This window comes from Ornithorhynchus anatinus, chromosome 3 (genome assembly GCF_004115215.2).
Source record: "Ornithorhynchus anatinus isolate Pmale09 chromosome 3, mOrnAna1.pri.v4, whole genome shotgun sequence".
NCBI classification, from domain to species: Eukaryota; Metazoa; Chordata; class Mammalia; order Monotremata; family Ornithorhynchidae; genus Ornithorhynchus; species Ornithorhynchus anatinus.
Genome location: NC_041730.1, coordinates 103,877,801 through 103,949,889, shown reverse-complemented (window position 1 = coordinate 103,949,889; position 72,089 = coordinate 103,877,801). Strand labels below are relative to the sequence as shown.

The 72,089-nt window shown below is 42.6% G+C and overlaps 1 non-coding gene and 1 pseudogene across 1 annotated transcript; both read left to right on the top strand.

The window, feature by feature from the left end:
- The first annotated feature begins 27,428 nt into the window (after positions 1 to 27,428).
- Positions 27,429 to 27,566, top strand: LOC114810760. Its single transcript, XR_003758455.1, has one exon. It is a non-coding gene; the product is annotated as a small nucleolar RNA SNORA7 (small nucleolar RNA).
- Positions 27,567 to 37,555: 9,989 nt separating this feature from the next.
- LOC100681901 lies at positions 37,556 to 41,618 on the top strand (annotated as a pseudogene).
- Positions 41,619 to 72,089: the final 30,471 nt, after the last annotated feature.

Below are 72,089 nucleotides of genomic sequence, written 5' to 3'. Positions count from 1 at the left end.
AGACTTGAGACAGGAGAACTGGCTTTGAATTCCCCTCTTTCACTTACTTGCTAGGTGACTTTCAGCAAGTCAACTAACCTGTCTGTGGCCCAGTTTCTCATCTGTAGAATGGGAGCAAGATACTTGCTCTACTTCCGCTTGGATTGTGACCCCATGCTGAGCAAGTTCTGGGTCCTGTTTGATTATCTTGTAACTATCCCATCCTTTTGCATATAGCAAGTGCTTAATTAAATAACAATAATAATTGCTCTAATAAAGTCAGTGACAAACTGTCAGTTCAAATGGGAATGATTTTCAAAGAAAAAGAAACCTGGCCTGAATGAAAAGCAGCCACCCAGAAGGGATAAAGCCTCAACCAATCCTACAAGCCATTGTTTGACCAAAGGTTCTACTCAACAAAACATCATTTTCAGTCACTCATTCAATTGTATTTATTGAGCGCTTAATATTTATTGAGTGCTTACTGTGGGCAGAGCACTGTATTAAGCAGTTGCCCACAACAAGCTCACAGTCTAGAGTGGGGGAGACAGACATCATTACCAATAAATAAAATTAAGGATACGTACATAAGTGCTTTGGGCTGGAAGTGGGGAAGAGCAAATAGAGCAAGTCAGGGCGACCCTGAAGGGAATGGGAGATGAGAAAAAGTGGGGCTTAACCTGGGAGGGCCTCTTGGAGGAGTTGTGCCCTCAATAAGGCTTTGAAATGCATGAGATTGATTGTCTGTCAGATTAGAGGAGGAAGGGCGTTCCAGGCCAGAGGAAGGATATGGATGATAGGTCGATGGTGAGACAGGTGAGATCAAGGCACATGAGGAGCAAAGGGTGAGGTCTGGGTTGTAGAAGGAGACAAGCAAGGTGAGGTAATAATAATAATAATGTTGGTATTTGTTAAGCACTTACTATGTGTCAAGCACTGTTCTAAGCACTGGAGTAGATACAAGGTCATGAGGTTGTCCCACATGGGGCTCACAGTCTTCATCCCCATTTTACAGATGAGGTAACTGAGGCACAAAGAAGTGAAATGACTTGTCCAAGGAAGGGGCAAGGTGAGGGAGTGCTTTACAGTCAATGGAGAGGAGTTTTTGTTTGATAAAGAGATGGATGGGCAACCACTGGAGTTTTTAGAAGAGTAGGGTGATGTGTCCAGAACATTTGTTTAGAAAATTGATCCAGGCAGCAGAGTGAAAGTATGAACCAGAGTGGGGAAAGACAGAGGCTGAGAAGTCAGCAAAGAGGCAGATGTAATAATCCAGGAGGGATAGGATGAATGTTTGTATTAATGTGGTAGCAGTATGGATAGAGAGGAAAGGGTGGATTTTAGTGATGTTGTGAGGTGGGACAGACCGGATTTGGTGACAGATTGAAAATGTGGGTTAAATGAGAGAGAAGAGTCAAGGATAATGCCAAAGTTACAAGCTTGTGAAACAGAAACATGGCAGTGCCATCTACAGTGATGGGAAAGTCTAAGGACAGTTTGGATAGGTATAGCTTGAGGTGTCTGTATATATATATATATATAAAATATGATAAAGGTACTTTATTAGCCATTCCTAGTTCCATTGAAAAGGCACACACTGGGAAAGGTGTCTCTGAAGAGAAAAATACAAATGGGTTTTCCTTTTGGAAATCTCAGCATAGCCAATTCCAGCATGATTTGTCTGAGTACTTTGAGTTTAGTTTCAAAGAGTTACCACCACACATCTGGTCTTTGGAAGGCCACCATTCCCTAGTCTGCCTTTGAAACAACAGCTGAACAATTACTGCTAATGTTAATGCAGCACTGTCCTCAAGTTAGTTGGTTGGAAAGTGGAAAAAAACTGCTGAAACAATAGCACTGCAATAAAAAGGTGGCTCATCCTGGGATCTCATTAGTGTCCTATTTTGTTGTTGTTATTCCCATCAAAAGTTTTGGGAGTCACAATATTTAAATCCATTTCCAACTTGATCTTTTCCATTCTGTAGTTAACAGTGGGAAGATCAGTGCTTCACTGGTACATAGCAGAAGGAAAGAGCAACTGATAGAGTTGGACAGAGAGCAGGAGCCTGAGATTGCCCCATCACCATCATCAGTGGTATTTATTGAGCTCTTACTGTATGCAGAGCACTGTACTAAGCACTCAGGAGAGGACAACGGACTCGGTAGACATTTCTTGCCCAAAATGAGCTTACCTTGCCCTGTCACTGTTCTTCCAAGTAGTACTGGGCTCACTAGCACTTCCTCCATCATGGTCACTACGGGACATTTTTGGGTCCCATATGAATTGACTTCCTTCCTGTCTTTAGCCTAGAAGAATTAGAGGTGGAGCTGGCACAGTGGCTAGTGAATGGATGAGAGGGAAAGCACAGGCTGGAGTGACTACTGAATTGGGAGAGTATAAGGGAATTACTAGACATGATCCCATATAAGAGAAATAATAAAAGAATGTACATAAGTGCTAAGGGAGGCTGTGAATTACCCCCTCAGGGTGGCACCTGGAGAGTTTCCCGTACTCTACCAGTCTCGACTATGGGAGGAAGAGTCAGGCAGAGGCCTGTCCATTCCATTCCTAGCTCGGGCAGTAGCTAATAATAATAATAATAATTAAGGTATTTGTTATTTGTTAAGTGCTTACTATGTACAGAAAACTGTTCTAAGCGCTGGGGTAGATACAGGGAAATCAGATTGTCCCACATGGGGCTCACATTTTTAAATCCCCATGAGTGGAAGGCAATCTATTACAAGTCAAAATTCATCTGTGCTGAGCAGCAGTAGCATGGGAGAGTCGAGGGCAGAGACTCAAGTAGACAGCATGGAAGGAGGCAATGGTAAACCACTTCTGTATTTTTATCAAGAAAACTCTATGGATAGACTACCAGAACAATTGATAATGGAGGTGGAGTGTTCTGGGTGAGAAATGTCCATGGTGTCGTTATGGGTCAGAGACGACTCGACAGAAAACAAGACAAGGCTGTGAATACATGAATACTAAGGGAGAGCAGAAGTGTTCTAAGTGTTCATAAGTGTTGATATTATAGTTGAGAAGAAAAAAGGAATCAATTCTGGAGGAGGTGAGAGTTCAGGAAGATCTTGAAGATGAGGAAGTCAATCAATCAGTGGCATTTCTTGAGTGCTTCATGAGTGGAGCTTACAGTCTCCAGTAGGGAGATAGACATTAATATAAGTTATGGATACATGCATAAGTCTGTGGAATTGAGGTGGTGGTGAAAGCTAAGTGCTTAAAAGGTATAGATCCAAGTGCATTGGTGACACAGAGGTAAAGCAAGTTGGAGAAAAGACAACAATCAGGGAAGGTCTCTTGAAAGATATGAGCTTAACATTTATCGTGGAAAACAGTGCTATCATCCATCCTCATTTTCCCATCCAATCACCAATGGGAAGCGCCTCAGAGGCAGTGGGCCTAGACAGTAAAAATGGATATATTTATTAAGGTGGTGTTCATCTAGTTATCATTAGAAAAATATTTAACAAGCCTCACTGTATGAATGTCAATGTACTGAGGATTGTCTAGAAGAAAACACGATTCCTTCTTTCAAAAAAATTAACTTATTCAATATGACCTACCCCAATTCCTGTATTTACTTGCATATTTGCCCCACTTCTTTGCAACCAAAAAACATGGGAAGGAGACCATTACATGGAAAATTAACTATAGCAATAAGGGAAGCAGTAGAAATAAATTAAAAAGGTAAGAAAGAAGAGAAAGTTCAAAGGGCACTTGAATGGCATAGCCATTTAATTACAGTAACCTCCTCCCTTTCCTGTTCCCACCCCAGGGTTTGCTTATGTCCACAAACTTCTATTTGGAACTTTAGCTTGCTCAGACCCTATTCCTCTCTCTCTCCTGTACTGATATCACTGCTTATAAAACTAATCTTTTATTTAGTCCACAAAAATCATAGAGGAAGGTGGAAATTATTCCAGAGAGGAAATTTTATGAATGAATATGGTAATTTCTCTCTTTCCCAGGTCATGTCCACCTCCAACTACCTCAGCAGCCTTGTGCAAGTTTTATACCCATAACCCTTGCACATATTAACATGAGTTTGACTCCCGGCTCTGCCACTTGTCAGCTGTGTGCCTGTGGGCAAGTCACTTAACTTCTCTGTGCCTCAGTTACCTCATCTGTAAAATGGGGATTAACTGTGAGCCTCACATGGGACAACTTGATTACCCTGTATCTACCCCAGTGCTTAGAACAGAGCTCTGCACATAATAAGCGCTTAACAAATACCAACATTATTATTAACAGACAGACCTCATTTAAGACCTAATTCATCTGTATATTCATTTTTCCCTTTTTCTGTAAATAATTTTGTGTCTGTCTCCCCACCAATCTGTGAGCTTCTTGAGGACAGGGAACGTATCTTTTAACTATTGTACTCTTGGTACAGTGCTCTGCTCAAATATTATTGGCAGATTCAACTTAAAGGAGGTGATAGCTATAAAGAATGCAATCCAAACAAGGGATGCATATTGGGTGAATTCCTTCATAGAGATACACAGAGATAATAATTGCTCAATAGCAAAACCTTACTGTAGGAGATCAATTCTCAGAAACAGAGAAAAGAACAAGGATGTGCTTTCCCCAATATCCTATGCCCCACATTCTAAATTTCAATAATGCCACCATTTTGTTTCAACTCATGGAAAGTTGGTTTAATGAGAGCAAAGAAAAATAGTTCCTCCAGAAGAGAATCAACATTGCCTGCAGACCAGCTCCAAGCTCCTTTATAAGAAAGACCCCATTTGTCCCTCCTTTAACTTGGTCAGCTCCTTTGAGCTGAAATCTCAATCTCTGTCCATGAGCACAGGACCCCTTTCATATATTGAAAAGGACAAAAATAGAGTTGTTAGCCCATTAAAGACTTGCAGTGGATTTGCTGTGAATCACATTATCAATCAATTGCATACTGAGTGCTTACTATGTGCGGAACACTGTACTAAGCACTTAGGAAAGTACAATACAACAGAATTAGCAGATATGTTCCCTGCTCATAATAACAAGAATAATAATAATGATGGTATTTGTTAAGTGCTTACTATGTGCCAAGCACTGCTCTCAGCACTGGGGGAGATACAAGGTTATCAGGTTGTCCGAGGGTAGGCTCACCGTCTTAATCCCCATTTTTACAGATGAGGTAACTGAGGTACAGAGAAGCTAAGTGACTTGCCCAAAATCACACCGCTGACAAGTGGCAGAGCTAGGATTAGAACCCACGACCTCTGACTCCCAAGCCCATGCTCTTTACACTAAGCCAAGCTGATTCTCTAATGAGCTTACAGTCGATGGTTCACACTCATTTTCCAAAACACTTAAAGACATCTTACACTATTACTTAGCTAGAAAGATAGAGTAATTTTATTTATATGTATCTCCACCAGAAAGCCTTCCTGGATTAAGCTCTCATCCCCTCACCCTATTTTCCCTCCCTCCTACACTTAGTCCCACTTCCTAAGCACTTGAGGATCCTCCCTCCCATTCCCAGACCCACAGCATTTTTATACACATCCTTAAATGTTAAAATAAGTTACAGATAGGGGGGAAATGGCAGAGTATGTCTCTCCATTTAGACTGTAAGCTTCTGGTGGCCAGGGAACATGTCTACCAGCTTTTTTTTAATGGCATTTGTTAAGCACTTACTATGTGTCAGGCACTCTGTTAAGCACTAGGTTTCATACAAGCTAATCAGGTGGGACCCAGTACATCCCTCATGAGGGGATCACAGTCTGATCTCCATTTTACAGATGAGGTAACTGAGGCTTAGAGAAAAATAATAATGGTGGTATTTGTTAAGCACTTACTATGTGCGAGGCACTGCTCTAAATGCTGAGTGTAAATATATGATAATTGGGTTGGACACGGTTCTTGTCCCACTTAGGGCTCATGGTCTTAATTCCCATTTTACAAATGAGGGAACTGAAGCACAGAGAAGCGAAGTCACTTGCCCAAGGCAAAGCAGCAGACAAGTGGCAAAAGCAGGATTAAAATCCAGGTCCTCTGACTACCAGGCCTGTGCTCTTTCCACTAGGCCATGTTGCTTCTCAATAATACAAACTCTTATATTGTACTCTCCCAAGTACAGTGCTCTGCAAAAGTAAATGCTCAATAAATACCACTGACTGATGGATGAACCACTGAATTCTTCCATCACTTCAACTGCACAGAAAGGATTCCCTCCCAGAAGAGGACATATTCAACACAAATATTTAAAATAGTAACATTACATACATTATGTACATAACGTACATTACAATACTTATACAAATGACGGTTTATGTAGTCAACCAACTGTTAAGATTTAATCTCATCTGCAATTTGGTTTTCATCTTTTGTAACTAAAGCCAAGAAAAAATAAATTTTAACATGCAAATGAAATTGGTGTGAAGCTCTTTAGAGAGCAGGTATAAGTTACAAATAACCCCTAAAACACAGAAGATTTTATCCTGTTATCAAAAATTGTGTGTAAGTCTTGGGAATACATCTTTCACCAAAAATACTAAATGTGTTCTTTTTTAGCAAAGTTTTTAGCCTCCTAAATAAACTAATATTGTTTTTCTCAAATCACATTACTGTATTTCCATGTCATATCCCTTCTAACATTTCACATGGATGTATTATACCAGAAAAGTTTTATATATAAATTTGACATTGCTAACAAAGATTTTCATCCCAGGGAGATTGAAGACAAGCCCTGAGAGGAAGATCACTTACATCCACACAAATATAGTTCCTAACCGGGAATACTGTTTTCAAATATTTTTTCAATTTTTCAACTGTTTTCAATTGCTTCTGCATTAGCCTCATCCCGGGTACCAGAGCTAACACACTATGAGCATGAGGAGAGTGGTGTCTAATAGATAACCCATCATTAATCTGGTCTTCACACTTCTACTTCCCCAAGTAACAGAAAGTATCTCAGGTACCCTCCCACCACACTCTCCATTCACTGGGTGATCTCAGGGCAATCCCCAAAGTCTAGTCAAGGAAGTATGGTTGAGTGTGAGGAGGGAAAGCCCAGGTCTCCTAACACTCCCAAATATCAGCTCAATACACTGGGCATGGTGGAGAGTTCCACAGGTGACTGCCATCAAAGAATATGTCTAAATCAAGGGACTTTCCTACTAAGTGCCTCAGTTTCCTCACTATAAAATCGGTATTGAACTCTACTCCCTCCTATTTAGAGTATGAGACCCATGTGGAATAGGGACTGTGTCAGACCTAATTATGTTTTATCTATCTTCAAGCTAAATACAGTGCTTGGCACATTGTAAGTACTTAATATCACAATTATTCTAGTATGGAAAATATGCACTCACTGCATTCAAAAGGCATGAAACTAATATACAGAAACAAGTTTAAAAAATAACTAATGGAATATGTGGCCGCTCTGGAATCTGGGGAGGCTTCAGGCAAGAAATAGATTTTTAATTAGTTTTTGAAAGGAGAATGGAGGGCACTCAAAATGTGTGGATTGGAGAGGAGCACCACATAATTGAGAGTACAAAGAATTTATCACGGGACAGGAGAAAAGGGGTAGGCTTTCTTGAATGAAAAGGAGACCAAAGTAAAGGAATAATGGGAGAGAGGATTAAGACTGGGAGATCCATGTGGGACAGGGATTGTGTCCAACCTGTCCTATATCTACAATAGTGCCTGGCACAGTGCAAGGGCTTAGTATAGTGCTAAGTGCTTAGTACAGTGCTGTGCACACAGTAAGTGCTGAATAAATACGATTAAATGAATGGCATATATTAAGTGCTTAGTTACCTTACCTTACTGCTACTTACTGCTACGGGCTCTCGTTATATCCCGGCTAGACTACTGTGTCAGCCTTCTCTCTGATCTCCCTTCCTCCGCTCTCGCCCCGCTCCAGTCTATTCTTCACTCCGCTGCCCGGCTCATCTTCCTGCAGAAACTATCTGGGCATATCACTCCGCTTCTTAAACAACTCCAGTGGTTGCCTATCAACCTCCGCTCCAAACAAAAACTCCTCACTCTATTCATTCATTCAATAGTATTTATTGAGCGCTTACTATGTGCAGAGCACTGTACTAAGCGCTTGGGATGAACAAGTCGGCAACAGATAGAGACAGTCCCTGCCGTTTGACGGGCTTACGGTCTAATCGGGGGAGACGGACAGACAAGAACAATGGCACTAAACAGCGTCAAGGGGAAGAACATCTCGTAAAAACAATGGCAACTAAATAGAATCAAGGCGATGTACAATTCATTAACAGAATAAATAGGGTAACGAAAATATATACAGTTGAGCGGACGAGTACAGTGCTGTGGGGATGGGAAGGGAGAGGTGGAGGAGCAGAGGGAAAAGGGGAAAATGAGGCTTTAGCTGCGGAGAGGTAAAGGGGGGATGGCAGAGGGAGTAGAGGGGGAAGAGGAGCTCAGTCTGGGAAGGCCTCTTGGAGGAGGTGATTTTTAAGTAAGGTTTTGAAGAGGGAAAGAGAATCAGTTTGGCGGAGGTGAGGAGGGAGGGCGTTCCAGGACCGCGGGAGGACGTGACCCAGGGGTCGACGGCGGGATAGGCGAGACCGAGGGACGGCGAGGAGGTGGGCGGCAGAGGAGCGGAGCGTGCGAGATATAACGGGATATAACGAGATATAAAGTGATTCATCTCTCCCGCCCCCGCCCCGGGTGACGACGTCCTTGTTCTCACCATGTTACGTTACCTTACCTTAGCCGCTGCCTACGGCCGCCACCCACCCCGGACAACCTCAGGGCCCCCCCGCCGCCACAGGGTTATTTGGTCGTGAGCTCTGGGACTCTCTCGGCCGCTGGCCGCTTGACTTTGAGTCTGATCGGGTAGGGTCAGCTCGTCCCCCGACCCTGGTCATCGCCTGCTTATTAACACTATTGTAGTGTGCCTTACTGTAGCATGTTGCTATATTTGCGATCTCGCTTTTTATTGTTTATTGTCGTCAGACTTTGAATCTGATCAGGTCGCCCCTTAATCGAGTCTACCCCCGACCCTGGTCATCACCCCTTTTATTAACACGACTATATTGTATCATACTGTATCATGTTGCTATATTAGCACCACTGTATTGTATCATATTGTATCATGTTGCTATATTACCGATTTCGTTTATTACTGTTTATTGTTGTCAGTGCTGCCACCCACCTCTCTGGCCTCGCCATGTCCCTCCTCCCCCCCTCCCCCCTCCCGCCCCTTCCTATCCTCCCCTTCCCCTTCCCCTTCCCCTTCCCCTCTCTCGCTCAGCTCTTTCCCGCTCTCTCCTCTGTCTCCTCCCCCCCTCCTCTCTCCCGCCCTAGAACCCCACTTTACCAGCACTACCCCTCTACCCCCTCCCCCTACTCTTCCCCCCACCAAACCCCCTCTTCACCCCCTCCCCCCTTCTCTCTTCCCCACCCATGCCCCATCCCAGTCCTCTTGTCCCACCGCCACCCCTCATCCCCCTCTCCTCGTCCAGGGCCCCGCCACCTCCTTCCCATCCAAACCCTCCCCTCCCCCCGCCCTTCCCCCCCTCCTCCCCTTGCACCCACAGCTACTTTCAAGTGTGGCCTCTGGAACCCCCGCTCTATTACAGGCAAGCTACCTTTCATCCATGACCTTTTCCTCTCCCGCTCTCTCCTCCTCCTCGCCCTTTCGGAAACGTGGCTCTCTCCCGAAGACACGGTCTCCGCCGCCGCTCTCTCCAGCGGAGGCCTCTCCTTCTCCCACTCCCCCAGACTCACCGGTAAGGGAGGAGGCGTCGGCTTCCTCCTCTCGCCCCGATGCCGCTTCCGCACTATCCCTATTCCCCCCTCCCTCTCCTTCCCCTCCTTCGAAGCCCATATCATTCGCCTCTACCACCCACTCCAGTTACTTGTCGCCGTCATCTACCGCCCTCCCGGTCCCACCTCCGACTTCTTCAACCACCTTGACCCCTTTCTCACCTTCCTCCTCTCCTTCTCTCTGCCCACTCTGATCCTTGGAGACTTCAACATCCATACGGATGTACCCGACGACTCCTCTGCCGCCCGCCTGCTATCCCTCCTCGACTCTGCCGACCTCCTCCTCCACCATACCGCGCCCACTCACCGACTCGGTCACACCCTCGATCTCGTCATCTCTTACGAGATGACTATCTCCTATCTCCTCCCTCACCGACTCTGAAATCCCTCTCTCTGACCATAACCTTCTCACCTGCCTCATCTCTCACACTCCCTCCCCCTGCAAATCTTCGCTACTGCCCCACAGAGACCTCCGCTCTCTCGATCCCATCCGTCTTTCCAATAGCATCTCGCCTCACCTTGCCGCCCTGTCCTCTCTTCCCACTCTCGACGATCAGGTCTCCGCTCTCAACTCCACCCTCTCTACTCATCTCGACTCTCTCGCCCCCCTTTCCCTCCGCCGCTCTCGCTCCACTAACCCACAGCCCTGGATCACCTCCTCCGTCCGCCTCCTATGCTCCTATGCTCGAGCTGCTGAGCGCTGCTGGCGAAAGTCCAAGCACCGAGCCGACCTCACACACTTCAAATTTATCCTTTCCTGCCTTAACTCTGCCCTCTCCTCCGCCAGGCAAAGCTTCTTCTCCTCCCTCATCGACACCCATGCCCGTCACCCCCGCCGATTGTTCCGGACCTTTAACTCTCTCCTTAGGCCCCCTGTTCCTCACTCTAGGCTTCAAGGCTCTCCATCACCTTGCCCCTTCCTACCTCTCCTCCCTTCTCTCTTTCTACTGCCCACCCCGCATGCTCCACTCCTCTGCCGCCCACCTCCTTACCGTCCCTCGGTCTCGCCTATCCTGCCGTCGACCCCTGGGCCACGTCCTCCCGCGGTCCTGGAACGCCCTCCCTCCTCACCTCTGCCAAACTGATTCTCTTTCCCTCTTCAAAACCCTACTTAAAACTCACCTCCTCCAAGAGGCCTTCCCAGACTGAGCTCCTCTTCTCCCTCTACTCCCTCTGCCACCCCCCCTTTACCTCTCCGCAGCTAAACCCTATTTTTCCCCTTTTCCCTCTGCTCCTCCACCTCTCCCTTCCCATCCCCACAGCACTGTACTCGTCTGCTCAACTGTATATATTTTCATTACCCTATTTATTTTGTTAATGAAATGTACATCGCCTCGATTCTATTTAGTTGCCATTGTTTTTACCAGATGTTCTTCCTCTTGACTCTATTTATTGCCATTGTTCCTGTCTGTCTGTCTCCCCTGATTAGACTGTAAGCCCGTCAAACGGTAGGGACTATCTCTATCTGTTGCCGACTTGTTCATTCCAAGTGCTTAGTACAGTGCTCTGCACATAGTAAGTGCTCAATAAATACTATTAAATGAATGAATATATCATTAAAATAAAAAAGGATCTGAGGTTTGGAAGGGGTATCATACAGCTTTGCAGTTCAAGACCAGAAATGTAATTTGATGTGGCACTTGAGAATCATCATAGTCCCTTGAGGTGACTGTGATTGGGAGAACACATTAAGTATCCGCTGCCTTGTGTCCACAAAATGAATAAAACATATTTGCTACCAATCCCCTTTTCAGGGATTAAAAACAGGACTAGAACTTCAGGTGGTGGTAGATTGGGGGGGCCAGGTGAGGGGGAGGACATGGGAATGGAGTCAGTGGTGACTCCAAGATTGGGACACAATGAGTAAACTGATGTTACAGGAGTGAAGTGTGCAGGCTGAGCTGTAGTAGGAGATCAGTGAGGTGAGATAATCATCATCGTCATCATAATTGTGATATTTGTTAAGTACTTACTATGTGCCACACTCTGTACTAAGAACTGGGATGGATACAAGCAAATTGGTTTGGACACAGTCCCTGTCCCATGTGGGGTTCACAGTTTTAATCCCCATTTTTACAGATGAGGTAACGGAGGCCTTAGAGAAGTGAAGTGATTTGCCCAATGTCGCATAGCAGACAAGTGACCTCTGTCACTTGGGATTAGAACTCAGGTCCTTCTGACTCCCAGGCCCATGCTCTACTGATTTCAAGCTGGTGGTAAGAAGTTTCTGCTTGATGTAAAGGTGGATTGGCAGCCATCAGAGGTTCCTGAGGAGCGGGGAGACATGGACTGAATATTTTTTAGAAAATGATCCATAAAGCAAAATGAAGTTGGACTGCAGTAAGGAGAGCCAGGAGGCAGGGTGGTCAGGCAGATGCAGTAAACAAGTTGGGATAGAATAAATGCTTTGATCAGCATAGTAGCAATTTGAATGGAGAGGAAAAGTCAGGTTTTAGCAATGTTGTGAAAATAGAACTGGTAGGATTTTTTGACACTTAATGGGCCAGTGGAATGAGACAGGTAAGTCAAGGACAATGCCAAGTTTATGGGCTTGTGAAATAGGGAGGAAGGTGGTATTGTTTATGGTGATGGGAAAGATAGGTGGAGGACAGGGTTTGGGTGGGAAGATAAGGAGTTAAGTTTTGGACATGTTTAGTTTGAGCTATCAGCAGGACATCCAGATAGAGATGTCTTGAAGGCAGGACATTCTGTTCCCACTATTTGTAAGTAGTTTGTCTCTCCCATTACACTATAAGCTACCTAAGGGTAGGGAATGCATGTCTTGCCTCTTCTGTACTTCAAAGTGCTTGGTATAGCGCTTTGATCAGTTGCATTTATTGAGCCCCTGGGTGCAGAACACTGTACTTCATGCTTGGGAAACTACAAATAGAGTTGGTAGACAAGATCCCTGCCCTCAAAGAGCTTAAAATCTAGTGGCAGAGAGGGACAATAAATTACAGACAAGTGAAGCAACGGAGTATAGAACATGTGCGTAGATATTGTGAACAAACACCACTGATGGACTGAAGATGGATTAGAACTCTTGAACTCCCTTTAAAGCCCAGTGATTCAATCTAATACATTTTTAGATTCAGTTGACAAAATCTGAAGGCAGGACAGCTATGAATAGAAAATATTTAGGTAGCAGAATAGAGCTACTTAAAGAAATAGAACACATGAGTTTGTTTCAGGTCTTGTTCACATGATGTGACTGTTAATTGATGTAAACAAAATTACTATATGCATGGGTGCAATTGGCTTTCTCCTATACTTCATTTCCTGTAACTGTGCAGTAGATCTTATAATTCTAGACAAAGGACTTGATTAAATCTTGGGAAATTGCTGCAGTATAACCCTAATACAAAGATATAGTACAGGGAACCATTAGGATAAAACAAGCCCCTTCACTTAACCCCCTCGAGAGTCACACAGAACAATATTGTACTTCAGTCAAACATGGAAAGAAACCTGCAAAAAAGCCCACAGAGTAATTCTCATGCAGTAAAAATAAAATGGCTGAACAACAAACTAAATCTACTGGCAATAAGGAAGGGGATGAATGTATAAATGCACTTTTCTGAGGGGAAGTGAAACAAAATCTTTCCTAGGGTGATTTAAGATTGAGTTGATCTCGTTCTATTGAATATGAGAATTATTTTCTATAAAAACTAGGTAACCCTCAAAAACCCCAAGACATTTCATGCTGGGCATAGATATATTTCATATCATGTTCTACAGCTATGTACAATTTTAATTCAACATTGGATATCCAGTCACATAGTCACTGATCACATAACAGTAAAGACCAAAAACCACAAAGTTCATATCAGTTATACTCCAATTGTTCTCCTATACATGAAGATTTAAATATCATCAGATTGCAATTCTGTAAAATATAAGTTTCTTCTCTACTTTGTTTTCCTGTGCCTGTAACTACCCTTATCTGTTCTGTTGATTTCTGATTTAATAAAATATGAATTGAAATTCAGCCTTGAGAATTCCACCATCCCAGTTCTTTCTTTCATCAGATTTTAAACTGAATTTTTATTTATATAAAAAAAGATAGCTGTTAGGCAGACATGCCATGTTATTAATGGGTTCTTCAAGGATAACGCATAGGTTTCTCCAATACAGGAAGTCAGCAGTGCTTTACCTAGCCACTACCTCTGTAACTGCAGCTTTATGCTATCTGTGTCAGGTTCTTATCTTACCCAAACAGAAGCAATCAGACCAAACCGCGTTGAGTTACACCGTTTAAAATGCTTAATATTCTTTGTCAGATACTTTCTAAAGGACCTGTGGGCTTTGGAGGAACTCATTTAATGTTATTGGCATATTAATTGTGAGACAGCAGTAGCATTTCTGAGAGCTTTGTCCTCAATGAAATCATTTCAAAGAGCCACTTGTTCCAGATTAAACTCAAATGGACTTCTAATAAACATTTGGAGGTTTACTGAGAGACTTAAAAAATCGTTTCCTCCCTCCCCAACCCATTGTTTGCCCTCCCGCAGTTTCTCAAGGGGATGTAGTGGTGGAGATTTTAAAGAGTAACAGATTGTCTCCAGCTTCTTTGAAATGCAGCTCTTTCAGGTTGTGTTACTTCTGTTATGTTAATATTGTTCTTGGGGATGCAGAAGTGCATATGGCATTCAATCACTTTAAAAGGTTAATGATGACTGGGTTAAAATATATCTAAATCACCATCCGAAGCTGAATGAAGATGGTTCCTACCCTAGGCTTAGTTATTGCTCAGTGAGAAGCAGTATGGCTCAGGGGAAAGAGCACGGGTTTAGGAGCCAGATATCATGGGTTCTAATCTCGTCCTTGCCACTTCCTTTATTCAATAGTATTTATTGAGCATTTACTATGTGCAGAGCACTGTACTAAGCGCTTGGAATATACAAGTCGGCAACAGAGACAATCCCTGCCCAATGACGGGCACTTGTCAGCTGTGTGACTTTGGGCAAGTCGCTTAACTTCTCTGTGCCTCAGTTACCTCATCTGTAAATTGGGGATTAAGACTGTGAGCCCCACGTGGGACAACCTGATTACCTTGTATCCCCCCACCCCCCAGCGCTTAGAACAGTGTTTGACACATAGTAAGCACTTAACAAATACCATCATCGTTATTATTGTACTGAAGTCAGTGACATCATTATGATGTAAGACCAACTTGCCTGTCTGCTCTTTCGGATGGCAGTAATCTTTGCAGCAGTATTGTTTCCCATTGTCACTGACAGAATTTCCTGCAAAGTTTGTCTCCATTCTCCTGGACGTTTGAGTGGCAATGCGCTTAATAAATCCCATCATTATCATTATTATGTAAATCGAAGTAAGGAATTGATTTATCAGCCTCCATAAATCATACAACATGCTTAAACAGAGCAAACAATCATCCTGGGGCACTGCTAAAAGCTGAAACAGATTCCTGGGGAAAGGGAATCCCCTGGGTTTAAATTATTGGAAAAGGTATATCAGTAGTATTTAATTGAGCACTTACTGCGTGAAGAGAACTCAAGTGATTGGAAAAGTGCAATATCCCCTCCCTCAAGGAGTTTACAGTCTCACTGTCCCCAATTTCAGATCAGATAGCAACTGGACAAGGTTTTAAAAGTGGGATGACTGGTATGGCTGTGAAAATACCACAGAGTTAATTCAGGGAGTAGCAAATAATAATAATGTTGGTATTTGTTAAGCGCTTACTATGTGCAGAGCACTGTTCTAAGCGCTGGAAAAGGTATAACATCAATATTTGGGGGGTCCCTGAAAAACTGGTATTGTAGCTTTCAGGCAGCTTCCTACATTTAACTTATCACATTTTAACTTGAGTTTGAAATTTTTAAGAATGAAGCATAGCAATGTATACAACATGAAAGACCTCAACACCCCAGTGCCTAGCTCCCTTAAGCACAGGAAGCTCCTGAAAATTAACACTACAGTTTTCAATCTAAGCATTTCTTTTAGACTCACTACCACTTTCACCCCAGTATGGTCTCCTTGAGGTAAAATAACCACTTCACTAAATTCCTTTTCCTTCATTTAAGACACTCTCAATCCATTACCTTCCCTCAAAACTGATAATGTACTGTTAATGTTCTGCTAAATAGCAAAAGCCCATAGGCACTATTTCCAAAACATTTGCATTCCACTACATCTGACCCACCTGGTTCCCTGGATGATGGGGTAGGGGCTTCTCTGTGTTACCACTGGTCTAGATGTGCTTCCCTTCTATCAGTTTACCAAGAGTTTGTCAATAGGATTTCTCCCCTGGGTAACTCCACCTAACTCCTTGGCTCCTCCTACTCCAACCTGATTCACCTTTACAGGTTTCTTAGCTCAGCTGCACTGGCAGTATCCTGTGAATGACCCCAGGGTTTGCTCCAATAAGATCCAGGAACCTGGTTTCTGGTCCTTCTCATTTCTAAATTTTTATGCTAAACCCCTGAGCAGGACTGCTGGGGAAGGCAGTAGCTGCAGTGGTGAGTGGATTAGAGGAGTTTCACTACATTTCACCAGATTAAGGGGGAATCCAGTATCCCCCTCCCCACTATCTCCAGCTGACCTAGAGATGTAAGACCATCCTCTCTAATTGTAAGCTCCTTGTGGGCAGGGAACATGTTTACCAACTTTGTTGAATTGTACCCTTCCAAGCGATTAGTATAGGGTTCTGCACACATCAAGCACTCAAATACCATTGATTGATTCATGGAAAATGAGGATTGATCTCTGTCATGAAGGTGTTTTGTCCTCCTCTCAAAACTTCTAACTTGGGGAGCCAGCAGCATTCTGCAAGTCCAGTGGCATAAAAATGGGAAAATCCCAAAGAGCTGAGGGTGAGGGGAAAGGTACGGTGGAAGTTTTCACCATTCAGTTGAGAGATCGGTACAGTGGTTTCCAAGATGAAGCAAGACATCACCCATTCTAGACTTCCCTCGTTCGGTGAACTGTACCTACATCTAGTTTCCAGCAGAGCTTGATTCTAGCTGGAAGAATGAATGAAGTCACAACATTATTGTGCCAACCAACCAAAGTTTCTGCTCAGATCCGATTACTATGGGATTTCTTATCATTAGACCAACTTGGTGTTCACTTTACTGAAGCTCCAGAAGTTTCCCTCATTTCCCCACATCATGCCCACTAATCCAATCATCCCATTGGTGCTTCTCTGCCTACCCATCTTCAGGGATTCTTGGGGTCAGTCAGTTGATCAAATGGATTTACCCCACAACCATCCTTTTATCAGAGCACTTTACAGAAGACACTGAAGAAGATAAAGTCCTTCCCCCAGGGAACTTTCAATTTAGTCAGTAAACCATACGGGTGTAAAGAAACATCAGCATAGCCTAGGAAAAAGAACATGGGCCCAGGGTTCAGGAGATCTGAGTTCTAACCCCCACACTAGCTCATACCATTTGGGCAAGTCTTTTAACTTATCTGTGCCTCAGTTTCCTCATCTGTTCTCAGACTGTGAGCCTCATGTGGGACAGGGACCGTGTCTAGTTTGATTATCTTGTCTCTACTCAGAGCTTAGTATAATGCTTGGCACATAATAAGCATATAACAAATGTTTTCTCTTCTTGCTTGGACAGTGCTTGGATACTGTTAAAAATAACTGTAGTTAATTTAAAAGATATGTCACTAGGCTGGCCTGATCCAAAGAACTGAGGATATACTTGTAAAATGGAGGCTTTTTTGCCTTCACAGGAAGGAAGGCAGATTTTAGGATGCTGGTTGTTTTGTCTACCCCTGGGAATAATCAAAAGGACATCTCAGATTAAATCCTTTATAAATATGTGTTTATGGGTTGCAAAGGTAAATGTTATATTTCAGTGGAGATAGCCTTACCACAGGACTGACATTTTTTGAACTGTCAAAAGGGTAGTAGAGCAAATGGCAAGAAAATAGTCTCCAAGCTTCAAGTTACTGTTCTTATTTATCCAGTGAATGAGGGTGTATAACTCTAAATTTTTACAAATGCGTTTTGTGTGAAATAAAACTTGTTTCATTAAAGTCCTGAGGAGTTTAGCTTCAATACCAAAAAGAGGACTCATATCTTCTTCACAGCATTGATAAAGAGTAAAAAAAAGTCTTAAATTTTGACTTTCTTCTCCTAGAATAAAGATGTGAATTCATTTCCATTAACCAAAAAGTTTTCATACAATATATTGTATGGGTAAAAATACTTAAGCTGAGATTTGAAAATCCTGCTAGTTCATCTTCTTCCTCTTGGACATGCTTTGATTGTATCTATTCAAGGAATGGGTAGAAATTCAGGCCCAAGATTGACACTGCTACATAAACATCTTTGGAAAGATACAGCGATATGTCTCAGGCACTTTGGTGTCATCAAGATTTCACTGAACAGCAAACAGCATTCAGAGATGAAGGGGAAAATATTCACATATTTCAGCAAAAGTTATGTCTGCTGAGGAGGTGAAATGTATTTACTGCTTCAATGAGCTGAATTAAATTCACTGGAGTTGAATGGTTTCTGAGAAATGTATGTTTAAACAAACTGTTTTTCCTTGCATAGTTCTTCATTGCTTTCTCTTGAACTGTAAAACCCCAAGTTTTGAAGTTCAGTAATGCTCCAGAATTAAAACTCCATACCCTCACATCCATGGGGTCTACTTTTCCCAAATGGTTAAGCTCCCTTTTAAAGGCCCCACCCTCTATTTTTCTCATCCCTCCTTCTATCAGACACTATGACTGAAACTCCTCCTGTCAACTATAAGCTCCTTGAAGGCAGGGAATATGTCTACAACTGTTATATTGTAGTCTCCCAGGTGCTTAGTACAGTGTTTACACAGAAAGTGCTCAATAAATGTGATTGATAGAGAAGGACACTTACTCCTTGAGTGACTGAGCTGCTGTTTGGTGCCAGGACACTCTGGTGCAGGGTGAGAGGGTGAGAGGTAAGTACCTAAATGCTTAGTGGGTGAGAACTCAAATGAACTGGCAAGATATAGAGTGCAGCAGTCAGGGAGAGAAAGTAGCAAGAACAACAGTGTAAGGAAGGACTATTTTTACATGTATAACATAAGGATTGGAGTATCAGAAGCATCTAGGTACTAGGAATATACTCATTCTGAATGACTGATCTGCAGTTTGGTGCAGCCCCTGGGAATGGGGGTTCATTGAATAAATTATATTTATAGATGACCCATGTTTGAAGATATCATGGAAGGGGAGATTCTACCCACCCTCAGAGGTGTGGCTGAGAAAAGACCAGACTAGTGATCCTTCAACCAAGTACACAGGGAAATGCAGATCTTTGCTGCGCTATTGCAATGGTCACAGGCAGTACTGCTATTGTTCTCCATCCTGCCTCTTGTTCTCACAGCTTTCCCAAGGCCTCTGCTCTGAAAGCAGCCATAATAGAAGCAGCAGGGGCTAGTGGAAAGAGCAAGGGCCTGGGAGTCAGAAGACCGGAGTTCTAATCCACGCTCTGCCACTTGTCTGCTGTGTGATGTTGGGAGGTCACTTAACTTCTCTAGGTCTCAGTTACCTCTTCTGTAAAGTGGGGAACAAATTCTCCTCCCACCAATTTAGACTGAGAGCCTCATCAGACAGGGACCATGTCCAACCTAGTTATCTTTTACCTACTATAACACTTGGCACAGAGTAAGCACTTAAATACCAACATTATTATTATCAGCCCACTCTCTGGTTAAATACACAGTATACATATTTGTCCTTGATTCTCCAAAATACTTGGTAATGAGTACATTCCAAACACCTAGATTCAATCATATTTATTGAGTGCTTACTATGTGCAGAGCACTGTACTGAGCACTTGGAATGTACAATTCAGCAACAAATAGAGACAATCCCTGCCCACCCAACAATGGGCTCCACATCTAAATGCCTTTGATACTCCAATCCTAATGCTGTTCATGTTGTTCTTGCTACTTTCTCCCCCTGACTCTTGCAGTCTATACATTGCCTGGTCATTTGAGTTCTCACCCACTAAGCACTTAGGAACTTACCTCTCACCCCTCCTCACCTCTTGTCTTATGCAGTCGAGTCATTTCCCACCCATAGCATCACCATGGCCACATCTCTCCCAGAAAACCCCACCACCATCTGCAATCATTCTGTTGTGTATCCATAGAGATTTCTTGGTAAAATTCGCAAGTGGCCTACCACTGCCCCTTTCCGCACAGTAACCTTGAGTCTCCGCCCTTGACTCCCTCCCATGTTGCTGCTACCCAGCATGGGTGAGTTTTGACTTGTAGCAGATTACCTTCCACTTGCTAACCACTGCCCAAGCTAGGAATGGATATGCCTCTGCTTCACTCTCCTTCCCATAGTTGAGACTAACAGAGTACTGAAACTCTCCAGGTGTAACCCTAAGAGTGGGTCCTCACCTCTAGCACCTGTATTTAAACACTGTTGCTTCCTTTCACCTGTGCTTTATTTGGGGATCTCCCAGCTAGACTGTCGGCTCCTAGAGTACAGGGATTGTGCCTGTTAACACTATTGTACTTGCCTAAGTGCTTAGTATAGAGCTCTGCACAGAGTAAACAATCAATAAATATGATTGATTTATTACTTGATTGATGATTGATGATTGAGAAGCAGCGTGGCGCAGTGGAAAGAGCACGGGCTTTGGAGTCAGGGCTCATGAGTTCGAATCCCAGCTCTGCCACTTGTCAGCTGTGTGACTGTGGGCAAGTCACTTAACTTCTCTGTGCCTCAGTTCCCTCATCTGTAAAATGGGGATTAAGACTGTGAGCCCCACGTGGGACAACCTGATTCCCCTGTGTTTACCCCAGCGCTTAGAACAGTGCTCTGCACATAGTAAGCGCTTAACAAATACCAACATTATTATGATTGAAATAAGTGATGCACTTTGGAAATGTCATTAATACTTTCAGACTCTTATTTTGGAGTTAGACTGGGAAGCATCGTGGCTCAGTGGAAAGAGCATGGGCTTGGGAGTCAGAGGTCATGGGTTCGAATTCCTGCTCTGCCACTTGTCAGCTGTGGACAAGTCACTTAACTTCTCTGTGCCTCAGTTACCCCATCTGTAAAAATGGGGATTAAGACTGTGAGCCTCATATGGACAATCTGATTACCCTGCATCTACCCCAGGGCTTAGAACAGTGCTCTGCACATAGTAAGCGCTTAACAAATACCAACATTATTGTACTTCACTCTTGAGTCTACTGCTTCCAGCTCCCTACTCACGGTCTTTCCCCCATCTGGAACTTCCTCTCCAGCTTCCAAAATTTACCAAACCACCACTCTGCCCATCTATAAAGGCCTCCAATTCTTCCAGGAAGTCTTCCATGATTAATTCACAGCATCCCATTTGAGTCAATCAGACTCTCCACTTGAATTCTTCATTCCTTTCCTCAGTACTCATGTACATGTGTATATCTTCATCTGTTTATGTATATTATTTATATACTTACATGTACATGAAATTATGTGCTCAGCTACTTTTATAGTGTGTTAATACTGTTTCCTGCTTTACCTTTGTTCTTCCTCCAGCTTTTACTGACTGTAGATAATGTTTTTCTGTCTCGTCCATTAAATGGTAAATGCCTTGAGTGTAGAACACATGTCTTATTGCCGTTGCACTCTTCCCAAGTCTTTAGTACCAGGGTCTAGTATCAATAAGCACTCGATAAATACCACTGATCGATTGACTGTGCAAGAATGGTTCTGACTCAAAAGATCATTCAGTCTCTTGCCCTCCCTGAAAGAGACAAAGCAAGGATCACTATTCTTCCCAAAGAACAAGAAGGGGACAATAAGTTAATGTACAGATGAAATAATTTGCTCAGAAAAAAACAAGGCCAAGTAGAAAGAGCACACGCCTGGGAGTCAGAGGACCTAGGTTCTAATCCCAGATCTGCCAGCTGCTTGCTGTGTGACCTTGGGCAAGTCATTCAACTTCTCATCTCTCCCTTCTACTTAATCTGTGAGCACCATGTGGGACAGGGACTGTTTCTCTACCCCAGCACTTAGTACAGTGCTTGACACATAATAATTACTAACAGGTGCTATTATTATACTCAGTACCATTATTGTTATTCTTATTATACTGGGCTTAGAATGAAGTCAGGCTTCCTAACTCCCGGTATTGATTTACCCAGCAATATATTTTGCAGCCTCCAGGGGTTAAAATAAATAGTTTATACCAAAAAGCTTAATGAACTTCTTCACCCCAGCAATTCTGGGGAACTGGAACATATTAATAGAACCACAAACTAGAGAAGAAGCAACTTTGTTAGATGCCTGTTGAAGTCCTCTTAACCAGAAAAAAGGGTTATATGAAAGGGAGCCTGAGCAGTGCTGGGATTGAGACAGAAGAAAAAAAAGAAATAAAGTCTTCCCAAGACTCTGTAAAAGATCCGGAGAACACGCTTGGGAGAAATTACTCATTAGTTGCTAACCTTGGCAGAGAAGATCAGAGTCGAGCAACCCTCTGTTGTATTGATTAGCCAAAGTCCTGATGGGGAGTTTTAGTTACATAACTTACAGTACCAAAACTGCCAACACTATAAGGCTGGAGGGTTTGTCTTCAATAAAGTCTCCCCCACACTGCCTTTGATGTAACAAAATAAATAAGTGGGTTTGGCTGAAAACAGACCTCTTTCATGAGCTGCAAGAATACTGTGGCGTCAAACCAAGCCATGGGCTTGAAACAGTGTTGGAACACCTAAGATGAGAAGATAATGATTAGGGTGCTTCTGCATAGATTCAGCTGTGATACTGGGCCTCTTCTCTCACTAATGGTTTCACTCTACAGGTCATCCTCTGCCTATTCCCTACTCTTTGATGAACTTTTCTCCAGACATTAAAGATAATCCTGAAGGTGATCCCTGGGCAGTGCAAGAACCAGGAGGAACTGGCAGAAATTCAGTAGGAACCAGGAGAAATCAAAGCTATCTGTGGGGATAGAAAAGTATATGTTCAAGATGCAAAACTATGTCCTAGTGTAGTAATGTCATTCCTTAAACTGCTGCTTCTCTAGGCAGAGTCCACGAGCCTTGGACTTTAGGGGGTGATGCCATCATGCACTGTCTCTGCTGCTTGGTCAGGAAGAGGGGCAGTTTCCCCTGAAATTTAGGACCTGGAGCAACTACCCTAATTTACCATAACCTCAGGACAGCTTTGGGTGTCAGCCCCTGAAAGGGGATCCAGTAAAATAATGATAATTGTAGCATTTAAGAAAATGAATGAATGAATATTAGTTAAGCAAATACTCTGTGACAAGCACAGTATGAAGCACTGAGATAGATACAAGATAATTGGGTTGAATGCAGTCCCTGTGCCCCATGAAGTTCACAAAGTATAAAGGAAAACAAGGACAAGAAACTGAGGTAAAGAGAAGTTAACCAGCTCACCCAAAATCACATAGCAGACAAGTGGCAGAGCCCAGATTAGAACCCTGCTCCTCTTATTCCCAGGCCTGTGCTCTTTATACTGTTCCCTTCTCCCCATAAAAGGGAGGAAGGGAAAGCCACTCTGTTCCTTACCAAGAAAATGGTCAATGACGGGGAGGGAAGGAGGCACAGAAGATTGATCACACAACAAATATCACAATTATTAAATATTATTGGTACCAATTTTGGCTATTCATGGGTAGTTTCTGGAAGCTCATTGCCCTTTACACCTTTCAAAAGAGTCAAGATCAGATAAATCCATGAAAAGAGATTTGTAGTTTTCCTCTTTTACATTTGTTTGATACAAATTAAACCTCTGTCATGAATAGCAAACAAAAAATGAATGAAAAAATCGTTTACCACAATCAGGCTGATCCAGCTAAATGGACAGGGCCTCAGGATGACCAGACATCCATTACAATGGGAGAATAAAATGTTTCATCTACGACTTTTTCCCACCTTATTCTGTTTGGCTGTGATCACAAATAAGGAGAAATGCCAGCTCTAGGCAGATAAATAACCAATGACAAAAATGTTTAACCAACTAAGCCATTTAGATAAGAAATAAAGGCTTATCTTTTAAATGCTGCACTTATTTCAAGCATTTCACTTCACTGATTTCTGGAAATAAGACATTTATGTGCTTTTATGGGTATTCTGATAAGACACTTTATGTGAATTGGGTACAATACGCGTTTGCTTTAATAATAGAAATGCTCTTTTACAAGTGAGTGGAGAACATAACTCACAAATGCTGTTTCTTTCCATTTCCAAAAGTTTTCAGGCTACTTTACTGTTGGAGACCAAGCAAAAGACTGCTGAACTTTTTGTCCAAGAAATGTACTAGTTTTACCTGTACTTGTGAATAAACTATAGTACTTTCAAAGTTCAAGCTTCTACAACATTGCTCCCCTATAATTCATATACTACTAATCAATCAATCAATGGTATTTATTGAGCACTTACTATGTGCAAAGCACTATACTAAGTGCTTGGGAGAGTACAATATAACAGAATTAGCAGACATGTTCCCTGCCCCTAACAACCTTACAATCTAAAGGGAACGATGGGTTAGGTGAAAAGATTATCATGTCATCCTACAAATAAAAAAGTGAGCTGAAGCTACTTGTACTTTTCTCTCCTGAAAATTAAAATATGTGCTAAAATTAAAGATTAGAAACACTTTCCTGTTATGTGACCTTGAGCAAGTCATTTCACCTATCTGTGCCTCAATTTCCTCATCTATAAAATGGGGATTAAATAACTGTTCTCCTCCTACTTAGACTGTGACCCCCATGTAGGACAGGGACTGTGTGTCTGATCTGCATATACTATATCTATCTCAATGCTTATTATGTGCCAAGCACTGTATTAAGCACTAAGGTAGATGCAAGTTGGACACAGTCACTTTCCTACATAGGACTTACAGTCTAAGTAGGAGGGAGTAGGATTTAATGCCCATCCATATTAATTAATATTAATATTCCAATCATCATTAAACAGTCCTGCTTTTTGCCCTTTGTTCCAAGGTCTAGTCATGGAATCTTGGTTAATCATTAACCTCTCAGTTGTGTATTGTAAAATATTTCCTAAAGTTCATCTATAGAATTTTTTTACCTTGTGGCTGGAACATGGTCCTGCCTCCAGCAGGGTCAAAATATGTCTCCTGGCTTCCCCAACACCCTCCCACAATTTATGGTTAGAGGATGGGATTGGGATAATCAATCAGTTAATCAATTAATTGAATTTATTGAGCACTTACTGGGTGCAGAGCACTGTACTAAGTGCTTGGGAGAGTACAACAGAATTGGTAAACAGCTGCCTACAGTGAGCTAACAGCCCACAATTAACTGCCCACAATGAGCTAACAGCCTAGAAGGGGAGACAGGCATTAATATAAAGAAATAATTCATAATAAAATGTATAATGATATAATATGTGGTATAATGTAATATAATTTTATAGATATGTGCATAAGTGCTGTGGGAATGGGTAATGAAGCTTCGAGGGATTGAAGGTGACAAAATCTAGAAAGGTGTGGACCCAGGGAACATAGAACAATTGTTGGCTAAATTTCAAAACAATGGAATGCAAGAGCTAACAATGAGGCTTGAAAGTGGTAGATTCAAAGCATACCAGGTGGTAAACACCAGAAATTCATTACCACTAGAAACTCTGTTGGCAAAAATTATCAGCTGGTTTGGGTTTGGATGAATCTGTGGATGAGAAGTCCATATTGGGCTATTAGAGGGAAATGGATATTGAGGATGACAAGCACCGCTTGGTTCCTCCAAGTATCCCATTTCCTCTGATGGAGAAAGAACACTGGGATAGAAGGACCATTGACCTGACCCAGTGCTTATGTTCTTCTGACATCCTACACAGTAACATACAGAAGGTTGGCTCAGAGTGGAAAAGTTCAGACAACTGCGCAAGATTCCAGGATAATAACCAAATGTTCTCAGAGGCAGCCCCACCCTGTATCTCAAACTTCATTATGAAGGGGAGTACAAAGAGGAAGTGGGAAGAAGAATAGGGTGAAGAGAACAAAGAAACAAAGAAGAAGAAAAAAATGGGATCATGAAGAAGGGGTGAGAATTTAAATGAAAGAAGAGAGCTGCAAAGAATGACGGAAGGAGCTTCATTTTCTACCTGATCTCCATCTCATCTATACTCTAACATTATTATTCATCACGCCACTGAACCACAAGATGCTTTAGATTTATGGAACTTTTATGCATGAGGACCATGGTCATGGTTTTGAGGCTTTTCTTGAAGGTCTCTCAAAAGATTTATGAGGCATTTCATCATTTGTCTAAATTCAAATGACGGAGGCTTGGGAAACCAAATGGATCCACAGTGTGGTCTAGGGCATGTGATAATCTGCTTTTAAAATGCATAAAGTTAACTAGGAATTGTTTCTGATAGCCCAAAAGCAAATCATTTCACAAGTGTTGATGGGCCTTCAAAGAAGCATAAATATAAGTGTTTTAGTCCACTGCATTTTATTAAATGTTTAAATGATTAAAATGATTCACGTATAGCTTTTATGGAGAAATATTTCATTTGCCTCTTTTTTAGGTACTGTAAAATAATAGCCATAAAGTTCCAAATGCTAAAATATGAATGAGTTGACCTGAAACTCATTCTTTTAACACCTCTAACTTGCTCCTCCATCCTCATACATTTGCATCCAGCTCTGACATTCTCAGTCATTCAGTGAAGCACTGGCAAGGATCTGGCACTGTCACCATAAATGGATTCTTGTTTTCAATGTTATAATTTAGCTCTGAGCATTCAACAAGGGTTGTTGGATTACTTTCTTCCAAATTTGAACCCTAAATCCATAACGGGGACAAAATAAAATGAGTAAAAAATGTTTAAGCCCATATCTTATGGTAATTCTGGTTTTTCAAGTCAAGATAACAGGTGCCTGAATGAGGGTTGAGACTACCGCTATGATTTAAATTGAAATTAGTACAAAAGAAGACTCTACTACTCCCATTAAGCTATAATCTCAGGTCAAGTCATCATGCTGGGTGTGAGTATGTATGTGTGAATTATATGTATAAATGTTATACATAGTAGATATACAAATATAAAAAATCAATGGTATTTATTCAGTGTTTACTGTGTGCAGAGCACTGTACTAAGTGCTTGGGAGGGCACAATACAATAGAGTTGGTAGTCATGTTCCCTGCCCAAAAGGAGCTTACAGTCTAAGAGACAGTGTATATTATATGCTGGAAGTCAGAAGGACTTGGGTTCTAAATCCCAGTTCTTCCACTTGTCTGCTGTGTGACCTTGGACAATTCACTTAACTTCTCTGTGCTTAGTTACATTATCTGTAAAATGGGGATTAATAATTATGGTGTTGGTTAAGCACTTACTATGTACCAAGCACTGTTCTAATCACTGTAGCATGGTTTAGTTGAAAGAGCCCGGGTTTGGGAGTAAGAAGTCGTGAGTTTTAATCCCGGCTCTGCCTCTTAACAGCTGTGTGACTTTGGGCAAGTCACTTCACTTCTCTGGGCCTCAGATACCTCATCTGTAAAATGCAGATTATGACTGTGAGCCTGACGTGGGACACACTAATTACCTTGTATCTACCCCAGTGCTTAGAACTGTGCTTGGCACATAGTAAGTGCTTAACAAATACTACCACCACTACCATTATGCAAAGTAATCAGGTTGGACACAGTCCCTTAAATAATAATAATAATAGCAACAAAAACACATATAGTGTGTATTTATACTATGTGTAGCGTATATATACTCTCTCAGGGTCACACCTGGAGAGTTTCCAGTATTCTACCAGTCTCGACTATAGGAGGGAGAGTCAAGCAGAGGCACAGTCATTCCGTTTCTAGCTTGGCCAGTGGCTAGCAAGTGGAAGGCAATCTGTTACAAGTCAAGTCTCCCCTGTGCTGGGCAGCAGTGATATGGGAGAGAGTCGAGGGTGGAGACTGAGGTTTACTGCATGGAAGGAAGCAATGGTAAACCATTTCCATATTTTTACCAAGAAAACTCTATGGATACACTACCAAAACGACTGCAGATGGAGGTGGGGCATTCTGGGAGAGATGTGTCCATGATGTCGCCACAGGAGATGACTCGACAGCATAAGACAAGACAAGTAGTGTATACACTAGAGAAGCAGTGTGGCTTAGTGGAAAGAGCACAGGCTTGAGAGTCAGAGGTCTTGGGTTCTAGTCCCGGCTCCACCACATGTCAGCTGTGTGACTTTGGGCGTCACTTAACTTCTCTGTGCCTCATTTACCTCATCTGTAAAATGGACATTAAGACTGTGAGCCCCACGTGGGGCAACCTGATTACCTTGCATCTACCCCAGAGCTTAGACCAATGCTTGTCACATAGTAAGCACTTAACAAATACCATCATCATCATATACACTATACATGTGCATATACATGTGTATATGCATGCAGACTATATATATAGTTAGTCTGTAAATGAAATAATTACTTTGAGGAAGTCCATTAAGAGGATGCTTATTGGAACTGCTATAGATGTTCCTGTCAATATTATCTTGCAGTTTCCAGCTTCTTGCTCTCAGGTTAAAGGGTGAAAACAGAAGCTGAGAGTGAAATCTTTGTAAGATAGGGATGCCCCAGACTTAATAAAGGGGAAATGGAGTTATCACTGATAACTTAAACTAGATGTTTCACTGCACCAACTTAAGGTCTTCCCTTAGACCACATTGTCATGGAATCCTCAGTAACATCCGTGGAGAGCTCTAGCTCTCACCTTTAGCTTATTTTAGAAATGGTACCTTAAAGGCTCCTTCCACCCTTCCCAACAGGAATGCTCATCAGACTTAGCTGGAGGAAGAGTAGCAGTAACCTTGTTGTGTGTAGGGAATGTGTCTATTTATTATTACATTGTACTGTCCCAAGTGCTTAGTCCAGTGCTTTGCACACAGTGAGCGCTCAATAAATATGAATGAATGAACAATTGAACAAATGGAACAGGGAAGGGTTTGGGCTTCAGGGGCTGCAGCTTCTTGCTAGGCTTCTGGCAGCGGCATGAACTCCAGGGAGACAGTGGTGGTTAAGGTGGTTGTTAGTGGTGGTTAGTGGCAGTAGCAGGAACTGTTCATCTTTTCATCTGCTCAGCCATTCTGCCACTGCACCACTCCTTCCCACTTCCCTCTTCCCACTTCCTGTGGGAACAGCATGGCTCAGTGGAAAGAGCAGAGGCTGGGGAGTCACAGGTCATGGGCTCTGATCCTGACTCTGCCACTTATCAGCTGTGTGACTTTGGACAAGTCACTTAACTTCTCTGGGCCTCAGTTACCTCATCTGTAAAATGGTGAGTAAGACTGTTAGCCCCTCGTGGGACAACATGATTACCTTGTAACTACCCCAGCGCTCAGAACAGTGCTTGGCGCATAGTAAGCATTTAACAAATATCATCATTGTCATTATCATCATCATCCTTATTGGACTGCCCAGAGTTCCTTCTCCTCCTGGGGGCCTGCATGAAGCCTCCAATTGGATTCCTCATTGATTCCCTTCATGTCTGTAATAGGCTCAAAGGTTCAGGGGACCAAAGCAGTTCCATTATCTCCTTCAAATCAGCTCCCAACTATTACACAGAGTATTTCCACTCCAGCTAATGGCCTTTGCCTTCTGTTGTACTTGTGCTAGGTTTTGAACTGCAAATTCCTTAGGGCAGTAAGCCCAATTATACCTATTGTGGTACTCATCTGTGTTGCTGTGTCCTAATGGGATAAACAAAATTGAAGAGGAGATTGAAACAAAACTATAAAATACCTCTTAAAAGAAAAAACTTCTTCCCAACGAATGTAATGAGAAACTTGAACTAAACTTTTTAAGTTCCCTGACTGCATTTTGGTGCATTATTTAATTATAAGAAAGGGATTGACAAACTGAGCTATTCTTCTTTAAAACTGCACGCTGAAGTGCATTTTGTAATATATGAATGTTCTATAAATCCCATTACAATGATACAAGAGAAGAAGACTGAAAGAATATTGGCTCCCTTATTCCCCAGTGTTGACGGAGGGTCCATTTTCCATTACGTGCTAATAATGAAGTTTGCAGCAGTGTGGGTCCCAAACAATTGGAGGATATGTCAGTATAATTTATAATTAAAATGGGGGAACAGAATTGTTTTATAAATCTTGGAGAAAACATCCATAGATAACCTTCTGCCTCATCAGAATGACACCTAAATTATTTTTGCATGAAAGAAGATAGTGAGGGCCTATAATAGCAGGGAAGTAAAAGGTTTTCTCCTCTTTTCCCACCCACCAAGAGTGGTAATGAAGGGGAACCAAACCAATTGATCTCGTCACGCAGAGGCTTGGTCTGCGACTAAAGTGAATGGAGAATTGAGAAATTGCCCAGTGAATGTATCGAAGTAGAGAACCAGTGCAGAAAACTCAAGGCCTAAAATACCTCAACAGCAGGATTTCACTCAGCAGCAGGATTTAGGGATTAAATTATCCAGATAATTGCCTCAGTGCTCCTTCCCTTTCCCTTGTGCCATTTCCCCTTACCCAAACTTTTCAAAGGAACTACAGCTGTATAGCTCAGATTTTCTTAGCTCTCTTCTGCCCAAGGCATGTCACTTGCTGTATTGTTCTTTCCCAAGAGCTTAGTACAGTGCTCTGCACACAGTAAGATCTCAGTAAATACGACTGAATGAATAAATGAATGAATGGAAGACCAGTCTTAAAGTCCTTCATTGAAGTCTTTCTCTCATTGGGGTTTAAGAAGATGGTGGTTTATTGTCTTCTACATGGAATGCTTTTCCATAATTTGATGACAGCATTAATTTCTGTTGAATAACAGATTGGAATGTTCTACAGGCCTTCTCATCACCAATTTATTAATAATTATGTTGGTACTTGTTATGCACTTATTTTGTGCTGGGCACTGTACTAAGCAACTAGGGTGGATACAAGCAAATCGAGGTGGATACAATCCCTGTCCCATGTAGAGCACATAGTCTCAACCCCCATTTTACAGATGAGGTTACTGAGGCATAAAGAAGTGAAGTGACTTGCCCAAGGTCACACAGCAGACAAATGGCAGAGCTGGGATTTGAACCCACAACCTTCTGACTCCCAGGCCCATGCACTATCCACCTCGCCAAGCTGCTTCTCAACCAAACATTGCCAAGGTGAGTAGGATTGTGTTTTATATCTCCTGTGTCATTTCCTCTTCACATTGTTCATTCAGTTCTGCTACCGAGTGAATTGCCAACTCACATTTTGACTGGACTGCTATTAAGTTCTTCCACTAACCAACCTGTTGGGGTACAGCACTGTTTGGGTACAGCGCAGTGAAGGGTTGGAAGAAATAAATGGGTTCACATCAGACCCGATGAATGTCACCATGTAAATTTTTCTTAATGCAGGCTTTTTCAAGAATGCAACCCCTGCATTATAATAATAATAATAATAATAATAATAATGTTGGTATTTGTTAAGCGCTTACTATGTGCAGAGCACTGGTCTAAGCGCTGGGGTAGACATAGGGGAATCAGGTTGTCCCACATGGGGCTCACAGTCTTAATCCCCATTTTACAGATGAGGGAACTGAGGCCCAGAGAAGTTAAGTGGCTTGCCCACAGTCACACAGCTGACAAGTGGCAGAGCTGGGATTCGAACTCATGACCTCCGACTCCAAAGCCCATGCTCTTTCCACTGAGCCACGCTGCTTCATTATAGGAGAATGAGTACAGTATTGTATCCATTGTGAGCCTTTAATGAAGCCAGGTTATATATTCACAATTGTGTGAAGGTCTACACCAATGTAGAGAACTGTATGTGCATATGTGGCACGTGCTGGGTAACGAGTGGTGGTTTATGTGCCTGCATACATCCATGGCCCAGCCTGGCCACCAGACCACCAGGAAGGACTTGAATATCCCCCAGATGAGTTTTACGCTACAGATTCAGATCCCAAGAGGGATTTTCCACAAGAAAATTCCTGCCCAAACAAAACCTCTAACATATGCAAGTCCACTGCTTTGTTCTAACATGTTCAAGGTACCAACATCAGCCTCTCTGTGTATCTAAACTGGCCTTCCAGGAATTTTCTGAATACAGCATATGAGTGTGTTTTATTCTTCCAAAGGCCTTGCCATCTCTTCTTTGAGTTATGCATCCCAAAAGTCCTTTGATTATGAGATTTCCTAACAGGCATCCTCCTGACATTATTTTTCCACAAAAGTATAAATGGTTTAAATATTCTTCTGTTGGCAAAATCTTCAGACAGAAATCAGCAACACTAAAAAATTGCAATTGAAACAGAAAACAGGAAACTTTTTAATGGATTAATTACTCTACATTTAAGGGTGGCACGACATACCCTGTGAAAAATAAACCATTTAGTTCAGTTTACCTGGGGCAAGGAATTTTTGAAAGGATTTTTAGAGAATCTAGGGCATCCTGAGCCTAGGCGCCAAGCTAAGGCAATCAGGGATTGCCCCATGTCAACAGAACTGCTGCTTCGGAGGGATCATCCTTTAGTTCTACCTACAATCCCATCCAGGGAACCTCAACTACAGTATAGCCACCTATAAGCTAGCCTACATTTCACACTTGTTTGCATGATCCTCTGCCTATTTCCTTCTAGTGCTATTGCTCTGGGGAGCTTGGATAATGTTATAATTTAGTAGCAAAGAAGACACCCGGGAGTTTTAGAGAGATAAGAATGTTCTGCTGCAGGGAGAGGCATGTCTTGCTGGAAGATGTGGAGACTCAGCTTAGATTTCAATAGCTCCTCAAGGGCTCTTCACATCTGTTTTGCTCTCCCAAGTATTTAGTAGAGTACTCTGTGCACACACAGTAGGCTCCAATGCACATTATTGATTGACTGATTGAAAAGAATAGCCCCCCTACTGTTTACCAAACACAGTGGGAGAGAACTGAATGACTCCCAACAAGGGGAAAAAAATGCCTCTGAGGGGAACAAAGAGGCTTTTTCTGTTTCCAGTTGGAGTTGGCAGATGCAGTACTGCTCTAAACTGCAAAATCTTTTCAAATTCAAGGAAATAAAACCCAGCTCACCAAGAAGAACCAGGCAGAGTACATACAACTCACATGTGGCACCCAAGGTAACATCTATCAATGAGAAAACCCTCTCTATTTTATGGCAAATGGACATTTTTTCAGCCATTCCCTCTAGTTTGTCTCCAGATTACTAAACTCTAGCCTCCTGAGAAGAACTCAGCCAGCCTAATCACCATGCCTTGTTCTCGTCTTTCCTTCAATCACTTTCTTATGCCCTTCTTTCTGCCTGAAACTCCCCCTCTTCACATCCGTCAGACCACTCCTCCCCCCATCTTCAAAGTCTATCTGAAATCACATCACCTGCAATCAATCACTGGCATTTACTGAGCACTTACAGTGTACAGAGCACTGGACTAAGCACTTACTATAATAAAAGAGAGTTGCTAGACAGGATACCTGCCCACAAGAGCTAACAATCTTGGGGAGAAAGACACTAAAATGAATCAAAGCTCAGGCAAGATGAATTGTCTCTCATCCCACCCCTCCCAGATCCTTACAAACTGCCCCCTGCACTTATGTACATATTCTTAAATTACTTAGTCCCCCCCACCTATAACCTATAATATCTAACTACCCTGTAAGATTGCAAGCACCTTAAGGGCAGAGATAATGTCTCCCAAGAACAATGCTCCTTTCAGAGAAAGAGCTCCATTAATACTGCTAATTGATTAACAGAAGTGTGAAAAAGGGTTTGAATTCACGGGGGCCTTCCCCATATAGCATAATCAGATATAAACTCATGCCCCCTGACCTTGCCTGTAGCGCCCCCCGTGGTTGCTCCCAATACCACACCCTGCCCTTTGGTGGGGGAGTAAGGAGTGACCGTTGACAATAATGATTGTGCTATTTATTAAGTACCTATAATAATCATAATAACGTTGGTATTTATTAAGCCCTTATTATGTGCAGAGCACTGTTTTAAGTGGTGGGGTAGATTTACAGGGTAATCAGGTTGTCCCATGTGAGGCTCACAGTCTTTATCCCCATTTTACAGATGAGGTAACTGATGTACAGAGAAGTTAAGTGACTTGCCCACAGTCACACAGCTGACAAGTGGCAGAGCCGGGCATGCCAGGCACTGAAATAGATACAGTTCAACCAGATCACACACAGTCCCTGTCTCATATGGGGTTCACTATCTTAAGGGGAGGAAGAACAGGTATTTAACTCCCCATTTTGCAGAAGAAGAAAATGAGGCACAGACAAGTCGAGTGTCGTGCCCAACGTTAAACAGCAGGTAAGTGAGTTGGGATTAGAACTCAAGTTTCCTACTCCCAGTCCTGTGCTCTTTCCACTACGACATGCTGCTTCCCCAGGAGGAGAGGATGGGAGGGAGGTGAGTGACAGTAATTCAGTTGCTCATGCAGTCCCTTCCTGATTGCACTCTCGTATCAATCATTATTGAGTGCTGAATGTGTGCAGAGGACACAGTCAATATAAAAGAGTTGGTAGATATGTTCCCTGCCCACGACGAATTTACACTGCTACTAACCTTAGAATCTTGAAGCAATTCCCCAGCCACATCAGGCCAAGCCTTCCAGGTTGGGATGAAATAGGGCTCCTGAATCTACCCAGAACTCTGCAGACCCTGAGGGGTATGTCCAGGTGGGATTTTGAGAAGGTTCCTGGGTTCCTCAGACCACCTTGGCCTTCTGGCCTTGGATGTAGGAATAAGCAAGACTCAAGCCTGCTTCAAGAACAGGATCAGAGAAGGAGGTTTAGCCAAAATGTGAAACTTTAATGCAGAGTCTGACTGCAAAGCCACTAAAATGAAGGTTATAAATGAAAATTTCCAACCTGAAAGTGGGAAGTTTTTTACCTTTGAAAGCCCAAGTCAACACTTCCACCTCATTCATTTATTTATTCAAAAAGTGGGCAGGTCTCCCAGATGAATCAGTGGTTGCTCTTGGGCAGTAAGGGTAAAGCCAATTACTGAAGTGACATCCTCAAAACTTATAGAAGTTCTTCTAGGTAATTAGACTTTAACATTTGGACAGGGCTTGAACTCTGGTTCAAGCAAATAGTGTTCTTCCTTTCATCATATAAAGGATGCTGTGCCCTTTGCCCAAGAATATCTTCAGTTTCAATAGTTAACTTGAAAAATCAGCTAAATAAGAAAATTCCCCCCCCAAAAAATGAATAAATGTCAACATTATCCAAATGATAGTATCTAGGTTTTTACTATTGTCCTCATTTTATTTGTAGAATCTGGTCTGCCTTCCTTCCCCATTAGATTGCAAGTTTCTTGAGGACAAGAGGGGTCTTCTAAATTTATTGTATGCTCCAAGAGCCTGATACAGTATTAACAACCCAGTAGGAGCTCAATAAAACTGTGATGGTGATGATGAAGATAATGAAGATAGTTTGAAATTAAAATGATGGTCCTGGGCACTAAAACAACTAAGCACTTGCTATTTCCTCCTGGAGTTTTCTGGGAAATAGAGTCAGACCTCATTCTTCTTTGGTCCCATTTACTAGCAATAGTATTTTCAAATACATTATAAATACACCTTAACCATATACATTGTTTTCAGTTATTTTCACAATGTCTGAGGTGGATCAGAACCCATAAAACCAAAATAGCTGGTTAAGAGCAACCCACGCAATTGACCAATAATATTTACTGAGCACTTACTCTGCACAGAGCACTGTACTAAGCACTTGGGCTAGTACAGTAGAGCTAGTAGATACAACCCCTTCCAACAAGGTTACATTCCACTCAGACATCAGGGTTAAAAATGCTTTTGTTGGCAGCAGTCTGGTAACTGTATTATTCAAGCCCAGAACCCGTCGTAGCAATGGAATTTATTAAAAACTAATTGTACACTACACTAAATTTTGGGAGAGAATACATAGTCCCTAGTCCTTCAGGAGGATCAAAATTTAAGTGACATTATCCAAGCAGCAAGGCTTAGTAGATAGAGCACGGGCCTGGGGGTCAGAGGTCATGGGTTCTAATCCTGGCTCTGCCACTTGTCTCCTGTGTGACCTTGGACATGTCACTTCACTTCTCTGTGCCTCAGTTATCTCATCTGTAAAATAGGGATTGAGACTGTGAGCCCCATGTGGCACAGGGACTGTGTCCAACCCAATTTTCTTGTATCCACCACAGTACCGGGCACATAGTAAGTACTTAACAAATATCACAGTTACTATTATTATTATTATTAGCTAGGTGAATCATTCCATCAAAGGGTGACCATTTCTTCCATTTTCATATGGTATGCCTTTTGTTTGATATTGAAACAGCTCTGTTTGCCTTTATATCCAATATTTTTAGTGGTCGTAGTATTTATTAAGTGCTTATGATGAGCAAAGCACTGTACTAAACACTAGAAGAGATAGGTGGGAATTAGACGTGGTCCCTCTGCCTCAAGAGGCTCACATTCTAAGAGTTTAAGTAAGGAGAAGGGATTTGGGAGAGACGCATGAGAATGAAACATTAAAACATAGTACAAACAAATACAAAAAATAAGCTCAAAGTCTCAGTGGGGATGGACGAACCTGAGAGCAGATGGAGAGCATGCTGAAGCAAAGACCCTCAGTGGAAGGAAGGAAGGTGGTAGTTACCATGGTACTTTTCTGTGTGGGGAAATAGGAGTGCAAAAGTATGCAGGGGCAGCTTGTATCTCTGGCCCTGCACACAAGGAGCATGCTGGGAGTGGGAATCTTCGGTGGTGCGGGGGGAAGGTGATGGTTACTATCACGCTTTTCTTGGAGGGGATGGAGATTATTTTACTTTTATTGTTATTGGGGTTTTATTTTTAAAATCCCAACTTCCCTTACCTTTGTCACCTGCCATTGGTTCCCACAGCCTAGAAGTGTCATCCACATTCAAAGGAATCTAGAAGGGTAACGTGCTAGCTTTGGAGCAGTGGAAGGGGTAAAGGGAGCCCAACGCTTAATACAGTGCCTCGTACATAGTAAGCACTTAACAAATACCATAATTATTATTATTATTCAGCTGGAGACATGCTAGCAACTACATGGGTTCTACAAATTTACATGGAGAACTTTCCCATGTGTGTCCTTAAGATGCCTCACTTACGTAATGTAACAGTAGTTTCACTGTTAAGCATCATGTAGGTTACATTATAGAGAAGCTGTTTGGCTTAGTGAATAGAGCATGGGCCAGCTCCGCAACATGTCTACTGTGTGACCTTGGACAAGTCACTTCAGTTCTCTGGGCATCAGTTACCTCATTTGTAAAATGGGGATTAAGACTGTGGGAAAGGGACTGTGTCCAACCTGATTAAATTGTATATTCCCCAGCTCTTGGAAAAGTGTTTGCACATAGTAAGCACTAAATAAGTACCATAATTATTAATTATTATTATTATTATGGAGTCAGCAAAGGGGTTTCCAGGATTCTTTAGTGCCCTCAGTGGCTACTGAACTTGGCATGGAGAGAAAGTCTTCATTAAGTTTAAGTGCTTGCTAAAAAAGGTCAGGAAAGTTTTTGTAGCCAAAAAACAGTGTTCAAGGATAATAAATGAATGAGAAAAATCTATGTAAACATGCCATGGTCGCATGCCGTATGAATAAAGGTTCAGCCTAAAACACATAGTCCCTCAGGACTCACTTTGGTATCTCCTTGCCACACTGACACATTTTGATTAATGTAGTCTTGAGTAGATATAGATTTTTTTTACAAAAACTAATTGTCTAAGAGTTTAGATTTTTCTGCTCCTATGCTACTGTGGGATGTTTCCTGAGTAGTTAGAATGCAAACTTTTCTTCGCTGCTGGGATTAGAGATAGATTCGATAAAAATGCTATGGTTTGTTTTTTTAGCTGTCATCAGGATTGATCGAGTCTTGGCCTGGTTGACTAAATGAAGATCCAGGTGAGAAAGTATGGGAGAGAATAGCCATGTGCCTGGGACTCAGGGATCCGGGGTACATATTTTATGACCTGAAGGAGGATTCCAAGAGGCATTGCTTAGTGAAGAAAACAGTGCTCCTGTGATTAAAGAGAAAACAGTGAAACAGTGAAAACTGTTCTTCAGGATTATTTTAAAGATCCTAAATCTTGTCTGGAACTCAACCAGGCCAATTACTCATCTGTGAGCCCTGCAGCCACTTTCCTCATCTGGGCCACACAACCATAAGTGAATTTTCATCAGCAAATGAGAAAAATACCTGGAGTGGTGAGGAGTACACAGCAAATTTCATTAAAATGTGTTTGATCGGATTAGGCCTGGGCACACCTATCAGATTGTCCTCCACCCAATTGAAGGGGTTGATTTATGACCCTCTAATGAGATGCATCTTCTGATTACTTCATGCAGAAGGGTTCTGATTTATTTGGAACATCTGCCAATCATATGACACAATCTGATGCAAATTTGGGATCCTGTTATCCAGGCAATTTCTCCACAAGCCTCAGAGCTCCTTGCTGGGGGATAATAATAATAATAATAATAATGTTGGTATTTGTTAAGCGCTTACTATGTGCCGAGCACTGTTCTAAGCGCTGGGGTAGACACAGGGGAATCAGGATGTCCCACGTGGGGCTCACACTCTTAATCCCCATTTTACAGATGAGGTAACTGAGGCACAGAGAAGTTAAGTGACTTGCCCACAGTCACACAGCTGACAAGTGGCAGAGCTGGGATTCGAACTCATGACCTCTGACTCCAAAGCCCGTGCTCTTTCCACTGAGCCACGCTGCTTCTCCTGTGGGTCAGGGAGGAGTGAGGTTCATGGAATATCCCACCTTTCTCTCCCTCAGCTCTGCCCCCTGGTTGCTAGACTAGTGATTAGGATTGATTAATTGACACTTAGACAATAGTTAAAATACGGAGATAAGGAGACTGACTATTCAGTCATCTTGAAGTACTTTTCTTGATAAAAAGGCTGTAGTTCAAAATGATGCTAATCCTTTATGGAAATATGGTAAGGAGCCAGAACACGGTCCCCACTGCCCCCAAACAGTCCTGAACTGTTCCTTCCTTTCTTTGCTATTGATATTTTTGAATGGTTCCATTTTAACCCATTTTTCTGTATACCCTAAATGTCTCTATAATTATCCTTCACCATTTAGGTTGGGAGCCCCTTGTGGACCAGAGACATGTCTGAAACCATTTTGAAATATACTCCCCAGCTCTTAGTACAGTGTCTAGAACAACTCTGGACAAGTCACTTAACTTCCCTGTGTCTGAGTTTCCTCATTTATAAAATAGGCATTAAATTCCTGCTCTCTCCTTCTATAGAATGTGACCCCCATGTGGGGCAGAGACTGTCTAATGTGACTGTAGTATATCTAACCCTAGCACTTAGCATAGTGCTTTGTACATAGCAAACTCTTAACCAGTACCACAATTGTTGTAACTAATGTAAGAACCAAATCAATTTGGTTTGGTTTCACTTTGAATTTGTCACTGAGTGTCTGACAAGATTCAACTCCATGGTAGAGGCCCATGTGGGAGGGTAATCCTCAGAGATGGACTCAGAAAGGTGGTGCCCGATAACAGGGGAGGTGATTCCCCAGACACAGGCCCATGACAGGAGTCCAAAGACCTGGATTCTAGTACCTCCTCTGGTTCTGCCACTGACTTGCCAAGTGTCAAGTCACTTACCTTCTGAGAACTTCTGGGTCCCCATCCACAAATAGAGATAATGGAGTTCACTCAGGTCACAGAGATCTTGTCAGGATCAAAGACGATAAATGACGTAAAAGTGCTTTGGAAGATTAAAAAATACCACTTATCTGCAAGCTGCTGTTGTTAACCTAAGCTAAGACTAATTTTTAAAATAAATTTGTTTTCCAAAAGACCAGAAGAATAACTAATCCAGTATAGTCTACAACTACAGTGTCTACACCAAGGAATTATTTGCAAATTAGAACATAAGGTAAAATATTAAAATAACAAATTGAAATAACTCTAAAGAATATATAATAAATTAGTCAATAGTATTGGTTGAGTGCCAACTGTGTGCCAAGCACTGTACTAGATGCTTGGAAGAGAACAATACATTACAGTTGGCCACAAACAGATTACAGTCTGGAGGCAGAGACAGATATGAAAATAAATTTAGGACAGGAGAGTCGGAGATGGAAGAATAGAAGGAGCCAATGGCAGTGTGTTAAAAGCTATTCATAAAGAAATGGGTCAAACTGTGGCCATCAAGTAGGTTTCTACAGTGTCTGACCTGCAGGTGATTATGAAAGAACTCTCCATAATACAATACCAGGCCAGCCCGTATGTGTCGAGTACTACAGCAGTTATTTTAAGAACACAGACCTGTGGATCTTCATGGAGTTCTGTGGTGCTGGCTCTGTGTCAGATATCATCATCATCATCGTCATCATCAGTGGCATTTATTAAGTGTTAATTGTGTGCAGAGCACTATAGTAAGCAAGGGAGAGTACAACACAAGACATATTCCCTGCCCCCAGTGAGCTAACAGTTTAGAGGGGGAAGACAGATGTTAATTTAAATAAATAATTCATAATATATAACATTATATATTGTAATAATTTATAACATTTAATTTATAGATATGTACTTAAGTGCGGTAGGGCAAATATCAAATGCCCAAAGGTCACAGATACAAGGGCATAGAAGATGCAGGAGGGACAGGGAACAGGGGAAAAGAGGGTTTAATCAGGGAAGGCGTCTTAGAGGAGATGTGACCTTAATAAGGCTTTGAAAGTGGGGAGCGTGGTGGTCTGGCATATATGGAAGAAGAGAGAGTTCCAGGCTAGGGGTAGGGTGTGGGAAAGGGATCAGCAGCGGGATAGACAAGCTCGGGACACAGTGAGTAAACTGGTGCTAGAGGAGCGAAACGTTCAGGCCGAACGGTATTAGGAGATCAGTGAGGTAAGGTAGGAGGGGGCAAGCTGATTTAGTGCTTTAGCCAGTGATAAGGAGTTTTGGTTTAATTGAGAGGTGGATGGGCAACCACTGGAGGTTCTTGAGGAGTGGAGAGACATGAACTGAACATTTTTTAGAAAAATGATCCATGCAGCTGAGTGAAGTATGGAGCTGAGTAGGGTGAGATAGAAGGCAGGGATATCATCAGGGAGACAGAAGCAGTAATCAAGGAGGGATAGGATAAGTGCTTGGATCAACATAGTAGCAGTTTGGATGGAGAGGATAGGGTGGATTTTAACAATGTTTTGAAAGTAGAATTGACAGGATTTGGTGACAGGTTGAATATGTGAGTTGAGTGAGAGAGATGAATCAAGGACAACACCCAGGTAATGAGAATGAAAGATTGGGAGAATAGTGGTATTGTCTTCAGAGGTGGGATAGCATTAGATCATGAAATAAAACTCTGATAGAAGATAAAATAGCTACAATCAACATTTAAAGGAGTGGAATAACTACATTTTATGAAAAAAATACATTGTGATATCAAGGCTGTAAAAGTCTAAAATACTGAAGGACATGCAAAGCTTGCAGACTTTGGGGTAGCTGGCCAACTCACTGAGACAAGGGCGAAATGAAACACAGTGATCAGAATACCATTCTATATGGTTCCAGAAGTGATCCAGGAAATTGGGTACAATTGTGTGGCAGATATCTGGTCTTTGGGAATTACTGCCATAGAAATAGCCAAAGGAAAGTTCCCATATGCTGATATACATCCAATGAGAGCAATTTTCATGATTCCCAAGAACCCTCCTCCCAAATTCTGAAAATCAGAGCTCTGGTAGGACAACTTCACCAATTTTGTAAAGCTGTGTCTTGTGATGAGCCCTGACCAGAGAGCCATAGCTACTCAACTCCTCTGACAGGCATTTGTCATGCACACCAAAAGAATGTCAATGTTTCACAACGAAGTCTGGTTGTGAAACTGAAATGCCAGGAAGCCCAGCAACATGAAGCTGACCAAGATGGTGTGGAAAATTCAGAAGAAGATGAGCCTGACTCAGGTACAATTGTCTGAGCAGCCTGACTCAGGTACAATTGTCTGAGCAGTTAGAGTTGGACACAGTTCGAGCTACCAGAGGAGTTAGCTCAGCAGATCTCCTTAGTAAACAACTGGTGTCTAATAGCCTTCCTCAAAGTATTATGCTGTCAATACATTTGGAATTAAATTTTCTTTGGAAGCCAGTCAGGGGTAACATTGAGTGTATCTGAGGAAGAGATGTCTTCACACGGCCACTTAATGCTTTACTAATCAGGAAACGGAAAGATTTGTTCAAAAGCTGACAACCTCATTATTTTTGTTTGGGTTGATCCCAGGCATAAACAGATTTCCCTAATTGATATGACCTTGATCTAAGAGGAGTTGTTGGATTTTATCCCATTTTATTTCCAGAAAATTCCCATTCAGATTCTGAGCCACAATGTGATCGACAGGGTTTAGTCTGGGTTCTTTCTGGGTAGCTTTCCAAACTGGCTAGTGGTGAACTCTCCACTCCTATTGGGAGGTACTAGTTTTGTCAGACGATTTTCTCATCCTTTATGAAAGCAATAATGGAAAGCATTCATCTTGCTCTGTTTCATTTCTTAACTAAATGGATGGTTTTAGGCTGTTGATCAGGCTGTGAAAAGCTTTTTGACTGTTTCACAGCAATTAAAAGTGATAATTGCTCCAGACTCATCCCTTCCCACATGATTTCACAGTGTGGGACTGCAGTGACCTATCTGTCTGTGCCCTCCAGCACAACTCCCAGGGCAGCTATCACAGGGAAAACCTTCCAAAGCAATTGCAGCTTTAATGCACTGAATTTCATTTCTTTTTTCCATTCCTATAGAAGTGTCATCAAATCTGTTCCTTTTCTCAAAGCTAAATCCTATTAGATAAAGGCCCCAAAACGATGACTTATCTAGGTCCCATCACATAAATCCCATAAAGGACAGCGTGAGGTCTAAAGCAGAAAGCGTTGAACAAAAGTCAGGAAACTTGGATCTATTTTCAGCTCTGCTACAGATTTGCTGTGTGACCTTGAGCAAATCACTTAACCTCTCTGGGTCTGATTATTCTTAGCTGGTAATACTTGCCCTCTCTCTTTGAGATACCATCTGCAAGGGATTTGTTTAAAACAGTTAACATATGCATGGGAGACACATTAAATCCCTCTTCAAGGAGGGATTTGTCCTGGCTGCTAGCTCCCAGAGGTGAACAAATTTCCATAAATTGACATGACCTTGCCGGTAGTAGAAGTAGGAATAGTAGTCCACATCAGAGAATTACACATAAAATAATGCAAAATAATGGACTCATTCAATGGCGGGCAGATTTAGCAGAAAGGACAGGAGACTGAATAGATCTAAAGGCTAATCTCTCTTGCATTCTTCCACCCCTCCAGAAGGCACTTAAGGTATGATGTGCAGATTCATACTACACAAGAGGGAGTTTGAGCATTTGCCCAGTGTCCTGTGAGAAAGCTGTACTTTTTGGACACTTTCAAAAGTGGAGAGGATTGGACAGGAAGAGAAGTATTCCTGAACTGACCTTAACCGTGTTCTCTATATCACAAAGGACATCACTGATCCATGGAAACCTCAACCTCAGAAACACTGCCCAGCAATTGTGGGTGGAGGTGGTCCGGTGATCGTGATGAGAAAAAACTCATGCTATTCTACTTGGGCTGGACCTTTTGAGGTACATAATGTGAAAAATGTGAAGAGTTGCAAGCAAAAGCTAAGGCCCCAAAACAATGGACATTGTTTATACATTCTGTGGGAAGTTCATAACTCACTTTCACATCTCCTCCAAGAGGCCTTCCCCAACTATCTCCTCATTCCCCTAATCCCTCTTCCTTCTGTATCACTTATGCACTTTGAACTGTGCCCTTTAATCACATGATATTCACCCCATTCTCAGCCCCACAGCACTTATGTACCTCTCCGTAATTCATTTTAATGTCTGTCTCCCTCTCTGGTCTGTAAACTCCTTTATGACAGGGAACATGCTTACCAACTCTGTTGTATTCTGCCCTTCCAAACACTTAGTACCATGCTCTGAACACAGTAAGTACTCAACAGATGTCACAACTCAATAAATAAATACCATGTGTAGATTGATTCCCATCAACAATAACATCAAAGTCATCTTCAAATACAATAATAATAATAATTATGGTATTTGTTAGGCACTTACTATGTGCCACGCATTGTTGTAAGCACTGGGGTAGATACAAGTTAATCAGGTTGGATACAGTCCCTGTTCCACATGGGACTCATACTCTTAATCCCCATTTAACAGAGGAGGTGACTGAGGCCCCTAAAAGTTAAATGCCTTAACCAAGGCCACACAGCAGACATGTGTATCGCTCCTCGACTCTGCCAACCTCCTGCTCCACCATACCTCGCCCACTCACCGATTTGGTCACACCCTCCATCTCGTCAACTCCTACCACTGCACTATCTCCTCCCTCACCAACTCTGAAATCCCTCTCTCAGACCATAACCTTCTCACCTGCTTCCTCTCTCACATTCTCTCCCCTGCAAATCTGAACTACTCCCCCATAGAGACCTCCGCTCTCTTGATCCCATCCATCTCTCCAAAAGCATCTCTCCCCACCTTGCCCCCCGTCCTCTCTTCCTACTCTCAGTGATCAGGTTACCGTTTTCAACTCCACCCTCTCTACTCATCTCAACTCTCTCGCCCCCCTTTCCCTCCGCCACTCTCGCTCCACTAACTCACAGCCCTGGGTCACTGCCTCTGTCCGCCTCCTACACTCCTATACTCGTGCTGCTGAGCACTGCTGGTGAAGGTCCAAGCACCAAGCCGACCTTATCCATTTCAACTTTATCCTTTCCTGCCTTAACTCTGCCCTCTCCTCCTCCAGGCAAAACTTCTTTTCTCTCCTCATTGACACCCATGCCCGTCACCCCAGCCAATTGTTCCGGACCTTTAATTCTCTCCTCAGGCTCCCTGTTCTTCCCCCTCCCCCATCCCTTACCTCCAACGATCTGGCCACCTACTTCATCATGAAAATTAACACGATCAGGTCTGAGCTCCCCAAAGTCACCCTTCCCCCTACTGCCTCCCCCTCCCAAGCCTCTCCCCTACTTGCCCATCTTTCCCTGCAGTATCCTCAGAGGAGATCTCCTCCCTCCTCGCAAGTTCCACCCCCTCCACCTGTGCCTCAGACCCCATTCCCGCTCACCTTATTAAAACCATCGCCCCTTCCCTCCTCCCCTCCTTCACTTCTATTTTTAACCTCTCACTCTCCAATGGTTTCTTCCCCTCTGCCTTCAAACATGTCCATGTCTCCCCCATCCTAAAAAAACCCTCTCTAGAACCCACTTCCCCTTCCAGTTATCGCCCTATCTCCCTACTACCCTTCCTTTCCAAGCTCCTAGAACGAGTCGTCTACACTTGCTGCTTAGAATTCCTTAACTCCCATTCTCTCCTGGACCCCCTCCAACCTGGCTTCTGTCCCCTCCACTCTACCAAGACTGCTCTCTCAAAGGTCACCCATGACCTCCTTCTTGCCAAATCCAATGGCTCCTACTCTATCCTAATCCTCTTTGACCTCTCAACTGCCTTTGACACTGTAGACCATCCCCTTCTCCTCCACACTTTATCTCACCTTGGCTTCACCGACTCCATCCTCTCCTGGTTCTCCTCTTATCTTTCTGGCCATTCATTCTCCGTCTCCTTCACAGGCTCCTCCTCCCCCTCCCATCCTCTAACTGTTGGGGTTCCTCAAGGGTCAGTTCTTGGCCCTCTTCTGTTCTCCATCTACACTCACTCCCTTGGTGAACTCATTCGCTGTCATGGCTTCAACTATCATCTCTATGCAGATGACACACAAATCTACATCTCTGCCCCTGTCCTCTCCCTCTCCCTTCAGGCTCGTATCTCCTCCTGCCTCCAGGACATCTCTACCTGGATGTCTGCCCGCCACCTAAAACTTAACATGTCCAAAACTGAGCTCCTCATCTTCCCCCCCATGCCCTGTTCTCTTCCTGACTTCTCTATCACTGTGGATGGTACAACCATCCTTCCCGTCTCTCAAGCCCGCAACCTTGGTGTCATCCTTGACTCGGCTCTCTCATTCACCCAACACATCCAATCCGTCACCAAGACTTGCCGGTCTCACCTTTATAATATCGCCAAGATCCGCCCTTTCCTCTCCACCCAAACGGCTATCTGACTGGTACAGGCTCTCATAATATCCCAACGGGATTATTGTGTCAGCCTTCTCTCTTATCTCCCTTCCTCCTGTCTCTCCCCGCTCCAGTCTATTCTTCATTCCGCTGCCTGGCTCATCTTCCTGAAGAAACGATCTGGGCATGTCACTCCCCTTCTTAAACAACTCCAGTGGTTGCCTATCAACCTCTGCATGAAACAAAAACTTCTCACTCTAGACTTCAAGGCTCTCCATCACCTTGCCCCCTCCTACCTCTCCTCCCTTCTCTCTTTCTACTGCCCACCCCGCACGCTCCGCTCCTCTGCCCCCTACCTCCTCACCGTCCCCTCTTCTCGCCTATCCCGCCGTCGACCCCTGGGCCACGTCCTCCCACTGTCCTGGAATGCCCTCCCTCTTCACCTCCGCCAAACTAATTCTCTTCCCTTCTTCAAAGCTCTACTTAGAGCTCACCTCCTCCAAGAGGCCTTCCCAGACTGAGCTTTCCCTTTTCCCTTTGCCCCCTCTGCTGCCCCTCTACCCCCCTTCACCTCCCCTCAGCTAAGCCCCTTACCCCCCACTTCCCTCTGCTCCTCCCCCTCTCCCTTCCCCTCCCCTCAGCACTGTGCTCATCTGCTCAATTGTATATATTTTTTATTACCCTATTTATTTTGTTAATGAGATGTACATCACCTTGATTCTATTTATTGTTTTAATGAGATGTTCATGCCCTTGATTCTATTTATTACTATTGTTTTTGTCTGTCTGTCTCCCTGATTAGACTGTAAGCCCATGAATGGTCAGGGACTCTATCTGTTGCCAATTTGTACATTCCAAGTGCTTAGTACAGTGCTCTGCACATAGTAAGCGCTCAATAAATACTATTGAATGAATGAATGAATGTGACAGAGCCAGAATTAGAACCCAGGTCCCTCTGACTCCCAGGCCCATGCTCTACTAAGCCATTCTGCTTCTGAGGGAATAGATATGGGTGCCTTTTATAGCTCCTAATATAAAGGACTAATACAGTGTCACTTACTGAGGTTAAACTTTTTGAATCTGTAAAGCATGAAAATATCATTTGGCAGCGTAACCTCATGGAAAGATCCTTGCCTGTGGTATGAGGTTGGGAAAAAAATCTCTTAAATTGCCCTCTGCCTCAGTTTCCTCATCTATAAATTGGGCATCAAGAACCTGCTCTCCTCCACCCTCAGACTATGAGTCTCATGTGGGACTGGGGCTGAATCTGATCTGATTATCACAGTGCTTGACACACAGTAAATACTTAATAAGTACCATTATTAATTGGGGTAGAGGAAGGAAGTGCAGGTAGAAAAAGGGATAGTGATATTACAGATAAAGCCTGTTCATCCAGAAAGGGTTCAGAGCAAACCATTTAAAGGTTAATGGGATTTTGTGAAGAAATGAGATTATGTTGAAAGGGAAATCTTCTGCCAAGGAGCTGGGAGTCCTGTGCCCCCACCCTGTGGAGGCCCTCTGCCTGGCCAGTTTGCTATGGAGCTATTCTAGGTGCAACTTCTTCCATTCCAGCCATGAACAGATAGTATGAATAAGAATGAGAGCAGATGTGATGAAGGTCTCTGAGAAGGCCTTCCAGGGGGAAAAGGGATTGCTGGAAGAAGAGGCCTTCCACAAGGATGAGACTGGGCTGGTTTAGCACGATCTGCAGAGCATTGCAATGTGCATGCAAATCCCCGCCTCTCCCTCTCTGCTTTGCCACAAGAGCTTTGAGGAGCCTAACAAGGCCCGAAACTTCTGCAAGCTCATCAGGTATTCCATTCACTTGCCAAAGCTGAGACGATGACCAAGTTACCTGGATGCTTATTCCCTGCTTTCCCTCAGGTTCCAATTACTGGGCAGGCATTTATAAGCTCTCCAACGGCTCCATTTAGCTGGCACCCTTACACTCAGAGCCCCACTTTTGTTCCTGATCATAGATTCACAGATGTCTGGTCAGTATTGCTCTCTCTATTCCTTTGCTGATGAATGTTAAGACTGTTCAGAGTCACGTGAGTAGTCAAGGCTTATAGCTACATTGGCAAAAGCAAGAAGTGGAAGTCTGAGCAAGAGTCTGCTGAGAGAGGGAGAGAAGGTCCGGTGTTTCAGACAGTTCATGATGAAGAATCAGCCCATCTGTCAGTCAACAGCATCTTTGGCGTTTTTGTTGCTGTTGTGTTAATGGAATATTTTATGTGTTTATTATGTACCAGGTACTGTACTAAGCTTTGGGCTAGGCACAAGATAATCAGGTTGGACACAGTCCATGTCCTAAGTGGGGCTCAGTCTTAATCCCCATATTACAAATGAAGTAACTGAGGCACAGAGAAGTTAAGTGACTTTTCTAAGGTCATATGGGAGACAAGCAGAGGATCAGGATTAGAACCCAGATCCTCTGAGTCCTAGGCCCGGGTTCTTTCCACTAGGCAGCACTGCTACTCAGAAAGCCAAGCTCTGAACACCAAAGCATTAAAATTTGGGGCAAAGAAACATTAAAATGAAAATATTCAGTTTTTCATGTTACATGTTTCTTTATCAAAAATACCTTGAAAGGGAGTAACCAAAGTTATATTTGAGGCTGATGGCACCTGCAGAAGTCAATGATGCATGGCAATCTAAGTTCAGTAATGTGACCCTGTTTAAATACAATTCTCATTCCGTCCAGATACAGATTATTTATTGGTACTTGGACTTTTGACCCCGTCTCAGGGTCGCACCTGGAGAGTTTCCAGTACTCTACTAGTCTAGACTACAGGAGAGAGAGTCAAGCAGAGGCGTATCCATTCCATTCCTAGTTTGGGCAGTGGCTAGCTAGTGGAAGGCAATCTGCTACAAGTCAAAACTCACCTGTGCTGGGCAGCAGCGGCATGGGAAAGAGTAGAAGGTGGAAACTCAAGTTGACTGCGTGGAAGGAGACAATGGTAGACCACTTCTGGATTTTTACCAAGAAAACTTTATGAATAGACTACCAGAACGATTGCAGATAGAGGTGGGACATTCTGGGAGAGTGTTCATGGTGTCACTATGGGTTGGAGACAACTTGACAGCATAAGACAAGAAGATTTTGTCATTGTCCAACAATCAATACTATACATGAACAACCTAAGTAAACAGCTTAAAAGAGATCTAATGTGTCAATGTCTGCACTGCACTTTTTCTCACCTTTCTCTTGCTCTCTTTCTACATATTCACTCATGCACAAACAAAATACATATTTGTCGTTAGGTCTGAATACCTACCTATTGCTGAAAGACCAATGTCAGAGGACAAATAATAAAACTTCAACTTTAGGAGAATAATCCCCTTCCTTCTTGACTGCCCACCAGCTTGATATGTCTGCTGCTGAAACCCAGAGTACCACTGCTGTGCCACTTGGTTAGAGATTGTTCTGGACAATGTCTTTATGACATTTGTTCTGTCCTCTCCACTGCAGGAACCCAATTTCACATCCTGCTTTCAGTATCAATATTGGTATCACAAATAATGAATTTATTTAGCAGTTTTTGGGAGCCAAGCACTGTACCACAAAACATACCAAACAAGTAACCAATCAATCAACAGTACTTACTGAGCGCTTACTAAGGACAGAGCCCAGTACTAAGTGCTTGGGAGAATACAATGCAACAGGATTAGTGGAAACATTTCCTTCCTATAATGAGTTTACAGTCTAGAGGGAAAGACGTGATTCCCCTGATTTCAAGGATTTTCCAATGTAATGGAAGAGTGAAAAATGAATGGATGAATTTAATCCCAAGGGTTAGCACCATTTCATCTCAGTTAATCAGTGATGTGCATTAAACGTTTAATGTGTGCAGAGCACTGTAGTAGGCATTTGGGAGAGTTCATGCATCTCAATCTGTGCTTTTTGTTGCAGCTCCGCTCCCTTCTTATTTCGAGTCTCTCCTGCCTCCATGCTGTAACTTGGAGTGCTGATTGCTAACCCATCTATCAAAGTAAGAGTAGGAGTCAGTGAAACTTTCATTTCAATTTAGCCTGAGTCCACATCTCCTCTGTGACACCCATGCCGGCAGTTTCAGAAAACATTTTTTGTGAAAAATGCTTTCTACTTAGGGCAAAATTAACCACGGTGCTCAGCTGAAAAGGCAATTTTATGACAAGGCCTAGTAATGAAAACTTGGCAGAGGTTAATGATGGCGGTTACGCTTTTTGTAAGAAACACCTTGGATGGCTCAATTGCTCAGATCTTTAGCTCTTTATTCTGGTCAAGATAATTACTACTGGACATTATCCCAATATGTAAAGTCCATCCTCTTCTTTGGTACTTTAACTTTATGAAAAAGTTCTGCTAAACTTTAGCAAATTGTTTCTGATTTTAGTCTCCAAAGGATCATCACACTTCAAGTAGCTCTTACAAAGAAGCCATTTCTTTCGATGAGCAGGCAGGAGTGATTAATTCCTGTCATATTACCGTGAGTTTTAATAGTCTCATGTGCTTTCCTTTACAACCTTTTCCTTAAGTTAATAGCATATAGCACACTTCTTTTGACTGCAGTGTTATGAAAGGGCGATTACTGTGTAAATTCAGATGCATTTCTTAAATCCATATAAATAAATAATGAACGATGAGTTTACTAAGATTCTTTTGGACAGTTTGAGACTTCATTTACGTGCATTTACTTTACTATGTCATGATTATTCGTTGCATTGTTCTTGTGTGAACGCAACTGGCCCTCAGGTATGGAGAGTGAGAATAGAAATACAGTAATAAATGTTCCTCTGCTGCTATTCAAACTCCAAAGTGCCCCTACACAACTCCAGCATTCAAAGAATGGCACCTTTGAGTGTTAATTCCTGAAAAAGTCTATCCTACAGAAGTTATTTTGTCCTAATGGTACAAAAGGAATAGGAATAGACCCCTGAATTTGCAAGGTACTCTGGGTAGTATCCATATTGTCCTGGACTTTAAAGCAACATTTCAGAGGCATGAAAAGAAAATCTTTTGGCCTCCTTCCTCTTCCAATTATCAGAGTAATATAATGCCATCACGCCTTGGAGGGGCTAGGGTTAAAGGGCAAGACAAGGAGGAGAGGAAAGCAAGGTAACCTCTCCAGGATGACATGGCTGAGAAGACCCTATCAATCAATCAATCAAGATATTGAATGCTTTCTGTGTACAGAGCAATGTACTAGGTACTTGAGAGAGAATAGTGCAATAGAGTTGGTAAACATCATGCCTTCCCTCAAGGAGTTTACTGGGAGATGCAGTCATTAAATAAATTACCAATAGCGGAAGAAACTGAGTATAAGGATATACACATATGTGTATATGTAAGGATATATAAAGATGTAAGGATATACATACTTAACATACTTATACATGTACATAACATATCCAAAACAGACAGAACTCCTTATCTTCCCACCCAAACTCTGTCCTCCCCCTGACTTTCCCATTACTGTAGATAGCGCCACCATCCTTTCAGTCTTGGCATTATCCTCGACTCATCTTTCATTCAACCCACACATTCAATCTGTCAACAAATCTTGTCTGTTCAACCTTCACAATATCACTAAAATCCATCCATTCCTCTCCATCCATACTGCTAATATGTTAAGGTAAGCACTTATTCATTTATTCATTCCTTCAATAGTACTATTTACTACATGCAGAGTACTGTACTAAGTACTTGGGAGAGTACAATATAACAATAAACTGACACATTCCCTGCCCACAATAAGCTTCCAGTCTAGAGGAGGAAACAGACATTAATATACATAAATAAATTACAGATATGCACATAAGGGCTGTGGGGCTGGAGGGAAGATGGACAAAGGGAGCAAGTCAGTGAGTCAGAAGGATGTGACTGAAGAGGAAAGGGGGACACAGTCAGGGAAGACCTCATAATAATAATAATAATAATGTTGGTATTTATTAAGTGCTTACTATGTGCCAACCACTGTTCTAAACGCTGGAGTAGATACAAGGTAATCAGGTTGTCCCACATGAGGCTCGCAGTCTTAATCCCCATTTTACAGATGAGGTAACTGAGGCACCGAGAAGTTAAGTGACTTGCCCAAAGTCACACAGCTGACAAGTGGTGGACCGGGATTAGAACTCATGACCTCTGACTCCTAAGCCCATGCTCTTTCCACTGAGCCATGCTGCTTCTCAACTCTTTTCACATCTCTTGAAAGAGATGTGCCTTCAATAAGGCTTTGAAGAGAGGAAGAGTTGGATTTGAGGAGGGAGGGCATTCCAGGCCAGAGGCAGGACTTGGGCGAGGGGTCTGCAGCGAGATAGATGAGATCAAGGTAAGTTCCCTGTCCACAATGAGTTTACAGTCTTGTACTTTTAATAAGGCTTTGAAAGTGGGGAGAGTGTCTGTTGGATATGAAGACAGAGGGCATTCCAGGTCTTAGGCAGGATGTGTACAAGAGGTCGGCAGTGAGATAGACAAGACAGAGATAAAGTGAGAAGGTTGGCATTAGAGGAATGAAGTGTGCGGACTCAGTTGTAGTCACAGAGTAGCGACGTATGGTAGGAGGGGCAAGGAGATTGATTGCTTTAAAGCCAATGGTGAGGAGTTTTTGTTTGATGCGGAGGTGGATGGGCAACCACTCGATGTTTTAGAGAAGTGGGGAAACATGTCCTGAACGTTTTTGTAAAAAAATGATTTGGGCAGCAGAGTGAAGTATGGACTGTAGTGGGGAGAGACAGGAGGTTGGGAGGTCAGCAAGAAGGCTGATGCAGTAATCCAAGTAAGGTAAGATGGGTGAGTGTATTAATGTAATAGTAGTTTGGATGGCAAGGAATGGCTGGATTTTAGCGATGTTGTGAAGGTGGGACCAACCTTAGTGATGGACTGGACATGGAGTGGGTTGAATATGAGGGTTGAATCCTATCCTGCATTGATTACTGCCTCAGTCTCTTTGCTGACCACACTGCCTCCTATCTCTCCCCACTCCAGTCCATACTTCACTCTGCTGCCAGGATCATTTTTCTACAAAAATATTCAGTCCATGTTTCTCCACTCCTCAAGAACTAATGGTTGCCCATCTAACAGAATCTCCACATCAAACAGAAACTCCTTACCACTGGCTTTAAAGTACTCAATCAATTTTCCCCCTCCTACCTTACCTCCCTGATTTCCAAGGGCAACTCAACCCTCAAACTTCACTCTTTTAATGCCAACCTTCTCAATGTACCTCTATCTCATCTATCTCGCTGCTGACTTCTTGCACATATCCTGCCTATAAACTGAAATGCCCTCCCTCTTCATATCCAACAGACAATCACTCTCCCCACTTTCAAAGCCTTATTAAAAGTACAAGATTGTAAACTCATTGTGGACAGGGAATGCATTTACCAATTCTGTTGTAGTGTCCTCTCCCAAGTGCTTAGCACAGTGCTAAGTATAGAGTATGCACTCAATAAATACGACTGATGGACTGATCTCCTCCAAGAGGCTTTCCCCGACTAAACACTCATTTCATCTTCTCCCACTCCCTCCTGCATCACCCTTGCACTTGGATTTGAACCCTTTATTACCCCTCCCTCAGTCTTGCAGCACTTATGAATATATCTTTAATTAATTTATTTATATTAATGTCTGTACCCCGCTCTAGACTGTAAGCTCAATGTGGACAGGGAAAGAGTTTACCAACTTTGTTATATTTTACTTTCCCAAGCACTTAGTATAGTGCCCTGCCCCCAGTAAGTCCTCAATAAATATGATTGATTGAAATACAATTGATCAGTAAGTGTTATAGGGGCATGGTACCTAATAATAATCCTATGTCTGCTACTCGCCAGCTGTGTGATTATAAGGGCATGTACATGAGAGTTGTGGATTGGGGTGAGTGCGTTGGGGATAAGAATAAGTGCACAGGTGATGTTTTAGGGAGGAAAGCAAGGTGGAGGGAGAGATGCGAGGTTGGTAAGGAAAGCTTCCTTGAGGAGATGAAATTTAGAAAATGGGAAAAGTGGTAGCTTGTCAGATATGGGTGTTGGGGTGAGGAGGCGGTGAATTCCAGGTAGAAGGGAGATCACGGGCAAGGGGTTGTTGACGAGAAAGATGAGATTGATACACAGTAAGTAGGCTGATATTAGAGGAGCAAAGTGAGCATGGTGAGTGTAGTGGGGGAGGAATGAAGTTAGATAGTAGGGGGATAGCTGATGAAGTGCCTTAGATGCTTGAGGAAGGGGAAGATGTGCACAGAATGATTCTTTAGAAGCAGCGTGGCTCAGTGGAAAGAGCACGGGCTTGAGAGTCAGAAGACGTAGGTTCTAATGCCGGCTCCATAACTTGCCTGCTGTGTGACCTTGGGCAAGCAGCTTAACTTCTCTATGCCTCAGTTACCTCATCTGTAAAATGGGGATTAAGACTGTGAGCCCCATATGGGACAACCTGATTACCATGTATCTACCCCAGAGCTTAGAACAGTGCTTGGCACATAATAAATACAAATACCATAACAAATACCATTATTATTATTATTATTTCAGAAAAATGGTCCAGGCAACTAGGTCTTCTGTGGCAGAGATGAACTCCTCACTCTAGAAAGCAGGGCCTAAGAGAAGCAGCATGGCCTAGTGGATAGAACAAGGGCCTGGGAGTCAGAAGGACCTGGGTTCTAATCCCAGCTCCACCACTTGTCTGCTGTGGTGATATTGGGCAACTCACTTAACTTCTCTGTGACTCAGTTCCTTCATCTGTAGAATGGGAAATTCAATTGTAAGCCCCATGTGGGGCGTGGACTGTGCCTTACCTGATTAGCTTATATCACTTAGTATAGGGCCTGATACACAGTGAGTGCTTAACAAATACTATAAAAAAATCCATGATGGATAGCACAGATTCCACACAAAGTAACAATCTCTGCCTCTCACTGCTGTGTGCAGGATAGCAGGAGTTGGAAAGAGGCAGCCAGGTGAGAATGGAAAGAGCAACCCATTTGGGGAACAGGCAAAAGTTCATAAAACTCTTCCTTTCAATTTCTTTTAGGCTATGTCTAATTTCCATTTTGGTTTCCAATCCCTATTCTGGAAACAAGCTTCACCAAGTAACCAAACTACTCCAGCCTTCTGTTGGTGGTGGAGAAATCTTTTCCTCAGAAGGTCTTTTGTCTAGAGAAACAGCGTGACTCAGTGGAAAGAGCCCGGGCTTGGGAGTCAGAGGTTATGGGTTCGAATCCCAGCTCTGCCACTTGTCAGCTGTGTGACTGTGGGCAAGTCACTTAACTTCTCTGGGCCTCAGTTAACTCATCTGTAAAATAGGGATTAACTGTGAGCCTCACGTGGGACAACCCGATTACCCTGTATCTACCCCAGTGCTTAGAACAGTGCTCTGCACATAGTAAATGCTTAACAAATACCAACATTATTGTCTATTCATTCTTTCAATCATATTTATTGAGCACTTACTGTGTGCAGAGCACTGTATTAAGCACTTGGAAAGTACAATTCAGCAACAAATAGAGACAGTCTCTGTGCACAATGGGCTAGCAGTCTAGAAGGGGGAGACGGAGAACAAAACAAGTAAACAGGCATCAATAGCATCAATATAACTAAATAGAATTATAGATATATACACATCATTAATAAAATAAATTGTGTACGTATACACACAAGTGCTGTGGGGTGGGGAAGGGGTAGAGCAGAGGGAATGAGTGGGGGCGATAGGGAGGGGAGAGGAAGCAGAGGAAAAGGAGGGCTTAATCTGGGCCTCCTGGAGAAGGTGAGCTTTCAGTAGGGCTTTAAAAGGGGGGAGTGTGCTAGTTTGGCGGATTTGAGGAGGGAGGGCATTCCAGGCCAGAGGTAGGACATGGGTCAGGGGTCAAAGGCGGAACAAGCGAGAATGAGGCACAGTGAGAAGATTCCTTTGAGTCTGATATCGCTTGTCGCTTCCCTTGCCCCCAGACACTTTCATTTCCCAGTGGTCCTTTACTAGCTCTGGAGGGCATATTAGGGCTCACTCCTCAAAGCACATGTAAAATGGGCTGAGGTAGGTGGATTTACCCCAATTAGCAGGGAAAGAAATTAAAGCATGGCTTCCTGGCATAGCTAGTATTATTTTATATCTCCCTAGAGTGGGAAATACATGATCAAGAAGGAGAAGGATACTTGGGTTTCCTGGCATGCAAACCCCTAACCACCATTAAACCATCAGTAAACCAGAAAGAAGACCCATGGGAAATACATGATCAAGAAGGAGAAGGATACTTGGGTTTTCTGGAATGTAAACCCCTATCCACCATAAACCATCAGTAAGACATAAAGAAGTCCCATGGCAAATAATTTCCATTCTCACCAACATTTACTCCGTCCCAAGCTGCCTTTCTTCTTACCTATACAACTTAGCATGTCTCCTCTCCCTGAAATCCAGCTGGAAGCAATCTTCATGAGGTATTTATCTGGGAATATGCCTGGGATAAAAAGAAGACAAAGACTTATTTGATTATTATCCTAATTTGGGTTTATCTGACTAAATCGTCTTTCTTGCCTGTTCCCCAAGCCTAGCACATGGTTTATTAATACAAGCTTAATCTTTTATTAATGAATTCACTCATTCAATCATATTTATTAAGTGCTTATTGTATGCAGAGCAATTTACTAAGTGCTTGGCCAAGTACAATACAACAATAAACAGTGACATTCTCCGCCCATAAGGACCTTACAGTCTAGAAGCCAGGAGACAGACGATAATACAATAAGTAAGATTATCGATATATACATAAGTGCTGTGGGGCTGGGGTGGGGGAGAGCAAAGGGAGCAAGATGGTGTAAACACTCTCAAACCTCAGTGACTGTAAACATTACCTGCAAACCTGTTCTTCTCTATTCTCCATTGTCATCTTATCCCATTTAGGTTACTAATTAAATCCCAATCTTTTTTTTGGTATTTGTTAAGCCCTATGTGCCAGGCACTGTTTTAAGTTTAGAGTAGATACAAGATGATCAGGTTGGACATAGTCCTTGTCCCATGTGGGGCTCACAGTTTTAATCCCCATTTTACAGATGAGGTAACTGAGGCCCAGAGAATTTAAGTGACTTGCCCAATGTCAGACAGCAGGGAAGTGGTGGAGCCAGGTCTAGAACTCAGGTCCTTCTGACTCCCAGGAATTGGTTCGACCAAGACTACTGGGGATTATCTAAAGCTCTGAATTGGATCCAGGATCTAGTTTTTAATTCCATATCTTCCTTAGAGATATGGCTAATTTTAATCCTCATTTATATTTGTATGACAAAGCAATACCAATTTCAAGGGCCAAAGGAAAAAGACTTCCCTGGAGGCTAATGGAATTGTGAATTTAACTGCTATTTCTACTCTGCCTTTTGTACTGAAAGTAGTCCTGATAGGAGTGGGAGATAAAAATAAGATAACTTCTCTGCAGTAGTAATAGTATTTATTAAGCACCCACTGGGATTCAGTGCACTATTCTAAGCACTTGGGAAGTGCCAAACAAATAGTGAGACATTCTCTTCTCACAAGGAGCTTACTTTCTAATGGGGGAGGCAGACATACCTTTTAGAGTAATCAAATATTTCTAGAGTAATCAAAAGGAATGATTGAATGTAGATTTGAATAAACACATATATGTATATGTGTGTGTGTGTGTGTGTGTGTAAATATATATATATCCTGAGGATGAGGATGTAAATGTATATCAGGATGAGTGCATAATATACATAATAGAGATGGCTGATGTGTTTATATGACTTGGGATTCTAGGAAATGATTGGGGAAGGCATGGAGGAGGAAAAGGAGGGGCAAGAGAAGGAGGAGGAGGAGTAAAGGGGAAGAAGGAGCAAGGAGGAAGGAGGAGTGATGATGGAAGGAGGAGTGATAATGGAAGGAGGAGTGATAAAAGAAGAGAATGAGGAGTAAAGGAGGAGGAGAAGGAAGAGACTTACATACAAGCCTTTGATTGTGCAGAGGGCTATGGTCTTGGATTTGATTGGGGAGGGGGTTCAAAGCCAGTAGAATAGCATGAGCAAAGGGATTAAAGTGGGAAAGTCCAGAGCAAGGTATAGTTAGAAGGTTAGCTTAGTAGTAATGGAGAAAACTAGCTGGGGTAAAACAGGTAGAGAGAGCAGATATGTGAGGCAGGGAGGATTTCTAGGGAGCCTTGAAACCAACTGTAAGATTTTGCTAGTTGCAAAGCCACAAGGGGAGCCAGTAGAGGGTTTTGAGGAGCAGAAAGATATAGAACGAGTACCTCTCATTGTTCTGTGACCTGGATTACTAGCAGAGAACTTGTTAACAGAGGTGTCACCTTCAAACAATCCAATAGAGATGCATAAAATAATGAAGATGATGATGATAATGATGATGATGACTATGATAATATAGATAATAAGCTCTTGCTGTGTGTAAAGAGCTGAGGTAGATACAAGATAATTAGATCACACACAGTTCCTGTCCCACCCAGGGCTCACAATATAAAAAGGAGGAGCTGTCACAACTTATCTGTGCCACAGTTACCTCAGCTAAAAATGGAGAATAAAACTGTGATCCCCATGTGGGACAAGGTCTGTGTCCAAACTGTTTAACTTGTATCTATCCCAGAGCTTAGTACAGTGCCTCGTACAGAGTATAAACTTAACAGATACCATATTAAAAAAGAGAGAGAGAGAAGGAGAACAGGCATTTGCCTATCAACCTTCACATGAAACAAAAACTCCTCACTCTTGACTTCAAAGTTTTCCATCACCTTGCCCCCTCCTACCTCATCTCCCTTCTCTCTTTCTACTGCCCACCCCGTACACTCCACTCCTATGCCGCTCACCTCCTCACTGACCCCCATTCACGCCTATCCCGCCGTCAACCGCTGTCCTGGAATACCCTCCTTCCTCACATCTGCCAAACTAACTCTCTTCCCCTCTTCAAAGCCCTACTGGGAGCTCACCTCTTCCAGGAGGCCTTCCCAGACTGAGCCCCCCTTTTCCATCTGCTCCTCCTCCCCTCCCCGCATCCGCCCCCTCTGCTCTTCCCCTTTCCCCTCCCCTCTGCCCTGTGCTCATTTGTATATATTATTTATAACTCTATTTTGTTAATAAGGTGTATAACTCCTTGATTATATTTATCTTGATGATGTTGTCTTGTTTTTGTTTTGTTCGGCTTTGCTTTGCTGTCTGTCTCCCCTGTTTAGACTGTGAGCCCATCATTGGGCAGGGATTGTCTCTATCTGTTGCCAAATTGTACATTCAAAGCACTTAGTACAGTGCTCTGCACATAGTAAGCGCTCAATAAATACTATTGAATGAATGAATGAATGAATGAATACCCATTTTACAGATGAGGAAACTGAAGTCCAGGAGACAAAGTGACTTGCCCAAGTCCACACCACAAGCAAGTGGGAGAGCCAGGTGAGAGCCCTGGCCTCTGGAATCCCAGCCCCATGTTCCTTCTACAAGGACATGCAAGAACCATGATGTTCATTCTTTAAGTCACTAAAACAGCTGGAGAAATTGATATTTCTCTTAATGAAAATCTGTTCAGGAATTTTATAGTTTGTAATTTAGCCCTTCCTATCAGTTGCAGATCCCTGAGCAAACACAATCCTGACATCATCCTGACACTGAAAACCACCAATCATGGCCTAGAGCTGGACAATGATTTACCATCGGGTTCAATTACTCCAGCTTGAACCTTTCCATTCTGATTATAAATTATGATTTTGAGTGGCCACCCAGCTCAGAATCCAGAGGGGAGACACAAAGGTCTGCAATTATTTTCTGGATTGCAAGTCTTCCCTGAACCAATTCATTGATTAATCTTCAGCCCCCTGTTTGACTCTGGTCTGTACAACCCTGGACTTAGAGAGGTATACCAAGCACAGTGGTTATATAAGCTAGTGAGTCTCTCTTTCTCTCAGCCTCACTTTAAATAATAATAATAATTGTGGAATTCATTAAGGACTTACTACATGTCAAGTACTGTTCTAAGTACTGGGGTAGATGCAAGTTGATTATGTCAGAAACAGTTCCTGTCCCACACGAGACCCAGTTTAAGTAGGAGGGAGGACAGTTATTGAAGCCCCATTTTACAGGTGAGTAAATGAGGCACAGAGAAGTTAAGTGACTTGCCCAAGGTCACACAGCAGGTATGTGGCAAAGCTGAGATTAGAACCCAGGCCTCCTGACTCACAGTCCTCTGCTCTTTCCACTAGACAACACTCTCATTTTGAGGGTTTACAGTGAATTATTTTTGTTGCTTTATACCTACTGCCTTTTGCCAGTAGATTGGAAGCTCCTTGAAGACAGGGACTGAATCTTTCACTTCCTCTGTATGTTTCCAGGTGTCTAGTACAGTGCTCTGAGCATAGCAGGTGTTCAATAAGTTCTATTGTTCTAAAAATAGATCCACTTTGTGGTCTTAATTCCCTTCTTTAAGATTTTTAATCTAGTGTAAATTCCTGGAGTGCACGCTGGACAGTCTCCAGCAATCTCCTTCTGTAAAAGCCAAAGAATTTCAAAAGTGGATCTTACATCCACTCAATTTTTGCAGCCGGAAAAAACTGAGCTCAGAGAGCTGAAGGCACACAAGTGGCCCAATCAGAACAGGGTTCGATCCCCCGACACAACATTTCTCCCCACTCATTCAAGGGATCAGGCCCTCCATGGGGACTAATATAGGGACTGCTCAAAATGACTGCTTAAAGTGGGGATTGCTACCTCTCAAGTCATTATCCGGGATTATTTGCTCTAGAAGAGAAAGAGCTTCAGATAAACTAGCATGATTTCTTAGATTTTCAGGGATTCAGTGCCTGTGCCTACATGGGAACAGGTGTATTTCTAGAAAGGAATTTTCCCTACAGATGGTGCAAATCTAATGTTCATCACCACACCAATACTGGCAGAAACTGTCTCATTCAGAAAAAGTAGTATTTTGTGCACCACATGGAAGCAGTATGGTATGGTGGAAAGAGCACAGTATATGGGAGTTGAAAGACTTGGGTTCTAGTCCCAGATTTTACACTGGCCTCTTATCTAACCATGGACAAGTCATTTTCCTCTTCTCCCACTCCCTTCTGTGTCCCCCCTGACTTGCTCCCTTTGTTCTCCCCGCCTCCCAGCCCCACAGCACTTATGTATATATCTGTAATTTATTTATATTAATGTCTGCCTCCCCCTTACCCCTAAACTGCAAACCTACTGTGGGCAGGAATGTGTCTGTTTATTGTTGTATTGTGCTCTCCCAAGCGCTTACTACAGTACTCTGCACACAGTAAGTGCTCAAATATGATTTTGAATGAAGCACTCAAATAACTTCTCTGTGGGCTCAAATATGATTTTGAATGAATAAATGAAAGAATGAACCATTCTATGCCTCAGTTTCCTTAACCAGTAAGTGGGAATAATGATTCCTGACTTTCCCTTCCTCATAGGGTTGTGTAAAGATAGAAACTGCATAAATGTAAAAGATCTTTGGAAAATAAAAGCACACTACAAAAGTTCAAGGTGTCTCTAGAATCGTAAAATCAGAGAATTACATAACATAAGGGTCATTTCATTCTGTAAACTTCACTTCAGTCCAAGTTGTGAAGTGATTCAAGAGGTTGGGGTAGTCTTGTTCTGTTGTAGGTAGGCTTAATCTCTGAGTCACTTGTGTTAAAAAAAGTTGGGGGACTACCTTTAGCCATATTCCATTTTTGACACGTGACTGCTAGGTAATATCACATGGAAATTCTGGTTCATTTTTTATTTTGGAAATTAGGATTTGAGTTACCTTTTACAATAGTGCTCCTTGCAGGTGCCTGAATTCTCCAGGAGTTTAACATTTAGCTATCTTGGCAGTTTGGAAGTGCCTTTTTGATGCAGTTGTTGTATAATTAGGTTGAACTTGGAGTATATCAGCCAGTGGCGGAGTATATCAGCCAGTGGCCTGTCCAGCATTTTGCTCCACACATAGGAGTTACGATCTCCACATTTTTGAGATCCCTCTGCTAGATTATAATAGAATCAATAAGATGCTTCTATTTAGATGACAGACATCCCCAAGGATGCTTTCTTTCTGTTTGACAAGTGGAAAATAGTGCTAGTGATCACAAGATGGTATTTGGCATACTCATTCATCAAAGGTAAACCACACTCTTGAGTTTGCTAATCCCAGGGAGCCTATAATTAATGAGAAGCAGTTTGACCTAGTGGAAAGAGCATGGGCCTGGGTGTCAGAGGTCCTGGGCTCTAATCCAGGCTCTGCCAATTGCTTGCTGTGCAATCTTGGGAAACTCACTTAACTTCTCTGTGCCTCAGTTCTCCTGTTCTCCTTCCTACTTAGTCTGTGAGCCTCATGTGGGAAGGGACTGTGTCCAACCTAATTAACTTGTTAATTAACACCATATTAATATATACCATAAAAAATAATAAAAATTGTATTTGTAAGCATCTTCTCTGTGACAAACCCTAAACTAAGCACTGGGGAAGATATGAGGTAATCAGCCCATGACCAACATGGGACTCCCAATCTATGGGAGAGGGAGAATAGGTATTGCTGGGTACATAATAAGCGCTTAACAAGAGAGCGAGACAGGCAGACAGAGATCCGCAGAGAGGCAAACATGCAGAGACAGGGAGAGAGAGAGAGAGAGAGAGAGAGAGAGAGCGCAAAACAGGAGTCCATAATTCCCCAGCCAGGCATGCTGGCAGGAGAGGCCCGGCTACCCCGAAAGGCTAGACTGTGAGCTTGTTGTTGGGTAGGGATTGTCTCTATCTGTTGCCGAACTGTACTTTCCACTCACTTAGTACAATGCTATGAACACAGTAAGCACTCAATAAATACTATTGAATGAATGAATGAATCATCAAATCCCTATTTTACAGATGAGGGAACTGAGGCAAAAAGAAGTTAAGTGACTTGCCCAAGGCTGCAGTCAAACAAGTGGTGGAACCAGGATCAGAACCTTTCTTCTATATGGGCATCTCTACTAATGCTAGCGTTAAAATCACCCAGTATCATTAGTTGATCCAGTGGTGGTACTCCAGCAATGAATTTATATCTGTATTTTTGTAAACCTACAAATCATTCATCAGCTTCCAGTAATAATCTTGATTTCAGAATAAGAGGCAATTGGGCTTACTAAGTAACCCAGCTTTATAAAGTCCAAACCTGCAAGTTAAAATACATTGAAAGAAGGTCCCAAGTCCCTCTCTGTATTCTAGTTCTTGTGGAATAATAAACCAGTATAAATACAAACCATACCTGGAATTCTGGAAGGTCCCAAGAGTGACAAAGTCATTTCCAAAAGAAGTTCTAGCCCTTTCCTCCTCCCTCCCGCATCTGCTCTGTTCACCTGACTCAGAGGTTTCCTTGTAATGGCAAAAAGATTCTCATGGGGAGTCAGTTCTTAGAGCAAGAGGCTCATATTAAGCAATCAGAATAACTTCTGATTCTAACTTCGCAGTAAATGCCTCTTCTGAGACAAGCTCCCAGTTGTGAAGCACATTCTTCAAGCCCCTTGGACAGAACCCTGAGGAAAAATACAGAAAAAATGTCAAAACGAATTTGTCAGTGAACGCCTCAGCTTGGAGGCCAGAGCCTTCCTGGACACTGTCATTTTGCCCTGACGGAATGTGCACTAAATTCAATTATGCACAAATAAAAACCTTCATTACCATATTTTCTGACTGGTGAGATGCACCCTCTGAAGCCAGAAGTATTCCTTTGCAGTATCATATAACATTTAGGTGTGATCTATGTTTGGCTGTCCTTCACTGATACTAAGGACAGTGAGATCCTACCCTATGTAAATATAGCTGAAATGACCTTGTAACACCAAGACCGCCTGATTCCTTTTTTGAACTTAATGAATATTTCTATACTAATGTATTTGATCAATCGAGACTAACCTGATCTTCACAAAATTTTGCTCAAAGAGAGCAGCCAGTTTCCTTGCTGCAAATCCAACAATTCACTGCTATTTTATGATGCTTTCAATCAATCAGTGGTATTTATTGGGCACTTCCCATGGGCCAAGCACAGTATCAAGCTCTTGGGAGAGTACAATACAACTTATAGACATGAGTCTTGACCACAAGGAACTTACAGTCTAGAGAGGGAAACAGACCTCGTAATAAATTACAGATAAGAGAACTGTAATGCATAAAGATATATACATTCATTCACTCATTCACTCAATCATATTTATTGAGTATTTACTGTGTGCAGAGCACTGTACTAAGAGCTTGGAATGTACAATTTGGCAACAGATAGAGACAATGCCTGCCCAACAAAGGGGTCACAGTCTAAAATGGGGGACAGCAAAACTAAGCAAGTAGTCAGGCATCAATACCAACAAAATAGATAAATAGAATCATAGATATATACACATCATTAATAAAATAGAGTAATAGATAATATATAAAAATATACACAAGTGCTATGGGGAGGGGAAGAGGGTAGAGCAGAGGGAAGGAGTAGGGGGAATAGGAAGGGGAGGAGGGGCAGAGGGAAAGGGAGGGCTCAGTCTGGAAAGGCCTACTGGAGGAGGTGAGCTCTCAGGAGGGCTTTGAAGAGGGGAAGAGTGCTATAGCACTGGGTTGTTAGATTTTGATCTCCTTGCAGACAGGGAATCATGTTAAATAACAGTAAATGTGGTATTTGCTAAGTGCTTACTATGGGTCAAGAACTGTACTAAGCGCTGGAGTAGACATAAGACAATCAGGTCCCACATGAGACTGACAGTCTAAGTAGGAGGGAGAACAGGTATAGATGCAGATGAGGGACCTGAGGCACAGAGAAGTTAAGTGACTTTCTCAAGGTGACACAGCAGACAAGTGGCAATTAAGGGATTTGAACACAGGTCCTATGAACTTCAGGCCCCTGCGCTTTCCACTAGGCCATGCTGCTTCTCTTACTTACTCTAGTGTACTCTTCCAAATGCTTAATATCGTGCTCTGCACACAGTAACTGATCAGTAAATACTAATGATTGATTTATTCATATGCAATACTTAGAGTGCTAAATCTCAATATAGATCCCTGTAACTTCCAAACAGGCACCTCTCATTCTGTGTTAAATGTAGTAAACACATAACTCTCAACAGTGTTAAGTCTTACAGTCTTCTCTTTGGATTAGATGATTGCATCATAAGAAAAATATAATACTGACTTCCTTCCATTTTCCTCATATTACCCAAAGGATGATAATCTCTATGCACATTTTTGTCCCTTTTAGGTTGTAATAATAATAATTGTGGTCTAAGACTGAGCTACATGTCTAAGACTGAGCTCCTTATCTTACCTCCCAAACCCTGTTTGCTTCCTGACTTTCCCGTCACTGTGGATAGCACTACCATCCTCCCCATCTCACAAGCCCACAATCTTGGTGTCATCCTTGACTCCGCTCTCTCATTCAACTCACATATCCAATTTGTCACCAAACACTGTTGGACTCACCTTCACAACATCGCCAAAATACGCCCTTTCCTCTCCATCCAAACCCCTACCTTGTTGATTCAATCTCTCATCATATCCTGACTGGATTACTGCATCAGCATCCTTTCTGATTCTCACCAACCTCCTGTCTCTTCCCACTTCAGTCTATACTTCACTCTGCTACCCGATTTTCTTTCTGTAGATACACTCTGCTAATGTTCCCCCCCCCCCTCAAAAATCTCAGTGGTTGATAGAACAACCAAACAAAACTCCTTCATTATTGGGCTTTGGAGCTCTCCATCTCCTTGCCCCTTCTTACCTCACCTCCCTTCTCTCCTTCTACATCCTAGCCCACACACTCCACTCCCCTGGTGCTAAACTTCTCACTGTACCTCGTTCTCGCCTGTCCCACCAGCGACCCTTGGCCCACATCCTACCTCTGGCCTGGAATGCCCTCCCTCCTCATATCCACCAAACCAGCTCTCTTCCCCTCTTCAAAGCCCTCCCGAGAGCTCATCTCCTCCAGGAGACCTTCCCAGGCTGAGCCCCACCTTTCCGTTGCTCCTCCTCCCCTCCCCATTGCTCCTACTCCCTTCCTCTGCCTACTCTCCTTCCCCACCCCACAACACTTGTGTATATTTGTACATACTTAATATTCTATTCATTTAATTAATGATGTATATATATCTATAATACTATTTTTCTATTTTGATGCTATTGATGCCTGTCTACTGGTTTTGTTCTGTTGTCTCTCTCCCCAGTCTAGACTGTGAGCCCATTGTTTGGGTAGGGATGTCTCTATTGGCTGCCAAATTGTACTTTCCAAGCACTTAGTACAGTTGCTCTGCACACAGGTAAGCGCTCAATAAATATGATTGAATGACTGAATTAATGTGGTATGTTTTAAGTGCTTACTATGTGCCAAGCACATCCCACTGGGATTGGATAATCAGATTAGATGCAGTCCCTCTTGCACATATGGCTCACTGTCTCAATCCCCATTGTACAGATGAGGGGAACGAGGCCCAGAGAAGTTAAGTAACTTGCCCGACATCATGCAGCAGACATGTGGCAGAGCCGGGTTTAGAACTCACATCCTCTGCATCCCAGGTCCATGATCTTTCCACTAGGCCATGGTTTTAAGCTCCTTGTGGGCAGAAATGTAGATACCAATTGTACTCTCCCAAGGGCTTTGAACAGAGTTCTTCAAACAGTAAATGCTCAATAAATATCACTGATTGACTGATTAAACAGCAAATCACCCTTGAAGGTTTTCAAGGGGATGGAATAAAATCAATGAGAAGCCCCTCAGCCCACATGCCCATTCACCATTCAATTCTACTTTATTCAGAATATAGGGCAGCAGTAAACCTCTTGTTGCAGTCTCAATATTAATGACAACTATGCAGCACAGGAAACAAAATTACTCTTCCCTGCTGCTCGTGTTGATACAACTTAACAGAGTTAGTTTAATAAAAAGAGTGAGGGGTCTCTTTCCTTAACAGGGATGAAAACATTTCAGAAACTGCTCAGAAACAGCAACGCTGGGTTCTAATACTGGTTCATCTAATAAAGCTTTTTCTGGTACTTAAGAGACATCCCACAGCTTTCTGTAATAGAGATTATTAGATTCTTTGCACTTTTGGACTCCCCTGTTACCCAAAGATGGTAATTGGAAAAATGATTTTTTTCTTCCTTATCAGAAAGCACATGAAACATAAATCTAATAAACAATCTTAATCTCTCCAAAATGTAAAAATCAAATCTGACAAGTATATTTCTTAATCGAATGGTTTGATACCAATGAAACGCCCTAGGAATTTTAAGTGAGGTAGCTGGGATTGCTAGCTACTTATATACAACTTGTCAACACTTCTCAAATGCAGGGTCCCTTGATATCAGGCAATCTATTGATCGTATTTATTGAGCACTTACTGTGCACAAAACACTTGGGAAAGTACAATACAATAGAGTTGGTAGACATCACCCCTGCCCACAAGGAGTTTACAATCTTACTGGGGGAGACAGATATTAAAATAAATTACAGAGACAGGAAATTGTATAGTATATGTATATAAGTGCTATGAGGCTGAAATGAGAAACAATCAATCAGTCAAATTCATTGAGCACTTACTGTAGGCAGAGCACTGTAATAAGTGCTTGGGAGAGGACAATATAACAGACACATTCCTTGCCCACAAAGAGGTCAATCACATCACCTATTAGAAAAAAATAATGGGTCCTGCATTTGTTTGATATTAGAAATTAGGCACTTAAAGAAGATTTGTATGTATTCTCACTTAAATCATTGATTACACCTACCCCTAATTCTAAAAAAGGAAAGGTGTGACAGAATCGCCATGCTCTTGGGAAGGGAAAAATAAGAAAGCAATCTGTCCTTTATTTAATCCAGGAAAGAAGCACTGCTCTAGGGTATTTATTTTGGAAGGAAAACAAAGGATTTGCTGTTGTACTGAGAATCATCAACAACAGCATTTATTGGGCACCTACTTTGGGTACAGCACTGTGCTAAGCACTTAGGAACATAGAGTAAGAATAAGAGATGAATTGTACATTCCAAGCACTTAGTACAGTGCTCTGCACATAATAAGTGTTCAATAAATACTATTCAATGAATGAATAAGAGACAAAGTTCTCACACTTGAGGACTCACAATCTAATGAGGAGGACAAGCTGACACAAACTACCAAAAGTACAAACACACCCTCTTCACAGTTTGTCATCAAAGAAAAACACCAGGATCTCTGGAGCATCAATTGGAAAGAGGCCTATAGTATTGGCATTAAAAGAGGGGAATCTGGTGTTTGTTTTCAGCGTTGGATGCTGACATCAAGCTGTCCTCCTACCAGGATGGCTTGTAAAAGAGACAACTCACGTATATAGAGCGAGACATAAAATAACAGGAGAAAAGAGGAAATCATTGATGGACCATGTTAGGAAGGGGAGAGGTTCCAGAGAGCAGGGCAGAGAGACCTTGAAGGATAGTGCCAATTTTTCTTTTGAAGAAATCACGAAGATACTAAGCCTAGAGGAGGAAGAGTAAAACGAAAGGTCTGAGGAGAGAGAAAGATTGAAAAGAAAAGCCATCTGGAGCAGCAAGCCCTGGAGTTTACCAGGAAAGAGAAGTTGAGATGTGGACTGAGTGGAAGGAAATGCAAATGAATTTAGAATGAAGGAATGATTTCCTTTAGAGGTGTTCAGAGGCTAGGGCACAAGAACAGAGGAACTGAAAGCCAAGAGGGAAACCAGGAAATACAAGGCAGCACATAGAAAATTTAAGCAGGAGAAAAGTTCCTAGTCACAGCAATGCCTTGAGGCAATAAGACCAAAATAAATGTAAGGAGTAAATTCAAGGAACACTTTAAAACTCGAGATGCCCAAAGGAAAAAAACATATCAATAATGAAGTGGCTCTTTGTCCCCTAAACCCTATGGGTCTCTTGGCAGCCCCAGCTATGGCCCTAGAAGTGTAAGAGAAATTGGGGTATGGTCGTAAACTTAATCCAAGTAGTTAGTAGGAATTCAACTGCTCAATTTCTTAGAGGAGAGTTGCTTCTCTCGGGTCATAAGGAATCTCTTAAAACTCTGGAAATGTCCGAGAAAGGTCTATTTTTCTCAAACAGGTGAGCAATCTCCCCACCTACTCATCCCTAAGATGCAGTTCAAAAGAGAGAGGCAAATCAGTTAGGAGAAAATTCAACACTAGAGTCTTAGAGAAACAGCATGGCCTAGTACAAAGAGCCTGGTCTTGGGAGTCAGAGGTCATGGGTTCTAATCCCGGCTCTGCTGCTTGCCAGCTATGTGACTTTGGGCATGTCACTTAACTTCTCTGTGCCTCAGTTACCACATCTTTAAAATGGAGATTAGAACTGTGAGCCCCACATGGGACAACCAGATCACCTTGTATCCCCCCAGCACTTAGAACAGTGCTTTGCACATAGTAAGCACTTAACAAATACCACCATTATTATCTTGGGAAAGTCACTCAACTTCTCTGGATCTCAGTTACTTCATCTGTTAAATGGGACATGGACTGTGCTCAACCTGACTAGCTTGTATCCACCCCAGCACTTATTACAGTGCCTGGAACATACCCATTTAGACTGTGAGCCCGTTGATGGGCAGGGATTGTCTGTTGCCAAATTGTACATTCCAAGCACTTAGTATAGTGCTCTGCACATAGAAAGCGCTCAATAAATATGATTGAATGAATGAATGAATAAATGTTTAACAAATACCATAAACAAACAACCCTTCAGCACATCCCAACTTCCAATCAAACTATAACAATCACTGAAAAATTAAACTCTGAAAGTTTCAGAAAAATTAGAAATGAATAGGTGCACAATATCTTTATTTAGGAAAGGTAAATGGGAATATACTAAAACAGAAACCAAACTGTTTGAAGTTAGGGATTTCAGTGAGAAATAATAGTGTAATTCTAAATGGGTAGGTAGGGGAGGGGAAGGAGGGAGAGAGGGAGGCTAGGATAGAGGAGACCAGGAGAGGAGAGGGAAGGAGAGAACAAGGGGAGGGAGGATGAAAGAAGGCGAGAGAAAGAGGAAGAGGAGGGGAGGAAGAGGGAAAGGGAAAAGAGGGGAACAGAAGGGAAAGGGGGAGAGAGAGGGAAAAAAGAAATGAGGGGGAAAGAAGAGGAAAGGAGGGGAAGGGAGGGGGCGAGGAGGGAGAAGAAAGAGGAAGGAGGAAGTTACATTCTGTTTTGAACAGTAGAAACAATGAGATGAAATGAAGAAAGGAAAGATGTAAACTGAAAAACATCATGGAATTGTTCAAGGAGCCAGGGGTGGTGCCTATGTGGGGTGCAGGTTTTACAGTTGTGCATAGGGTGCAGGTCTTAACAGCTGTAGAGACGGTAACACAGCACTGTAGTTTTGCATACCTTTAGTTTATCAGGAACCGTGATGCAATGCTGACACTACACTCTGTCAGAAAGTCTCCTAAAGTATGAGCTGACATACTTAATTCAATTCTCCATCTCCTTGCTTACATTTGCATGCTAGTCAGTTTGCTGCCTAGGTAACAGAATTCAGGGGTCTCATTTAGTTCCTTATCACCAACATAAATTTTTGATTGTGTGTATAACTTCTCTTGGGCAGGCTGATACATCACCTGGGTTTTCTTTACACTTATCATCATCTTGTACCTCCTAATTATATGAAGTAGTTTACAATCTTTCTTTTTTGGTGTGGGCTTCTAGGATGCAATCATCTGAATCTAATATATAAGTTGCACTTGGGTTACTTTCAGTGAAAAAAAAATGTTTAGAACTTGAAGTCGCCAGGCCAGCTGTCAAACAACAGGACAGTTCTGGTGCTTACGCTTCATAGAAAACATTTTTAGGCAGTGATAACAGCCCCTCAGCCACAGTGTCTCTAAATAGAAAGGACAACACATTAGAATCCGAGTTTTTCCATTGGGCAGTCCATAATGTCACTGTGTGTCCCTCAAAGATTGTTGCTATAATCATGGCTTAATGCTTTGTTAGGAGAAAGATACTTACAAAAGTCGATATCAGCTGTAAGGGAATGTGAGCTATAGTATATACAGAGGTGTATAATATTTATTATGCAGCCCTCCAATGAGCTTCATTCATAAGATAAACTTTGTATAACTCTGCTTTAGAGGGAAAAGGAAAAAGGAAAATGCCGCCATTTACACATTTCTGAAAATAAATCATATTACTCCAAATCTTTGATACTGAGGACTATCCCTTTCTCCTCAACATATTATCCAACCTTGGCTTCACTGTCTCCATTCTCTCCTGGTTCTCCTCTTATATCTCTGGCCATGCATTCTCAGTCTCCTTTGTGGGCTCCTCTCCCTCTCCCATTCCACTGTAGGAGTCCTTCCAGGGTCAGTTCTATTCTCCATCTACACTCACCCCCTTGGTGAACTTATTCGCTCCCATGGCTTCAACTACCATCTCTATGCAATTGATGCCCAAATCTATATCTCCCTCCCTCCTTCCCCCATAGAGATATCCATCTCTACTCTTATAAGACAAGAGCTCCTTATCTTCCCTCCAAACCCTGTCTGCTCCCTTACTTTCCCATCACAATGGATGGCACAACCATCCTTCCAGTCTCACAAGCCCGCAACCTTGGTATCATCCTTGACTCCACTTTCTTATTCAGCCCTCGTATCCAATCCGTCACCAAAGCCTGCCAATCTCCCCTTCATAATATCGCCAAGATCATAATATCGCCACCCTTTCCTCTCCATCCAAACCACTACCACGTTAGTACAATAACTCATCCTATCCCAGCTGGATTACTGCATCAGACAGGAGTCTGATCTGATCTCCCAAGCTCCTTTCTCTCCCCACTTCGATCCATACTTCACTCTGCTGCCCAGATTATCTTTCTACTGAAACTTTCTGGGCATGTCACCCCCCTTCTCAAAAATCTTCAGTCATTGCCTATCAACCTCTATATCAAACAAAAACTCCTCACTATTGGCTTTAAAGCTCTCCATCACCTTGCCCCTTCTTACCTCTCCCTTTTCTTCTACATGCCAGCCCACAGTCTGCTCCTCTGGTGCTAACCTTCTCATTGTGCCTTGTTCTGGCCTGTCCTGCCATTGACCCCTGGCCCAGGCCCTATCTCTGGCCTGGAACACCCTCCCTCCTCAAATAAGTCCAAACAATCACTCTTCCCCCCTTCAAAGCCCTACTGAAGGCTCACTTCCTCCAAGAGGTCTTCCCAGACTAAGTCTTCCTTTTCCTCAGCTCCCCCTCCCCTCCGTGTCACCCCGACTCACTCCCTGTGCTCTACCCACCCCACCCCACAGCACATGTGTATATATATGAATATATCTATAATTCTATTAATGTATATTGATGTCTGTTTACTTGTTTTGATGTGTATATATCTATAATTCTATTTATTTATATTGAATGCCTGTTTACTTGTTTTGATGTCTGTCTTCCCCCTT